This window comes from Coturnix japonica, chromosome 1 (assembly GCF_001577835.2).
Source record: "Coturnix japonica isolate 7356 chromosome 1, Coturnix japonica 2.1, whole genome shotgun sequence".
Classification (NCBI taxonomy): Eukaryota; Metazoa; Chordata; class Aves; order Galliformes; family Phasianidae; genus Coturnix; species Coturnix japonica.
Window position 1 is genome coordinate 142252927 of NC_029516.1, and position 72089 is coordinate 142325015.

Here is a 72089-nt window from a genome sequence, read left to right on the forward strand (position 1 = left end):
ATATATAGGTATATAAAGAAGATACAATCAATTTCTTTATCCTGAAGTGAGAAGCACCATATGACAAGTATAACACAAATATTTAGAGAGAAGGTTTGGCAAAGCAGAATGCCATCTGAATGACCCTAAGCTGGGACTTAATGAAAGCACGATCCCCCACGTCTGTCCATCAGTGATCACAAACTGTGGAGGTGACCTGAACAAGAAAGTTCTACATCATTCAAGGCAAATAGCGTGATTGCTCAGCCATCCCTTACAATCCCCCATTTAAAAGGGTAGAGGTGAAATGGTGTGTATCAGAAAGTCATAGAGATTGATGGCAGCTACTTCTTCCAAATGTATCTATCTGCATGCAAACAGCTTGTAATGTGAACTGATGGAAAACAAATGCTGTTTGCCCAGGAAAGCAAACTTAATTTCCATAGCCCATTTACAAAGCAGAAGCAAGATCTAATACGTTCCAGAGAAAGCAGCTGGGCAGTGATAAGAATTCAGATAAAAAAAAAAAAAAAAAAAAAGATCATTAGCTATCATTAGCTACATTGCAATAAGCAAACAGAAAAATCTTGAGTGATCAATACTTTCCAAGAGACATGTCACTATCTTTGTGTTTACGTCAGACATGCACAGAGACGCAGTTCTTTTTTTTATTATTATTTATTTATTTTTCTTTTTTTTAAATAAATTGGCACTTCTGGACAAGTCACATAAAATGCCACTTTTAATCTCTCAGTTGATTTTTTTCTCAGAGAGTTAAAAAATAAAATGGAAACAAAACAAAACAAAACACTTCCATCAGAGATATGTTTGGAAAACAAACAAACAACAACAACAAAAACAAAACAAACAAAAAAACAGTTACTCCTGGTATACATTTAAGGGGAAACTGCAATCAAGTGGAAGTTTTTGTCAGTACCTTAATCTCTGATTTGTAGAAGGTTGTGCTTTGGGATATTTGGTATGTTTGAGAATTGCCACCAAAGAGCCCTTCTGTTCTTTAATGGCTACACTAAATCTTAACAAACGTGAGCATGAAATTTATTGTGCTGTACTTGTGACGCGTCTATCAAAGTAATATTTTTTTAAAGCTTGGGAAGTCCATTGAATCATGCATGTTCTTTATGGAGCTCTGATCAGACCGATAAAGGCAGTTCAGCTTCAATAAATGCTTTTTAAGTGAATGTTTTGGAAAATGAATAGGAAATTCAAAGCTCAAACTGTTACTAAACTGCTCCCATAGCACTTTGATCACTTTAGTACTGACATTTTATTGAAAATGTCTTGTTTTTATTAAAATGTTAGCATCTGGGGATTCAGAAAGTTAACTGTAGTTGCTGAAAAAAATATATGCAGTAAAACTGAGTGACATAACATAGTAAGTACTTTGTACACATTACTTAAAAAAAAAACAACAAAACTTCTTCCCTGTGGGGTCAAACACAGTTTTGCAAAGTTCATATTGTTAAACCAAGACAATTGTAGAAAATAAATCAAAAAGCAGAGCTTTGCCTGAAGCAAAATCCTCCTAAATTATGAAGTTTCACTATGAAAAACTGTAGGCATACTTTAAAAATTAATAAAAAATTTAAAAAAATAATAATTAAATGAAAATTAATAATTTTCACATCATGTTTTTGTTAAATATTTATATCAAATTATTTTTTGTTGAAGAACATCAAGAGGAAGCTGTTGAAATCACCTAACTTTTCTCATTACATAGAGTACACATCTACATACAGCATTACAGAGTTTCTTTTTTCTCAGGTCTTAAATCTTGTTTAATCTGTTGGGAAACTGCCAGTTTAGGCTCTGAATCTGACTTCCGGTAGGTGTGCCTGTGCATATATGTCAAAACATATTAGGTAATTTTTCAAGCCCGGTAGCAATATGAACCCATGGATCTAAAATAAGAATTATGCCTTCTGTATTAGAAGTTCAGAATCTGATCTATTTAGAAAATATCAGTCTGTAGTATGGAGAGACTGTTTCAGTGAAGAACAAGCTTGTTTGAAAATGACAAATAATTCTACCTTGGCTTATTTTTCCTTGTATACTAGATAAACTACTAGCTCTAACAGAAGAGGGAGGAATCAGTCAGACTGTTGCAGACTTGATAAGTTGACTTTTTAGTGTCTGTTTTAGCCATTAATCAACTATCTCTCAGTTCTGTGATTATTTTGCATAGATACAGTTGTGTCACAAAAACTAAGTCTAACAGAATATAATGAAACAAATGGAATATTTTTTATTATTATTTCTTTCTTTTTTCTCCTTTTTTTTTAATATTGAGAATGCTGTAGTTTGAAGGCAACTCCAGGCATCACACTCCTGAGTAAAACAGAACTTTTATATAAAATACTGGTCTAATTTCAAATTTATTGAAAATATAGAATATCACTCTTTTGTTTTATTTGTGGCAAGAAATTAGATAAAAAGATATTAAATTAAACCACATTTTCACAACTTGTGAGAGAAATAGCAGCGACCAGAAGATACTCAGTTAATAAGAACTAACAAAGGATCACAGAGACCATTTACTTCAGAAGCAGAAACAGACAGGCTGATTAAAGCAGAAACAGAAGACATGGAATACTGTGGATCCTATGAAAGTCTTTTCTAAATATCTTACTAACATTTGAAGTTTACTAACTTTGGAATATCTTTTCTTGGGGTATTATTGTTAACGCCTCTAATTTAGAGAGCAACTAGAATATTAAGATCAAATTCTACATCTACTATGTATATATCTAAGCTAACAATTAGATCAATGGAGAGGAGCTAGTACATCAACTGTGCTTTCGTCAACTTTCATCCTTTCATCTGAAAGTTGGTACTTAAAATATATATTACTCAGCTGAATTTTATTCAATCATTTTCAAAATTATTTGCTCTGCAAGAGAACTCACAATAAGATAGTCTAACAGGGTGGAATAGGTACAAGATTCCTTTCAGCAAGGTCATGTGTTAATGATTAATAGCGTCTCAAAACACTATTATGCAAATTATGAAAAAATAGTTTCTGGTACAGGAAGTCTCTAGGCTACAAATTGTCAGAATTTAAGAACACATTCATGCCAATCTGCGATATATTTTTTTTCCCCATTCTCTCTTCATAGATAGTAGGCTAAAGGGACCTCAGTCCTCATGTGATATTGGCAGACAGTGTGTTAATAGGTAAAAAATTTCAGATAATGATCACTTGTACACTTATAATCACCGATGATCAATTTTTTATCATAATTTCATCTAATTCCAAGAGCTTATTTGGTCCACAACCTAGTCAAAAATTTGGACAGATAATATTTATTCTTTATACAACAGTGGTCATGGGCTTTAGAGGATATATTGAGTTTCAGCAGCATGTACAGGTACATGCTATTTGTTTTGAACAATGTTTTTCAATAAACGTTATTAGAGAATTAATTCTGTAGTAAGGTATTTATTTTGTTCATCATATTTTCAGAATCTGTCTTTTAACATAGCAACAAGTTTTACTTCAGTGGTTTTCTTCTTTGACTGGTAGTGTAACTCTCTACGAGAAACTCTAACGATCCCAAGAGCTTGTGCTTATGGGGGACTTCAGTTATCCAGATATTTGCTGGATGAGCAACATGGCCAGGCACGCACGGTCCAGACGGTTCTTGCAATGTGTTGAAGACAACTTTCTGATGCAGGTGGTGGAGGAACAGATGAGTGCAGAGGTGTTACTGGACCTTATTCTCACTAACAAGGAAGGACATGTTAAGGAAGTAAAGGTTGGGGGCACCTTGGGTTGTAGTGACCACGAGATGGTGGAGTTCAAGATCCAGAGTGGAAGAAGCAAGGTAAAAAGTAGGATTGCTACCCTGGACTTCAGGAGAGCCAACTTTGATCTCTTCAAGGACCTACTTGGAACTATCCCATAGGCTAGGGTGTTAGAAGGTGTAAAGTGGCCTGTGAGAGCTGGTCAGCATTTAAACAGCTTCTTCCAAGCACAGGATCAGTGCAACCTGGTGAGCAAGAAATTGGGAAAGGGTGGCAGGATACCTGTGTGGATGAGTAAGGAGCTCATGCACAAACTCAAAGGGAAGAAGAAGGTCCATGAATGTGGAAAAAGGGTCTGACCACTTGGGAATAATATAGGAATGTTGTCATGGCCTGCAGGGATGTGATGAGGAAAGCTAAAGCCACCTGGAATTGAATCTGCCTAAAGTGATAACGGATAATAAAAAAGGCTTTTTAAAGTAAGTTAACAGCAAAAGGAAGACTAGGGAGAATGAGGGCCCCCTACTGAGTGAGGGGGGTGTTCTGGAAATGGGGGAATCTGAGAAGGTGGAGATACTGAATGCCTTCTTTGTTTCTGTCTTCAGTGGAAAAGCTCTCCCTCAGGAATCCCAGACCCTGGAGGTTAGTGAGAGGGTCTGGGGAATGGAAGACTTCCCTTTAGTCAGGGAAGAGGTGGTCCGTGAGCGCCTAGGCAACACCAATGTTCATAAACCTATCAGACCCAATGGGGTGCATCCACGGGTACTGAGGGAGCTGGCAGAGGTGACTGCTGAACTGCTCTCTATCATCTTTGAGAGGTCCTCTTGGAGAATTGGAGAAGTGCCTGAAAGCTGGAGGAGAGCCTGTGACACTGCAGTCTTCAGAAAGGAGCAGGAGGAGGATCTGGTAAACTGCACGGCAGTCAGTCTCACCTCTCCCTGGAAAGGTGGTGGAACAGCTTGGTCTGGATGCCATCTCCAGGCAACTGGAAGAAATGGAGGTCATCAGGAGTAGTCAGCATGGGTTGATCAGGGGGATGTTGTGCTTGACCAACCTGGTAGCCTTCTATGACATTGTCACTGGCTGGGTGGATGGGGGGAGAGCAGTGGATGTAGTCTACCTTGATTTCAGCAAGGCATTTGATACTGTCTCCCACAACATCCTTATAACAAAGCTGAGGAAGTGTGGGATAGATTAGTGGACAGTGAGGTGCATTGAGTTGGCTCAATGGCAGAGCACAGAGGGTCGGCAGCAGCGGTGCAGGGTCTGGCTGTAGACCTGTAACTATTGGTGTTCCCCAGGGGTTAGTGCTTGGTTCAGTCTTGTTCAACATCTTCATCAATAACCTTGATGAGGGGATAGTGGCCACCCCCAGCAAGTTTGCTGATGATATGAAGTTGGGAGGATTGGCTGACATGCCTGAAGGCTGTGCTTCCATTCAGAGAGACCTGGACAGGCTGGAGAGTTGGGCAGTAAGAAACTGGATGAGGTTTAACAAAAGCAAGTGTAGTGACTTGAGGAATCAAACTCCATATCACAAAGTAGTTATAAAGCAGTTATGTTTAATGAGTGGTGAACATACACCCTGGTGCAAGGGGGATAGCTCCACCTTACTTGCACACCATTCAGAGAAAGCCTGGTACAAATATGGGGTGAGCTAATACATAATCAATAGTTTGCAGGAATTTGGGTACATATTCATTACGCTCCTGAGACCCCATTAGCATGTGGTCCTGCCGGCAAAAAAGGCCAATGGCATCCTGGGGTGCATTAAAAAGAGCATGTCCAACAGGTCAAGGGGGGTGATCCTCCCCCTCTACTCTGCCTTGGTAAGGCCTCATCTGGTGTACTGTGCCCAGTTCTGGGCTCCCCAGTACTAAAAAGACAGGGATCTCTTGGAAAGAATTAAACGGAGGGCCACAAAGATGGTGAAGGGCCTGGAGCATCTCCCCTGTGAAGAAAGACTAAGTGAACTGGGTCTGTTTAGCCTTGAGAAAAGAAGACTGATAGGGCCTACCTGTGTGACCTGGTGTAGAGAACCTGTTTCAGCAGGAGGGTTAGACTCGATGATCTCTGCAGGTCCCTTCCGGCCCCTACAATTCTGTGATTCTGTGATTCTACACAAATATCTACTATACACGCCATTTTGCGTAATCTGCCAAGAGCTGCACATCTGCAGACATAATTGCTAATTTTACCAGATAGATGGTGCTATGATTCTTTTTATCAAAGGGCAAACTCCAGCCATAAAAGCCTACTGTGTGTCTTCACAATTTATTCTGAAAAGCAACTGGCATTTTTCCTCTCTCTGCTCTGAGGGAGCTCACAGAATAATAGGTGAAATGTCAAGAATAATTAAGAAAAATGATGGTGTTATACTCCAGCACAAGAAATTCATCTTTTCAGCTCTGATCCTCCTGCCCACCTTCCCTTCTGCTTTTAAATGTCATCCCCGTTCTCACATTATTTAGAATAGGTCTTGAAGGAGGGTAGAATATTTTTAGGTAATTTGACACACTCTTTGGGTTGAATTTCTGATGGCCATTTCTCTCTATATTCCTCCATTTAAAAATTCTTCTACAACTATATTTAAAAGTGATAAAATTAAGTTAACGCATCTGAGTTTCATGGTAGAAATGGAGATGGAAGTTCAAGACCAGATAACCTGTTCTTCCTTCCTCATATGAAAATGCTTGCTGAACTATGTCAAGCACTTTATTTTACTTTGACTCTGTTTGTTTTTTTTTTGCTCTCCTGTTTATACCTTGATAAAACTTTTGAATGCTTAATGGGATTAAGATGTCCAGAAAACACAAGTTCAAGTTCACTGTAAAATACGGCAGAACACATAATTATGTCACAGTGATGTATTAAAACTAGGCTTTGGCTCATAGAATGCTGAGCTTTGGATCATAGAAAGCAACCAGTCTAATTGATGAGGAAAAGACTGTTGTTGTCTACATAGACTTCAGCAAAGACTTTGACATGAGCTCCCACAGTACTTTCCTGGGAAAACAGCTTTGTTCAGGCTTTTTAGTTATTTTCTCTTTCTGTATTTTGGACCTTATGATGATATTAGATAAACTATTTGGGTTTATGACATCCTACTGCTAGTATTTACACCACCTGAGAAGACTTTGTTCTTACTTATCACTCTATCTCTGCAGCAAGGATTCCTGAAAACAGATGGTGATGCTGCACATCATCCCATTTTTGTACTGGTAACAGATCTAGTACTGCAGAGGGAAGTGAGGTTACTATATTTCAGTCACAAAAAGGATTCATTCAGAATCTTGGAAGCAACTCAGTACAACACACAAGAACTTCTTATTTTTCCATGAACATCCCCAGTGTTTTATGTCTCAAGGTAAATAAGCTAGAACAGATAAATGAGAATATGTTTTAGGCTTCTGCATTGTGTGTTTTGCATCTATTCGCCTTCTTGTCTTCCTGATTACCAGCTGTAAGCAATCCTTCAATCCATCTGTCCCTAGCACGTTACACATTTATTTATTCATTAACCTATGGTATATTTATCACTACGACTGTGTCTTTATCTGACAGTTTTTCACTTTTTTTGCTTACGGATAAACTGAAAACTAGAAAGAAGCCACAGCCTCACATAAAGTTCAAAACCAGTTTAAACAAGTATATAAATGATTAACAATGGCAATGGCCCCACCTCCTTAAAAGATGCTGAACAGTGGAAATATTTCAAAATAACAAATTCTTTTTAATTACACTTCAGGGTACATTTTATTACCTTAGATTTAAAAATGTTTATATGTGCTCTCAGAAACAAACACTGGTTAAATGTGGGGTTTTTTCATCTGTACATTTGTGTTAGCCTTTAATTATGCACACAACAATCCTTTTTATTCACTGATCTAGATCAACAATGATTGTGGGTGTTTTGTGGTATGCTAGGAGCCATCTGATCTCCCAGAGTTTTTATACAGAACAATAGGAAGTAAAAAAAAAAAAAAAAAAAAAAGCATTAGGCTTAGAAAAGGAGGATTGACTGATTAGATTTACAAGACTTTTCTGGATTACAAAGATTGACTAAATGGAAATAGGGAGTGAGACAGCATTTTAACTGAGATTTTTGAACTAGCTGAAACATGCACATGCTAAGTTCCTCTTACTATAAAGAGAACAGCTAGCTGAAGCATCACTGTGAGTATCTTTGTCCTGATCTGAAAGGAAAGATAATGGCTTTGTCCTGATTATGCCTGTATGATTAATTCCATCTGTATGTGTTCCATCACTTTCCCTACAAAACCCCACTTTGTGGTGGTTAATTTTGAGATAATTTATTTTCAGTTTTCCCACTAAATAATTCCTCACTCTTACTGTGAATTTGAGAGTTCTAAGTTTCAGGCTGTCTCAAATTGCCCTCCTGCCCCTCTCTGCTTCTGTGCACAGACAAGAATCCAAATACAATCTAGAAACAGACATAATGTGTTTGTTTGTTTCAAGTTGAAATAATGGTCCCTAGAACATTTTATTTATTATTTTAGACACGAGTAAATGTTCTATTATACTCTCTATGTCCTCTTTCCTCCACTTATTACTCTGCTACTAGATTTCCAAACTACTTCAGACACTCTCGTATTAGAAGAGGGATATTATTACTTTAATTCTAGTGAACTGAAAAGCTGCTGATGAATGATTCCTGGTGATTTTCAGATATATGGTTTATTGTTGAAGAAGTTATGAAAACACAGTTACACCATGTTGCAATAATATCAGCAAAGTGCTGCTTATATCATTTTTTACTGGATGCCAAAATAATTATTATTTCCATTCAAACACAGTTTCATCTAGACACGAAGGTACTATGTTTCAAAATTATTATATATGTATATATATACATGTATATATTATTTCATGTCACATAAGCTATAAAAATACAAAGCTACCTCAGTATAATCACTACTGGTGAATCACTAACTGTAGGGTAACAAGGTCAACCAGGGGATGGGCCTCCATGAAGTGAAGAACTGCTAAGGTAACAATGGCCAAAGAAGCTGAAGTGGAACCATGGAACAGGGATTTGAAGAAGCGCTTTGCCGGATGCCCCATGATGACATGATTTATGCAAGGGAGGACTCTGGGAGTGGGAAGGGTCATGTGTGTGTGGGGTTGCGTAGCAGGTGTACGGGATGCACATGTGTGGAAGCCATGCTTATATCAATATAAGCCATTTGACGCAGCAGTAAAAGTGAGAAAAGACTCCATGGCTTCCATGACTGTTTCTCTCTCCAGACGGGCTCCATTCCAGACAGGGTCTGGCCCAGGGTCAGTTGTCAGTAATGACAGTAACTATTATAGAAATAATTTTTATATATGTATATAAGACAAATTATATATATATATTTTTTTTCTCAATCACTCATATTTTACGGCAGTTTCTAAAATATTATTATAGAAGATATATATTTTTAATATTAATACAACTGTCTTGAGCTGCTGACCATAATTCATACAATTTCAATGTCATAATGTTTCATAGTTTCATAGTTTCATAGTTTCGTGCGGGTTGAAAGGGACCTTAGAGATCATCGAGTCCAGCCCCCGGGATTCGAGCCTCTGTGTAGCAGACCGGCACTTCTACCACTTGCGCCACAGGGGGGATTCGAACTCCGGGCCCCAGTGTTGCAAGGCGGCGTCTTTAACCACTGCGCCACCGGGGCACGCATAAAATTAAATGTCATTTAATTTTATTAAAGTTTAATATTGATCTGGTTTAATTATTTTCTTTTATTTTCTTTTATTTTCCTATCTCACTCCAAATTTTGGTGAGAATAGGTTTAATAATACATGATTTTCCTAGTTTGTTTCCTAGTATTTAACTTCTCCAGTTCAAATGGATAATTGATTTTAAACTTATTATGAGAATGTTTGTCACTTAAAGCCTTTAAAAATTTAATTTTCTAAACACTTATCCCAGTTCTAGGTATCCCGTTTTCTTTTATATATATATATTAAAAAAAAAAAAAAAAAAAAAAAAAGGTGTTGGTAAGATGAAAATCCTTCTTGTTGGTAAGATGGAAATCCTTCTTATTACTGACTACTGAGTAGAGAATCAGAATGACCCTGAAAGTCACATGAATTTTGCATCTACCAAATAACTATTATGTTCATTGCCAGGCACAGCTACTGAAAGGGAAGTTTCTTTGTTTGTTACTTAATTTTGGCAAATATCTTTGTTTTGTTTTCCTTGCCTGTAAAGTAGAAATGATTTTTTGTTACAGAGATAACTACCGAATACAGAATCGTAGTCAGCAAAATATAGGTAATGAGTTTATAACTTACCAAAACCAAAAATACATATATACAGAAAATTAAAAATCCCAAAACGGAAACAAAACCTAGGGATAGTTTCACATATCTCTAAAGCATAACAGTTCGTTCTGAAGACCAGAAAAGGTTTGTGGTTTGTTTGTTCATTTGTTCATTTGTTTCCATATAGCAGTTCACAATAATCTAAACGATGGCATGAAGATTTTCAGCTGTCCTTGACAGCTTCTAAAAAATTAACACAAGACACATATATACTGGATAGAGAAATACAATGTGAAATATATATTACTGTACTCATAACCAACTTTTATAACATTTATTTTGTATTTTATGCAATAACTGTTTTTATTGCCAGATAATTTCAAACTAGAAATTCAGATCTGTGTGGGAAATGAGCAATAGATAAGAGAGATCATTGCATATAATCACAAGTGCTTTGATAAAATTGCCGTAAGGAGATATGTCAAAAATGAAAACTAAGTGATAGATGACAAATATTAAGCAGTAGCACTTACATGTTGAATATCAAAGAGCCGAATGTATGAAATAATACACAACCAACATTGTTACTGAGAAAACTTTAACCATATGTGATTAGAGAACAAAAAGAAAAGAGAAAAAAAAAAAAAAAAGAAAAGAAAAAGTATATATATACCATTCCGAAGAGAAATGCAAAAAAAAGCTGAGCAGTGCCATTTAAATTGTCATTGATAATCAGACAACAAACACAAATCCTACTGTCTCAAGTAAGATAGTCAAGTAAGAACAAGAAAATAAACTGAGAAGTGATACTGAAGAAAAGTTTCAAAATTCAGGGAGAAAGTATCCCTGTGCTTATAGGATCAGAAGGAACAGCCTCACATTGTGCCAGGGGAGGTTCAGATTGGACATTAGGAAAAACTTATTCTCCAAAAGAGTGATAAGATGTTGAAATGGGCTACGCAAGGAAGTGGTTGACTCACCATCCCTAGATGTATTCAAGAAATGTTTAGATGTGGTGCTATGAGGCATGATTTAGTGGGGAAATATTGGTGATAGGTAGATGGCTGGACTAGATGATCCTGGATGTCTTTTCTAACCTTGACAATTCTAAGATTTGTTTTTTTTAATTTTTCTTTCTCAGAAATGCATCGATTTCAAGACATGTTTAGGATAGCATTAACAGTTTTACAGTGCAATTCATCTTTTGAATCCAGATTAGTTTGTATTTCTACACAGGGAGGTTGATGATCCTGCAATAGCAAGGATCTTAAACATTTATTTTATTCTATTTATTTATTTATTTATTTATTTGTTTATTTTTCTGTATATACATCCAGCACTGAGGATGTTAACTTCCATGAACCCCTTTTTTTCTCTTCTATAAATATCAGCCTTTAGATGGTTATATCATTACCATCTATTCCACTTCTGGAAGAAGGTTTTTAAGTCTTTAGCAATGCAACTTTATGACTCACAACTCTTATGGGCATGTAATTGAAAGTCCTCTTCAGAGACACACTGTTCATATTTGTCTTTGAAAACTCATGAAAAATGGATGAGGTTCAAAAGACCAAGCAACCAACCAAGCAACCATAAAAGAAGAAAAAATGAAAAACAAACAATAAAAAAAATTAGAAACATAAATAAATGAAAAAGCACAAGATGTCTAGCTTTGAAATAGAAAAATTTAGAGAGACAGGTTAGAAAGGAATAAATATTGACCATTTAATCAATTTATTTTCCAGAAAAGTACTAGAAAAAATTATAAAATGAATAATGAAATGAAATATTTGTAGCTACACATAAGATAACAAGGAAATAAATAACATCAACATGTTAAAACTACTTCTTGTCAAACAATTCTCCTTTATGATATGACAATGTAGCAAATACTGTAGATAGCTGTTGTAAAATCTGTAGATTTCGCATATCTTCCTTTTTCAAAGCCTTTTTATGTAACTGATAATGAGATTTGCCAAACAGCTAGATTGTGTTACATCATGTTTCTGCTTAGCAGTCAGTTGTGTTTATTAATAATGACTTGGACAATGCAATAGAAAGCAAAGATTAGAAGTGAAACTGATCCTAACAAACTGTAAAGGCAGCATGGTAAAATAAGATGCTGCCTTTTAAGACTATTTGCAAAGTCTTGTAAATAGGTAGAAATAATCATCTGCACAAATATAGGCTAGGAAACCACAGTTTGAAAGCAGCTATAGGAAAAGATCTGTGAATTTTAATCTTAGTAATGTTTCCTTGAATAAAATAAATATTTAAATAGATATGCTTAAAATATTATCAATACCTTTATTAATGTCTCAGTGACAGCCAGATAAAGTGATGACTTGAAATGCTCTGGCATGAATTTCTTCATTTCTAGTTCAACTGAAGAAGTGTACAGTTTTCCTCTCCGTATTATAACTACCAATATGGAAGTCTCAGATACAATAGGTAATTTTAAATGACACTGAGGACTTACATTTAAACAAAACGAAACAAAGAAATTGATGCCTTAGTCTTTAAAGGTAAGCTATGTGTTTACATGTAGTTTTTGGAAATCTAACCGTTGTGGACAGTAGAGATAGGGGTTGGCTTTCTTGAACAAATTTACTGAGATAATTAAATGACTCAATACCGACAGATGTGATAAAAGGACTCAGAGGAGGCCTTTGCCATCTTGCAATTATGGAAAACAAATAGTATTCAGAGTATTTCAAATGACACAAACACATATTGAGATTATTTGGCTTAAACTTTTATACCTTTCTTTTGCTTTAGACTGAATTTGATAGCTATAGTTGTCTCTTTTTACCAGATTGTTACTATAAAGGAAGCTTTCAAATGTGCGTGCTGCGTGCTTAGGTACCTACATAATGATAAAAAGTTAACTCTCCACAGTTCCTCAAAACCTAAAAATTTTCCACTACTCTGCTCAAATGACTCATACATGTCAGCAGGACCAGTCTGCAGCTCTCCACAGTTCTGTCCTATCCAGACACAGGTACCACTCATCCAGACCCTCTCAGAGCCCCAAATCCCAGGCCAGCCTCAGCGTGTCCCTGTACTCAGGGAGGTGCTCAGTACCCTTGATGAGATTTGCCCTGGTATCCTACACTTGTCCTGATCCTTACCAAGCCCTATCCTGATGGGCCCTGTAAGAAGTTCCCTAGCTCCCAATCCACAAGGATACCCAACCCTGTGAAGCAACTTAATATCTCTAAAAATAGTATATATTAATGTAACATCGATAGTTTTAGTGTGAAAAATAAGATGAAACCTCCAATTACTTCCTAGTCCACGGGAAGACCTGCTGGAGAAGAGCTCTGCAGAGAGGAACCTGGGTGTCTTTGTGGACAACAGGTTGGCCATGAGCCAGCAGTGTGCCCTGCTGGCCAAAAAGGCCAATGGCATCCTGGGGTGCATTAAAAAGAGCATGTCCAGCAGGTTGAGGGAGGAGATCCTCCCCCTCTACTCTGCCCTGGTGAGGCCTCATCTGGAATACTGTGTCCAGTTCTGGGCTCCCCAGTACAAAAAAGATGGGGATCTCTTGGAAAGAATTAAACGGAGGGCCACAAAGATGGTGAAGAGCCTGCAGCATCTCCCCTGTGAAGAAAGAATGGGGGTCTGTGAAGTGAACGGGGTCTGTTTAGCCTTGAGAAAAGAAGATAAGAGAGGGGACCTGATCCAGGTCTATAAATAGTTCTGCACGAATGTGCGCAAGAACTTCTTTACAGTGAGGGTGAGGGAGCACTGGAACAGGCTGCCCAGGAGGGTTGTAGATTCTCCTTCTCTGGAGATATTCAAAACCCACCTGAGCGACCTGGTGTAGGGAACCTGCTTTGGCAGGGGGCTAGGACTCGATGATCTCTGGAGGTCCTTTCCAACCCCTATGATTCTGTGATTCTGTGAAGTTCACCATACAACACTGATAATAGCAGAAAATTGAATTTTCAGCTTTAAGGTACATGTCCTGATTTCAGCTTGAATAAAGGTAATTTTCCACCTAGTGATTGCTATGATGCTGCCTTTTGAATTTATGAGAAAGAACAAAGCTGATAACACACAGATGATATCTGACTTGCCAAAGGGCTATTCCATACCATAAGTCATCACAAGTAAGTATAACACTGGGGAAAGCTGACTGGGCAGGGAGGGCACTGTCACTGCTTGGAGACTGGTTGGGACTGGTCAATGAGTGGTGAGTAATTGCTTTGTGCATCACTTGTTCTGTATATATATATATATATATATATTTAATCATTGTCATTATTATTATTTCCACCCTTTTCTGTCCTATTAAGCTGTCTTTATCTCAACCCTCCTTTTGCTTTTACTCTCTTCCCTGTGTCACTGAGAGGGAGAAAGCAAATTGCTGTGTGGTGCTTAGCTACTTGGTGAGTTAAACAACAAGAGCACAGAACTTCATTCAGGAAAATAATGTGTCTAACCAAAATATTTTATTTCCTGACTAGTAAAAATGTAAATGCACTGATATACTGAAATTTAGGTCAGAATGAATTAGGCAATGTATAAAAACAGACTGATGTAAATGTGCAAATTAGTAATTTTGTGTCTCACTAACAAGTTTTTTAGAATTATGCAGATGGTTATTTCATCTATGCCTCATGTGCTAAGTGGGTGTTCAAGTTCTAATGAAACTATGCCTTACTCCTGATCAACAAAAAGCATCTGTTCTTGTCACTATAAATGCAGCAGTACAGCACCAAAATGATAACCATAAAGAACTGTCTCATCCTTCTTCGAACTCATTAATGGTGAATAGCTGTTTTGTAAGGTAGAAGAATTACTGCTTAAGATCATTAATACTGTAGAGAACTTCTGTGAAATTCTGAAACACTGAAGGTAATTTTAGACTGTATTAGACCTTACATTTACAAAGCTGAATGCAGGTGACTACAACAGTAGGTTTTCTATATTTTCATTTGCATATTATTAGTATTAATTATTAGCCAATTAGAATTAATTAAGAATTAGCCAATGAGATTGTTAAGGCACACTCCAGATACTTCAGCTTAACTACAGTAATATTACTTGGTGTTCACTATTGGTATAACCTGGTACAACTAATGTCATCTAATTGGAATTCTGTATAACCTTTGGGGTAGTGCCACACTACATTCCTGTCTCTAGATTAAAACAAATACTGACTTGAAGGCTGAAGTATTTGGCTGATATGGAATTAGCTGGATGGTGATATCCAGAAGGTTGTGGTCAATGGCTCTGTATCCAGGTGGAGGCCAGTGAAGGGGTGCCATCCAAAGGAAACTGTACAAAATTGAAAATTGGGCCTAAGTGGACCTAATGAGGTTCAACAAGGCCAAGTGTAAAATGTTGCACTTGGGTTGAGGAAATCCCAGATATGAATATGATGGGGACAAGAATTCATTGAAAGCAGTTTTGCAGAGAAGGGCTTAATGGTCCTGGTGAATGAAAAGCTTGGTATCAGCCAGCAACATGCACTTGCAGCCCAGATGGTCAAGCATTTCCAGGGCTGCATCAAATTAGGGGTGGCCAGCAGTGCAGAGGAGGTAATTGTTCCTCTCTACTCTGACCTTGTAAAGCCATGTCTGGAATACAGCATTCAAGCCTGAGGTCCTCAGTACAGGAAGGATGTGGAGCTGTACTGAGGTCCTCAGTACAGGAAGGAGTGGATTCAGAGAAAAAAGATAATCAGTGGACTGAAGAATCTCTCCTATGAAGAAAGGCTGAGTGATAATGGGACTTTTCAGCCTGAGGAAGAGAATGCTCTGGGAAAACCTCATTGCACCTTTCCAGTACTTAAAGAGAATTTATAATCAGGAGGAAACTCAACTTCTTACGTGGGTGGGTAGTGATAAGACAAAGGGGAGCGGTTTTAAATTAAAAGAGTGAAAAATTAGATGCTAGGATGATGATGATTATTATTATTACTGTTATTATTATTACTATTTTTAATTCAGATTGTGGCGAGACACTAGAACAGGTTGCCTAAAGAATCATTAAAGTTGGAAAGCACCTCTAAGATCACCTAGTCCAACCACCCACCTATCACCAATACTGTTCACTAAATCCTATCCCTAAGTACTACTTCTACCCTTTCCTTAAACATCTTCAGGAACCACAATCTAACCATACTACCCTAACTCTAACAACCCTACATTGAATCATGTCCCTGAGCACCACATCTAAACAGCTTTTAAACACATCCAGGGATGGTGACTCAACCACCTCCCTGGGGAGCCTATTCCAGTGCTTAACAATCCTTTCTGTAAAGAATTGTTTCCTGATGTCCAACCTAAACCTCCCCTTGTGCAACTTAAGGCCATTTCCCCTTGTCCTGTCACCTGTCACCAGTGAGAAGAGACCAACCCTGCTCTCACTGCAATCACCTTTCAGATATTTGAAGAGAGCAATAAGGTCTCCCCTCAGTCTTCTCTTCCCCTGACTGAACAGTCCCAGTCCCTTTAGTCACTCCTGGTAGGACATATTCTCCAAGACCTTCACAAGTCCTTTGGACCTGGTCCAGTACTTCAATGTCCATTCTGTACTGAGGTGCCCAAAACTGAACACAGTACTCAAGGTGGGGCCTCACCAGTGCCAAGTACAGGGTCCTAGTCCTGCTCACCATACCATTGCTGATACAAGTCAGGATGCCATTGGTCTTCTTGGCTACTTAGGGACAAGGCAAGGGACCTGGGCAGGCTTGAGAGGTGGGCCCATGCCGACCTCATGAAATTTAATAATGCCAAGTGCAAGGTCATGCAATCCCAAGCAAGGATCCCTAAGCAGCCCTTAGGAGAAGGAACTGGGGATGCTGGTTGATGAAAGATTCAACATGAGCCAGCGATGTGTGCTTGCAGCCCAAAAGGCCAACCATATTCTGGCTTGCATCAGGAGAAGTATGACCAGCAGGTCTTTGGAGGTGATTCTGCATCTCTACTCTGTTCTTGTAAGATAACAACTGCAGCACTGAGTCCAGTTCTGGAGCCCCAGCTCAGAAAGGACACAGGGTTGCTGGAGCAAGTCCAGGGGAATAGGACAAAGATGATCAGAGGGCTGAAGGATCTCTCTATGAGGACAGGCTGAAACAGCCAGGGCTCTTCAGCCTGGAAAACAGAAGTATCCAAGGAAACCTTATAGCAGCCTTCCAATACCAAAGGGATCCTACAGGAAAATTGCAAAGGAACTTTTTATAAGCACACATAATTCCCCACATCAACCAGACAAGGGAAAATGGTTTTAAATTGGAAGAGAGTAGATTTAAACCAGATATTAGAAAAAAAATTCTTTACTGTGAGTGTGGTGAGACACTGGAACAGGTTGCCCAGTGAGGCTGTGAATGCCCAACTCCCTGGAAGCAATCAGAGGGAGAGGTACCTGCCTATGGCAGGGGAGTTTGAAGTAGATGACCTTAACATTCCTTTCCAACCCAAACCATTCTATGATTCTATGATTTATTCTGAATCAACAGTATATTACAGACCCTGATCAAAGATTTTAGGAGTTCAGTACGCAGAAGCAAAGATTAGATCTTGTAGATACTAAAGCACTCATGAATCTATAAATGTTCGAACACTTCATGTTTTTCCTTGTTTGTTTGTTCATTTAACATGAGTAAGGAAGAGCATTTTCATTTCTTACCCATTTCATTTTCTTACCCTTACATAATTTTGCAAGCTTTTGTATGCACACAGAACCTAAACTCAGTACTGTAGAACTCTAACTTAAAAGCAAACTAGATGCACACATTGAATTTCTGAGGTACTGTTAGGTCAACTAATAATAATATTTACAATGCTGAGAAGCTTTGGGAAAAAAAGACATAAAGCTTTATCATTAAAAAATAGTAGTTACAGACACCATTAAAGTAAAAGCTTGCTGTAATAAAAGTGGACAAATATGTTTGCTTGTTTGTTTTCTGCTTTTTGTTTCTTGCTTTAATATTTATTACATAGTATATTATAGTATATCATTATCAGAAGTCAGAAGACTTTGTTACAAAACTTAGGGAGAACACCCTGTGTTCACTCTCTGACAAATGGAAAAAAAATAAAAATAAAAATTAATTCCTTGAGAGAACTTTGCAATCTCAAGCAGCTTCTAATGTGAACCAAGAAAACATTCTGAAAGACAATTGAGACACAGGGAGGAGCCAAGTATCCCTTCCTTAACCTAACTGATTAGATCACTCCTGGAAGAATGTAGTGGAAAGTATGCTGTACAGGGAGTGGGTTGAGTTTGTGTAATTTCTTTTGATTTGTCTGGTCTGTGGTTTCCCAGCAAAATTTGTCTAGAATCTGTTAACTCAAATAGTCCTGGAACTGGAGCCAACTATGGCTATCAAGAGATTCTAGAGGAGATTATCCCTTTACTTTTTTCTTTGATGCGGTAAATAGGAGCTAGGGGAGGCCAACCTGGTCCTTCTTTCTGCTGCTACTCCTTTTCTTCTTAGATTGGACATTGGACAGGAAGATTTTTTTACAGTAAGGGTGGTGAGACACTGGAACAGATTGCTCAGAGATGTGGGGGATGAAGTGGTTGGGGAAATATAATTAATTGGATTCTGAGAAACACTACTTTTCAATAATTCATTTTTTAAAAATTCTTTCCAGTGTTATTTGCTAGTGAAATACCGGGGAGAAACCACTGCTGGAAGTTTGCACCTAATAGGCAGAAATAGAGTAAGTATGAAATTGTCCATCTTTTTTTTCTTTTTTTCTTTTTTTTTCTTTTTACAAGATCAACTATTTTCAACTATACAGAATTTTAGGAACAATGACTGTATCACATTTCACGATTTTTATCACTACTTTTTAACTATAATTCTATACATTCTTTAAAGGTCATGGGCTGAAAGAAATATTTTTTCTTCCTGGTAAAACAATATCAGGCATAATAGAATATAACAGTGGGCAATAGGTATCTGTAGTAGGAAAGCTCTTTTATATGAAATGGATATTTATACACAACTTTTATTTACAATTGAATTGTATTAATTTCAGAGATTAAAATGCAAGCAGTGCTACCTTCTATACATTCATAAGCCTATCTAATTCATCATAGGTTTCAGTATTTCTTTTACAACTGTCCAAGCCGTCAGTTAAGGAGTTGGCAAAGTGCTTCTTTTAGGAAGACTTTTTTTTTTTTTTTTTTAAATGAACAGAAAGTAAGTCAACAAAAATTTGTTGTATTTTGTTTTTGTAAATAATTTATTATTTGTTTGATTGTATGGTTTCTGTTCTTGCTTTTCTATACCACATACAAGTTATTAGTTGTTTGATAAAGGGCAATTAATCTTGAGAATCAAATTAGCATCCTACCTTATGTGCTGAAGATGTTAATTTTACACCACCCGCTTTTCTTCACCCACAGAGACACTGTATGCAGAAATAGTGCCTTGTTTAGAAACATCAGCCCATAAACCTAAAGTCTGCTTATCCCCACCAAAATAATTTGTCTGTGAAACTGAATTGGAAAAGACATCATCTAATTCACTGCAAGAGTTCTCCCAAAAAATGAGTTGTGTCATGGAACTAGAAATAAAATAAGGGGTTTTTTTTGTTGTTTTTTTTTTTTTGTTTAGTTTTTTTTTCCCTGTGGCTGAAAAGAGAAACTGTTGTTTGATCAGACAAAGGACTTTATAAAATTAGGTGTTACAGCACCATCTGGTGACTCCTATTTAATATCTTATTCATAAGTGCAAGTCCTGTTTGTGTTAAGTAGTATTGTTCGAAACTGTTTCACTCTGATGGTGAAACATACCCACTATAACAATTACTAGATTGCTCTTGCATGTCTCGTAATTCTAATGTGTTGTCTCTTTGTGGTAGAGACTGATTATTGGCCTAGAAAACAGGCAGTAAACCTTAACCTATTACTCCAAAGAATAATATCTTAAATGTTATTTGGAAAGAAAGGTTGCTAATATTATTTAAGAGAAGTTTAGTGTGTGCCATTCTAGTATCCATATAAAAATGTACTTAGGTGAAACTTGCAAATGATTTCAATTCATATATATATATATATATATATTATTTTTTTTCAACTATTATATCACTAGTTGTCTAAACTAGTGAAGACAAATCAACTTAGTTCATATAACCAGATACCATTTGTACCTTAATCATAGAAAAAAAATAATAATTTATATGTATATAAATATGTATATATATACATTTATATTTGGAAGGAAGGTTTTGTTCAGGCAACACCTTCATAATGCAGCTGAACTTGTAGTTTGGTTTCTGTTTCTCTGAAAATAATAGTCAACTAATCCTGAGGGTGGAGAAACATAAATATGTGCACGTCTCCTTCTGTAGTGAAAAATCCAGGCCAAGTACCAAAAGTCCAGTAGTCAAATAATTGTATGTGGAAAAATAATTTCTCCAAGTAGAAAAATTGTGAAATCCTTATTTATTTATTTATTTTAATTTAAGCTTACCTTTGCCTTCTGCAAGCATAATCTAGATCAAAAGTTGAAGGAAATGTCAACAATTCTTCATTGCATTTCTAATGGTAAATTACTTTACAAAAGTTAAATTGTATGTTGAAAAAAATATATATTCCATTAATCACAAGCCTTCAGTACTGTCCTGGGGTATTAGCCCCAGCTGCAGCAGAAATAATTTTGAATAAATCTCCGGTAGACTTTGCAGATGCATGGCGTGCTTGAAGGGTACAAGAGGAGGAGGGAGATATCCTGGAAAAGGAACAACCTCTATTCAAATAATTTAAAGCATTTCAGGATTGAAAGGAGCTAATTCTAAAGAAATGATCATTTATTGACAGTGATACATCTTGTTGCCGTAAGCAAATAAGTTTATTTAGTTTGTATGGAAAAATTATATACCACAAATTCTAATTGTCATTGTTTGTTTAGCGAGCCCTTTCTTATCCCTCCTTGCAGTCTTAGATTCCATGCATCCCTTGAACTGTTTATCCCTTGAAATTTTAGTCAATGGATGCATGTAGAAGATGATTACTTCTTTGTACATTGAATTTCCTTTCCTCATTTCCTATTTGTCTTTCCTACTTTCCTTCCTTTGCTTTCTCTCTTTCTCTCTTAATCTCTCTCTTAGCAGGACAAGAGTAAATGGTTTTAAGTTGAAAGAGGGGAAGATTTAGGTTGGATGTTAGGGGAGCTCTTTACTAGGGAAGTGGTGAGGTCCTGGAACAGCTGCCCAGCAGGTTAGGATGCCCTGTCCCTGGAGGTGTTCAAGACCCAGGTTGGATGGAGTCTGGCAACCAGATGTAGTAAAACGGAAGTTTGGTGGCCCTGAAACGGCAGGGGGATTGGACCTTCCATGATTCCTTGAGGTCTTTCCACCAGTAATTTGTATTCTATTTTTCTTTCTTTTCTTTTCTTTTCTTTTCTTTTCTTTTCTTTTCCTTTTCTTTTCTTTCTCTTTTCTTTCCTTTCCTTTCCTATTTTTTTTCTTTTCTTCTTTTCTTTTCTTTTTCTTTTCTTTCTTTTCTTTTCTTTTCTTTTCTTTTTCCTTTTTTTTCCCTTTTTTTTCTTTTCCTTTCTTTTTTTTATTCTTTTCTTCTTCTTTTCTTTTTCTTCCCTTCCTTTTCCTTGTATTTCCTTTGTCTTTCTTTCTTTTCTTCTTTCTTTTTTTTTCTTTCTTTTCTTTCTTTTTCTTTTCTTTCTTCTTTCTTTTCTTTCTTTCTTTCTTTCTTTTCTTTCTTTTTCTTCCTTTACCTTTCTCTTCTTTCTTCTTCTTTTCTTTTTTCTTTTTTTCCTTTTCTTTCTTTTCTTTCTTTCTTTCTTCTTTTACTTCTTTTTCTTGTCTTCCTTCCTTCCTTCCTTTTTTCCGTACTGGAGGGTAAAGCAAAAAGCAGCAAATAACTGTGATATCTCCTGCCAGTGTCTTCCCTTGTGATTTTTATATCTGCACTGGTCTTAGCTATGCATTCAGCTCAAGTTGCAATGGATGTAGTGTTTATGATAATAAAGCACACAGCTGAACTCATGTACTGATTTGGATTGACCATTTATTAGAGAAAGGTGCTACAAATTGTTAGGATAATTTCTTCTCAAATGAGCTTGCTCAGTCATCTTTATTACAAAAAGAGACAGGGGAGAGCTGTGTTGAATAAAGGGAGAGACTCTCCAAGTACTTGGGGACACTGTCCCTCTTTTTCCCAGTACCCTGATGCTAGGGAGCCCTTCTCCTTTTCCCCATTCCCTGAGGTTATCAGGGTTCACATTCTTCTAGATTTGCTTGTCAGCTATTCCCCCTGTAGTACTCTTCTTTGTTCCCTTTGCTTATACACACATTTTAATCTGGGTTCAGAGTTTGTTGTTTTGCCCAACTAGAACTGTCTTTTCATCCTGTAAAGTCTATCACTCTTTGTTCTGAACAGCTAACAAGATTTACATTTTCTAAGCTATCATCTCCTGATATATAGTTGCAAGATAAATTTAACTAGATCTTTGTGACTCAAACTCTTCTCAGCTTTATCTTGTTTTGCAGGGTCCCCCTAACCTTTTGTTCTTCCCAAATTTTCTCTTGCAAGGACACTTCATCTGTTCACAAATCAAAAATTTGTGTTTGAAGATTATTGACAGTCAAATAAAATAATCAGATGGCAAATAAGAATTATATATATATACATTATAAAATTCCTCATAGCGTAATTTGAGTTTTACCACAATACAGGGTGTTCAGATATGCTTCCAACCAGGACCTGATCCTACATGTTGTACAGAATATATTTGTGTTACAACTGGTGTCAAGAAGCAATGAAAGCATACCCCAATCTTCCACAAAAGTATTTGTAAGGATTATTGTAACAAAGAGAGCAGGGTACTCCAAATACTTTATTGTATTTGTGCACCTGCACACGGTAACACCCTGGTGTCCCATCTTCACTAATCCTAAGTAGTCATAGCTGCAGTTAAAAGCAATGGATCCATGCTGTGAACAAAAATCTTACAAGAAGCCGATTTCCTTTAAAAATCGAGATTTCTATGAATCAATTTGGACACATAAATATCAGTTCATCTTTTCAGGCTCCATCTAAGCTCTACTTCTGAGACAATCTCTTCTCCAGCACAAAGTGTAAAAACAAATAGAAGGTATTAAATCATTTAGATTGTAGAAGGACAAAATTACAGGAAAGCCCATGAAGATAATTACTAAATATGCCAAGTCTATCTTTAAAAGGAAGTCGGAGTAGTGTGCTGTAAATAATTGACTAAGATGTTAAATAATTAAGAGAAAAAGTACTAAATTACTTCACATTTTTAAAATACCATCCATTTGCTGTATGAAGTATCTACAATAAAAATAATTTAATAAGATGATCATTACAGCTGTACAATCATGCTCAAAAATGATAAAATTATGACTGAACAGATAATTTTGACTTTTTAGAGCTTAAGTTTTCAGTCTCAACATGACTCTTTCATTATAGTTTGTGTTTAATCCTTCTAATTTTGCTTTTCAATATGTACAACTTCTAGCAAATGCCATTCCAGATTGAATGTGGTTTTTTTTTCTGTTACTTTTTAATTTGCTATTCCTTCCTCTTTGCCCAAAGTCTTTGTTTTCTTGTTGTTGCAGAATATTACTTGAATAAAATAGATTCAAAGTGTCTTCTATTTGCAACAAACAAGCAACTATAAAGTAATAACAGTATGTAAAAATGTAAGAGTAATACTTTGAAACATTTTGTCTTCATGTAGTTTTGGAAGGACTCATAAGAACCTAATGTAAAAAAAAAACAAACAAACAACAACCAGCCAACCAACAACAACAAAACAGAAAACATTTGCTATTAATATGACTGAATTTTTTAGAACTTTTTAACTTGAGATAAAGACTGACATTAACTATGTCATTTTATTATATTTTTCGGGGAGTAAAAAGTACAAGTATTATTGTTTGCTTGTTTCTGTTATTGTAGTTGTATTTTTTCACAGTTGTTGCTCTTGCCTTGAAGAGATCTATTAATTCATTTCAGAGAAGAAAACTCCAAATGAACACACACACACACACACACACACACACACACACAAAATTAGAAGATTTGCTTTTATTTTTCCACCAAAAGAGTTTTTTTTAAATAACTTTTTTTTCCTTCGTGTAATCTATTATCCAAATCTAAAATAACAGGAAAAAAATGCATGATAAATAAAATGGTGCATCTCTTTATTTCATTTATTTATTTATAAAAGCCTAACTAATGCAGATGACAGAACAGTTACAATAATAGGAATACCAGTGAAAATAAGTACAGGTTACATCATTTTGTTTTACATTTGTTTTTTCCTATGATTTGCATCCTCCGATAAATTGTATGCCTGTAATGCACTGGTTTATGCATACACAGCAGTTTGCAGTCTAAACTTTCATACAAACAGCTGTGAATATTTATATTGTGTCTAATTAGGCCATGATGCTATTAATTTAGATAAGGAAAGTTGTCTAAATCCCAAAGTGCTCTGAGATTTTTAACATCTGAAAAAAATATAATCAGAAACTTGCAAATAAAAACGTGACGTAATATCTTACTTTAAAGATAGTACCTTCATGATGTCTAACCACTGAACCCTCATTAATAGTAATCTTCAATATCATTATAGCTATCAGCTAATAGGATATGAAGCAAAGCCTTCTTGTTCAGAGAGATGAAAATTAACTATAAAGTCAAAACAACACTCCAAACAAGGAACCAGCTGGCACAACCTCACCATAAAGTATGCTAGAGAGGTAAATAATCTCATGCTTAACTAGATTAGGCAAAGAGGAAAAAAAAAAACAAACAAAAAGTAAACATGTTTCTTGTTATTATTTGCTTGCTTGTTTTTCCTCCTGTGTTTTTTGGAGTAGTTTCTACTTTGATTATAATTTTATAGTTCTGTAAGATCATGTTATCTCCTTTTTTTCTTAAGCATATTCATCATCCCAAACTTCCAGAAAGTTTGTTTGCTTGTTTGTTTGTTTTGGTTTGGTTTGGTTTTTTTTTGATTCTACAGTGGTGAAATTAGCCTTCTTATAAAGTATTATACATCAGATCTGGTAAACTGGAGATTTTTGACATATTCTGTTCAGATCCTTTTTCATATTTTTTAAAAAGCCAGTACTATATCAGCAGAAACATTTAGCTTTTCTGATATGATTTAAGCATCTAGTTTCCATTTAAAGTAGTAGGAAGCTAACGATAAATTAAACCTTAAGACTAATTCCTATTTAATTTTCCTCTTTCTTTCCTGAGTGTAGATGTCTTCCTGTGTAAATAAGCTTATGCAGACTTCACTTAGAATAGAGCCTTTTCACATACCTGAATATGAGGTGTGGTGGAAGCCCCATCCCTGGAGACATTCAGGGTCAAGCTAGGCTAGGCTCTGAGCAACTTGATCTCGATGTGGTTGTCCCTGTTCATTGCAGGGGAATTGGACTAGATAATCTGTAAAGGTCCTTTCCAACTCTAAGGATTCTATGATACTGTGAATATCTATAAAATACTGTACAAATATTACATTAGAAAAGTCCTGTATTCCAGTCAGAGCATTGCACAGTAACAAGACTTGCACACTGGTTGCTTCCCAAAAGCTTCTATCTCTGACCAGTGCTGATAAAGTACAACCCTTCCTTTACCATATACAAGACCCAAGTCATGATTACATTTCACTCCACTTAGTTTGGCTATTTTTGAGATCCTCAAATCAAATTCCAGTTAGGATGTGAACCTCTGGATATTCCTTATGTTAATCAACTCTGGTTACCAACTCAATGACGATCTCTACATTACTGTGATAAAAAGTCAGGAAGTGAGCTGAAACACTGTACACTTCTTCACTTTGAGTACTGCACACAATTATTTACCTGATAACATGAGAGGTTGTGAGGTAGCCCTTTAACAGTGGGCCAGTTCATAGCACTGTTTTGAGATATGAATAGATTAAAAAACCACTTTTATTTATAAGAAGCAATGTAATTGTCAGCATAGTTATTGACTACTTGGGTCATCAGCTTATTTTTTTGCATTGACTTAATATTACCTGTTCCACTTGCACTTATCATTCTGGCCTCTGACAGGGAACACAGCTCACTCCTCTCTGAACTTTTTCAGAACTGATGCACTGTGGAGGTAGTAGCAACAGCTGAGTCATGATGTTTCAGATGCAAAAACATTTCCAACTTTGCCTTTGGATATAATGTGAAAGTAACAGTTATGAAAAACAAAACAAAACAAACAAACAACAACAAACAGAAGTGTTATCTATCTCTCTGTGATCCTGTTAAGTAATTGTAACAGAGTATACTGGTATTAATATAGGCACATAATGTGCCTCCAGAACCAGAGTACTTGGAAAAACTTGGCTGAATTAGAGAAAAACTGGATGAAAGTCTTGCATTTCAGTCTTCAGAATAACATTAGATCAATTTCTAATATCTGACATGAATCAATAAATATAATCTGAAATCCATAGAGTAATATAAGCAACATAAACCTGGTGATAATACTTAAATATTAACAGCATGACAGCTCTCTTTCAGTCATTAGTGATTTAAAATCTTTGTTAGTGATACACCGTGTAAGTCCCAATATTTGGAGAACTGAATTAATTGCCAGCAAGTTAAATATTCTATTTTTTTCCTGTGATTGTACATACAAGATTGTGGTTAGTTTTGTTGTTTTGTTAGTGTTTGGTTTTTGTTGTTGTTTTCTTTTCTCAAAGTAATAAAGTACTCTGGCATATTTTAGTCTTTTCTCTTTTAGCTTGTCATCCTTGAAGGAATGACTCAAAGTGTTTTCAAAGAAAGTCTTATCAAAGTAAAGAGAAAGAGAGGGTGAGGAAGAAAGAGAGAGATTTGGTTTGCTTACTTGGACAGTTAATCTCCAAGTATATTATTTTAAGTATGTGACAACACATTTCTATGGTTAAATTGATGATGATGTAAAGCTGAAAGAAAAACAGAATTCAAGAAATATAGGAATCAGCTTCATTCCAAAATAGCATTTATGTACTGATAGTTATTAGAAAAAAGGCAATGGAACAAGTATGAGAATTTTATATTTTGCAAGTAGCAAGATCCTTGTGCTATTCTTTTGTAGATGAAAAACAAGCAATGAAACCAGTATATTCAGAGCAGCATAAAAACCCCAAATAGGTTTTTCATCCTTTCAAACTAACAGCATACAGCAAGTATGGCAAATGATACTTAAATTTCTTCCTTCTAGAATATCAGTTCCCAGCTCAATCTTTGGTTTCCAAGGCCCTCCTTTTCCTTCTAGATTTAAACCTGACTAGAGAAAGGAGGTCAGAAGTCAAGGAGAAGACACCATTCAACCACAATGCTCCTCCAAGGGGAAAGCAGCCTTTAGATGTGAACTCAAGGAGCTTCAAGAGGCCATCCAGATCTTTGTCCTTTTGGAGTAGAAAGAAGATGAGGCTGTTGTACAGTCAGCCCCATCTTCAGATATTCTGAGGTAAAGGAGAATCTCTCTGGTAGCTCTGTCAGTGAGGCTTTTAACTTTAATAAAAGTGAACTAGTTTTAATCTGCCCCTTGCTCCCAACATAATCAGCTTTCTAAGCATTCTGGATGAATCCAGTACTTCAGCAGACACGATAGGATGTAGAATGTCTGGGGCTGCATTGTTAAAATCTCTTAAATTATAGTTCATAAATTCAGAATAAGTAAGATTTGTTTTAAAATTATGTGAAAACATTATCTTCTCTTACTGTTTCCATCAGCAATCGTTCTAGCCCCTTTACTGTGCATCTATTCAGGATACAAATAATTACATAAGAAAATAAAAGAACTATTAATATTAAAAGCACACCTAGTCACATTATTCTGGAGGTGAAAGAATGCAATATTTGGCATCATCATGTAATTGAGATGTGCCAGAAGTGTTTGCTATAATAAATATATATTATTTATATATATATAAATATTATTATTATATAATAAATTACATGGTCATTCTTCCTGCACAATTTTTTTGTTGTTGTTGTTGTTGTTTTTATTTTAGTAGATAAACTCTGAAGGGAATTTTCAGAAAACACACACTTTTCAAAAGTAAATAAGGTTATAACATAATTGTTTTATGCATTACTAGTTACAGTTTTCTTGGGGGTACTATCAAGTTTTTAGTTTTGATACTGGACAATCAAAATACAGATTCCATTTTGTTAAAGGAAGATTATAAATTCTATTGTAAACATTGTGGCCACAAAATTTATCATTAATCTGAAACATTTGTTTTATACTCAGTAGAAAAAATGTCATTTGAAAAGGATATTCAGAGGATATTTCCGAGGTACTCCTGCTCCTGTTCTTCCTTGCTCTAAACAAGGTTAATCAGATCAGGTTTCTCAGGACCATGTTCTGCCAAGTTTTAATACCTACAAGAATGGAGATCCCACAGCCTGTCTGGATTTGAACTTGAGCTGGAGGAATCCCAGGCATATATACAGGCTGGAAGGAGCAGTCCTTGAAAGTAGCCCTGTGGAGAGCGGGAGGCCTGGTGGATGAAAAACTGAACATGAGTCAGCAGTGTGCTCTTGCAGCTCAGAAAGCAAATGATATCCTGAGCTCCATCAGAAGAGGGGTGGCCAGCAGGGAGAGAGAGGTGACTGCCCATCTCTTTTCTGCCCTCATGGGGCTGTAAGAAGCCATGATTTTTACATTACTGTCTCAAAGTTTGCTGAAATGGACAAGTTCAGGCAAGTCCAGGCCAAGGTTCCAGGACTCCCTTTGTCTGAGACACACAGGAACCAAGGTTCGAGAAATCCCTTTGTTCAAGAGATGGACAAGTCCAGGAGCTACGAAAGAGAGATAAGATGCTGATTAATGGCCCTAAAGTGGTCTTTTTGTGTGGGCCTATCTCAAGGAAGATGACCATCTCCGAGGAATTCACATGACCCGAGCCTTCCAGAAATGTCACGAAGGCTGGGAAGTAGTAGGATAAAAAGGGCACGTACAAACCCCGAATTTAGGTTTTCTGACATCAGATGCCTCACTATGTGAGCGCCTGCATGCTGAAGAAGATGCCTGCATGCTGAAGAACCTTTTAGGTAACAGACCTCAGATTCCTCCATCGTTGTCCTTCTGCTGCCTACTGTCTCTTCTGGGATTGCTGCTCGAGGCTCTGCTCCGTGAGACCTTGCTGCCCGAGACTCTGCTTCTTGAGACCACGGTACTCTGACCGTCTTCTCTGCGCTGCACCGATCTGCTGCTTGTGGCCTGCTACTCTGCTGCTGCTCTCCCCTACGCTTATTTTGCCCCGGACCAACATAACAACGTGCTACGGGACGCTGCTGCATCCAGGAAGTGACTTTTCCCCGCTTTTAAGCAATTCTTGCCTCTTTTCCTACTTTTTCTATCACCTACTTTCCCGTCCCCATCACCCTAATTTTGATATTCGTTGCTCTCCCTTCCCCATCCCCTCAGTTGTCTATAATTTCTAATAAACATTTGAATGCTCTTCTTAATCTCACGCCGGGCATAACATTATCAAAAGAACCTTTGCCTCACTCCTAAATTGGAGCGAGACAGGGGCCCCATCTGGAATACTGTGTCCAGGTCTGGAGCCCCCAGTACAAGAAAGGCAGGGAGCTGTTGGAGAAGGTCCAAAGGAGGGACACAAAGATGATCAGAGGACTAGAGCACCTCCCATATGAAGACAGGCTGAGGCAGCTGGGGTTGCTCTGCCTGAAGAAAACATGACTGTGGAGTGACCTAATTGCAGCTTTCCGGTACCTAAAGGGAGCCTACAAACAGGAAGGGAATCAACACTTTGAAAGGGCGGATAACAGCAAGACAAGGGTAAATGGTTTTAAGTTGAAGGTGGGAAGATTTAGTTTGGATGTCAGGGAGAAGTTCTTTACTATGAGAGTGGTGAAGTGCTGGAACAGGCTGCCCAGGGAGGTTGAGGATGCCCCATCCCTGGAGGTGTTCAAGGCCAGGTTTGATGGGGCCCTGGGCAGCCTGGTCTAGTATTAAACGTGGAGGTTGGTGGCCCCGCCTATGGCAGGGGGATAATCCTTGAGCTCCCTTCCAACCCAGGCCATTCTGTGATTCTGTGGTTCTGTGGCACTGCTAAATAAAAGAAGAAAAGACAAGCATAGGCACTTGATCAAGACATGATCACCCACAACCCACCTTAGTTGTTAGGTGTCTGCTTGTCTCTCTTTTGGTCTGTTTACACTGATTCTTCTCAATCAATTTGTGGCCTCTAGAAATAGATGATTCCTAGCCCCATTTTCATTTAAAAGAATCAATACTGCTTCAGAAGCAAAGTGATTATATATATACTCAACTTTTATATATATATATATATATATATATATACTCAACTTTTCAAGCTTCTTATGTAGATTTCTAATCTTACAAAAATATACTTAGTGTTCTTTGAGTCAATACAGCCTACACAAGATTCTTCTTGAGTTTACTCATCTTTTTTTTTTTTTTTTTTTCAATGTTATGTAAGCACAAGTGTTTTTGTTGGTTTTTTTGTTTGTTTTGTTTTGTTTTTTGTTGTTTTTTTTTTTTTAGTCAGGATGCTGTGATTACTTATAAACGTTCATAATCTTTTCTAATTATGACACACATGTACTTGGTACATTAAGATTTACATAAAGCTGATTGATATGTTCACCTGTCTACTTTGTTTCACAGGCATTTGTAGTTACTGTCTGATTTCTACTCAGTGTCTGACTTTAGTGAGAGCTAGTGCACTTAGGAGATCTGAATTCTCAGGAGGAGACCACTTTCAATTTAGGCATGTAAATGAAGTATCTGAAGTTAGATACTGTGAAAACTATGCTATACATTAAAAACAAAAACTTTTTGATAGACTGACTTTATGCCACGAAGCACAGTTCCTTTCAAGGAAGCATTTGTGTAATGGTTAAAAGACACAGAAGAGTCTTTGTACGACTTTACATATAGAACAGCTGGTACACCCACACAAAAATACATTAAAGAGCTTCGTCAGTCAGAAAATGTAAATACTTCAGTTAAAAAAAGTTCAGCACACTTACTTTTCTTCTTTTATAAACATTTCAACTAATTGCTTACAGCTTTAAAAGCCTCATTTAATCCCCAGAGCACTCTAGAGTTAGAAATCTTTATTTAGGTTTAGTAGCTGTGGCAGAATGCCATTTGCACTAAGTGATCAGTGAGAAGTTGTCAACTGCATCTGATGTCATAAAACACAAAATGTCCTAGAAACTGCCAATCTGTTTGGGCTTTGTGCTGAATCTCACGTTGAATGAGTAAATAAATAGTTCTATGTATTTCAACAAAAAGCATGCACATAGATGATCTTTGAAGGCCCCTTTAAACAGAACTACTCCACTATTCTATTCTATTCTATTCTATTCTATTCTATTCTATTCTATTCTATTCTGTTCTATTCTATTCTGTTCTGTTCTGTTCTGTTCTGTTCTGTTCTATCCTGTCCTATTTGTAACAAAATGTTTCCCCAGTATGATTGCTAAGTAATCCACAAAAGAAAGTCTTCTATTCAAAAGTAAAATGAATATTGGAATGAATAATCAGATTTTATTTGTAGAAACTGATAGCTTATATCTAAGTTGTCCCAAAAGTAACACCTCCTATTTATTTCCATGGAAACTACAACAGATACAAGGAGTACAATAAGACTATTTGAGAAAATTCTTAGCTACAAAACACTGCTTTTGAATGCATTTTCACTGACAATGAACAAATTCTTGCATATCTGTCTCAATCCAATTTATAGGAGTGAGGCAAGGTTCTTTGATATATGTATACCTGGCGTGAGATTAAGAAACAATGGTTCAAATGTTAGTCTGACCAGTTTATTACTAGTCCTAGCCATTTAGTGAAATGGGGAAGGAAAGATTAGTGATAGGAAAGGTAGAAAATATAATTAAGGAGTCTCTGTAGAGAGCGAAAGAGATAGTGACCACTATGGTTTCAGCGAGGTATGTAGTAGGTCCATTGATCTCAGGAATTCGTCTGACCACCACGGGGGATGGGAGAAAGACAGGAAGCTCTGCAGCAAGCCAGCCTCTGGAGATTCTTCCGAAGAGGTTTTCCTTTCAGAGAATTCTCTCTCAAAGGTGTCTTTGGGAGTTTGTCTCCAAAGTCCCTAGTTTAGTGAGGGCCTTTTGTCCCCCATTTCTGTGGTTTTTTTTCTTCTTCTTTTCTTTCAGTTTAGTGTGACATTCCTGGCCCAACAGATAAGCCAGCAGGGAGTGGTGCCTTCATTGTCATGTAAACACTTTTCTCAGTGGTCAGCTCCTTCAAGCCACACCCCTGAAAAAGACTGCTTGTCCCACTTCTGCTTATGTTTAAGCAGAGGTACTGTGGTATGCTGACACCCACCATTCACCCCCCTAGATAATTAGCAGTTGTCTGTCAGAGTTTTATCACCAGAAAGGCCTCACAAAGCAAGCTTTGAGACAAAAAAAAACAAAAACAAAAACAAAAACAAAAAAAAACAACCAAAAAAAACAGTTTTGTCTTTCACAGTATCAGACTTATAAAAATCTGTACCAGTGAACACGACCCACTCTTCAATAGCTGCTGCAACAGCTGGGAAAATGTTGCCCATGCAGTTCATCTTTCATCAGCCCAAACAGAAGGCAGAAGGCTCTAAATACAAACTATTCAGTAGGTGCTGTAAAACAGACCAACCAAGACTGTCAGTGTAGTCCACGATCTTCTAACAGGCATGGGGCTTTTCATGATGTAGCAGTCAGAGTTGACGGTGGAAATCAGGAAGAATCACTCCTTTCTTATTCCAAAAGACAGTTTGCATCTTGTTACCTGTTGAGGTCAGTGCCATGAACTTTTTTCTTCCAATTGGAATTTACATGTCCCAATTCCATGGGCTGACATTTTTCACTTCTGCTCACAGTGATGACACAGTATCTCATCTCATCACTGGTAATGGTTCAGTCCAGGAAACTATCACCTTCAGCCTCATACTTGTTTAGTTGATGCTGACACACTTGCATGGGATCTACTTTCTGTTCCTAGGTAAGAATTCATGGGACACATCTGGCACAAACTTTGTAATATTCCAACATTGCTACCATCATTTCCAATGCATTGAAGACAATGTTCAGTTCTACACATATCTATTTGTAAAGTGCAGATTTACATGGATGAGCCAATTGAGAAGCTTTTCATTTTGTTTTGTAACAGTTGTGCATGGTCATCCAGAACATGGCTTGTGTTACACATCCCTGTTGCCACTGCTGAAATGTACCACCTATTGACTCACTGTGCTCCATCTAGCAAGCATCACTGAATGTCAGTGGTTGCAATTTTTATTTTTATTTTTTTTTCTGAATGGAGAAAATCAATTACACATCTTTGTTTCATACAAACTTCCATATCAGATGCCATTATGTTTGACTGCCTCTCTGTTACCATGTGCTGCACAGCAACAATATTTAATGAGATATTGATGGAAAAGTTGAACCTCTTACCATATCATCGATATTTGACTCTGACATTGTGAGCCAATATAATAAAATAGGAAGCATTTTTGGAGCAGCCCTTGTATTTTAATGAGATTTAGCATTTACCTGAAATTCCCATGAATTAGGGTCTCAGTGACAAATGTCCTCACACATTCTGTTACATTATTCACTACCTTCAGTAAGATACACTTCTCATTCATAAACGTTTGAGTTTAGGTTTTCAAATACACAGGAAAGACCTGTCTGAACTATTCAGAAACAGTGATTTCCACACACTCTGTGAGTATATAAATATCTAAATGCCATACCCCGTGCTTGCACAAAGACTTTTTGTTATTGTTGTTTGTTCATTTTGTTCCCCCACACACACATCTAAGAGGCTTATTTTGCGGTGAAATCTAGTAGAGAAAGAAAAATAAAAGACCAACAGTTTCATAGTAAGATTCACACTATTCAGGAGTTGAACTGATCTGTGAGGCCAAACATACAAAATGGAGAGTGACTAGTTTCAACCTCTGGAACACACAGCTTATGAATTCTTTAGCTACTGTATCAGTAAAAGATCTCAGCTTTCAAGATTAGGGTAGTTTTTCTGTGGCGCCCTCAGGATGAAGCTCCCTAGGGTTGCTATAAGCCTATCAGGTTTGAAACTTTGACGGTTTAAAAGTATGTTGTCATAGAAAAGTGATAAATATATGGTTATGTTCATGTGTTTTTACAACAAAAAATACATTGTTGCAGTTCAAGAAAAGCAAAACAATACATTTCCTGAACACTACATCTTAAAAAAAAATCTTTTTCAAATCCTGTTCTATACATGAGAAAATTCTGCTTTGTTGTTTTCTAGCCATGAATTTGTGAGTAAACATGTTTTTTTAAGTAACAATAGCTAGAACATGAACATTCATAAGATGAAGATGCTATAAAGTAGAGTAAAACTACATCAAGAAAGACTTAGTAAAGACTCCTGAACATATTGGGAGTAGGAGGGATCTGAAGAAATGATGCTTGATGAAGACACTGAATCCCAATGTAGTACTTCAGAATTTAATCACTAAAATTACATTTTTAGTAATGCTGCAGCAAATTTTAAATTGATAAATGTTCTATTAAGTCTATTTATATTCATTATCTAATTTTCACTCATAAAATTATCTCCAATCATACTGGTATAAAATCAAAAGTAATATATTGCAGAGCCTGCATTCCTTGAGATCACAGACTCAACTAGGGCATGGTCACTACAGCCCAGGATGCCTCTGATCTTAATCTTCTTAACAATTTCTCCTGTATTAGAGAGCATTAGGTCCAGCAACACTTCACCTCTAATGGGTCTGTCCAATATCTGAACCAGAAAGTTGTCTTCAATAGACTCCAAGACTCTTGGAGTTCTTGCAGCTCACCATGTTGAAACATCTGGCCAGCTGAAACCCTCCAACAGGATGAGAGACTTTGAGAGGATGCTTCTTTTAGCTTAAACAAGAAAGCCTCATCTACAGGCTTTGCTTTATCAGATGATCTGTTGTAGACATCAGCCACTACATGCCCTTTAATGATCCAGTCCCTGATTTTAACCCACAAGTACTCAGCCTATACATGACTGTTTCTCAGGGGCAGCTCTTCACAGTCTATCCACTTCTTAAGATAGAGAGCAACTGCTCCAGCCCTCCTATCTTACCTACCCCTTTCAAAAAGCTCGTAGCCCTCAATCATGATCTTCCAGTTATGTGAGTTATCCCATCATGTTTCTCTGATAGCACTAAGACTGTAACTTTCCAATTGCACCACACTTCTCAGTTCTTCATATTTATTTCCCATGCCACATGCATTGGTATAGAGGCGCTCTACCTAGACTTTCTGCAGCATTACCTTCTTAGAGGAGCCTTCCTAAAGCCCTCTGGGGCAAATCTGAGGTTTCCCCAATCTGCTTTCTAAAATAACAGTGTTTCCTGACTCTTCTCTGTTCCTCAACAATACATAACTTTTCACCATCAAATTTCATTTAAAGCCCAGGTGATGAGCCTCAGTAGCTTGCTGCCTAGTATATTCATCATAAGATGCAGCAGGTTGAGGGCCCCCACTAGCACCTTGTCCCTCTAACTTAGCTATGCTATCCTGCACCTTGTCATGGGCAGGCTCACTATCACCCCTTTCCTCTTCAAACCTAGTTTAAAGCCCTGTCCCAGAAAACTCCTAGGCCATAATTCTTTTCCTCAGGCCAGGTACCAAGTAAACCACCCCATGGTTGAAAGCACCAAAATTCCTGTGGTTGCACCAGCCTCTCAGCCATGTATTTATCAGATGGGTTTTCCTGGTCCTCTCAGTATCCCTCCCTGCCACTGAAGGGATAGAGGAAAACATCACCTGTACTCCTGCTCCATCCACTAACTGCCCCAGTCCCCTGAAGTCCTTTTTGATAGCCCTCAAGCTTCTCTCAATGACTTCACAGCTGCATTTCCTTACAGGTAGGGCCAAGCTGACATCAGGAGCCCTCTGTTCCTCTCAGAAAGGAATTACCCATGACAATTACCTTTCTTTTTATTGGAGGCAATCTTGAGTCATGGAGACTACCTCCTTGCCCTAGACAACCTTTTGAGTAGGCCTTTCACCACACCCTCACTTACCAGTCCCTTGAGTTCCAGAGCCTCATAACTATTACATAGGAACATCTGGGGAATCAAGGTAGGTAGGGAAGGGGTTTTCCTGCAGTGCCAAGCAGGGACCTTTTTCCATTCCTCCCCACTTCTTGGATTCCCTCTGCCCAACAGAGACAGTGCAGTGGGTTCACTACTATTTGGGTTGTATTATCCTGGTGAGTTTCTCATGGGTATGGCAATAAGTTGCTAGATTTGTTACTTAAAAGGCAGCCAACATGTAAGCCAGACCCTCGAGTGGGTAGGGATATTCTGCCCTCCCTACTCATCCTCCTTGCTTGCCCTGCCTGTGCAAACTGCAGCAGAAATTGACATGCCATACTCTTATTGATGCAGCATGCTCTGCTTACCTTCTCTGTTTGCAGCACTCCTGGGAGCTGCACTCCTTAGTGGATGCTTTTGTAATTGCAGGATGTGATACTGCTGCTCCTGGCTCTGTCCCCACCATGCCAGAGCCACAGAAGGCAATGCTATCTGGCAGCTCCTTATTGACAGGAACTTGGTTGCCCTATGTAGGCAATTCCTTGCTTCAGTGTAGAACACAATCATGCCAGAGCTGTCTGCCTGCAGAGAAAATACCCAGGGAACTACAGGCCGGTGCACCTCACACCTGTGCCTGGGAAGATCATGGAGAGAATCCTCCTGGAAGAGATGTTAAGGCACATGCGAGATGTGGTGGTGATTGGTGACAGCCAGCACAGCTTCAACAAGGGAAGACTTCAATTGATCAATCCAGTGACCTTCTATAATGTTGTGACAGCACTGGTGGACAAAGGAGGGATTGTCTGCCTGGACTTGTACAAGGCTGTTCACATAATCTTGCACCATATTCTTATCTCTAAATTTGTGAGATATGAATTTGATGGCTGGACTATTAGGTGTATAAAGAACTGGCTGCATGGACCCAGCCAGAGAATTGTTTTCAGTGGCCCAATATCAAGTTGGAATCTGGTCATCAGTGCTGACACAGGGGTCTTTCTTGTGGCCAGTGCTCTTCTACATCTTTGTCAGTGAAACACACAGTGGGATATAGTGTACCCTCAGCAAGTTCACTAATAACAACAAAATGAATGGTACAGTTGATACAAGAGAAGGCAGTGTCCACAGAGACCTGGACATGCTCGAAAAGTGCACACATGAGAATCTAATGAGACTCAACAAGACCAAATACAAGGTGTTGAACCTGGGTCAACACAGTCTTAGATACAAATGCAGACTGGGATAAGGATATACTGAGAGAAGCCATGCCGAGCCATGCTGGATGAGGTTTAACAAAAGCAAGTGTAGAGTCTTGCACCGGGGTAGAAATAATTGCATGCACCAGTACAGGCTGGGGGAAGACCTGCTGGAGAGAAGCTCTGCTGAGAGGGACCTGGGCATCCTGGTGGACAACAGATTGGCCAGGAGCCAGCAGTGTGCCCTTGTAGTCAAAAAGGCCAATGGCATACTGGGGTGTTATTAAAAAGAGCATGTCCAGCAGATCGAAGGAGGTGATCCTCCCCCTCTACTCTGCCCTGGTGAGGCCTCATCTGGAATATTGTGCCCAGTTCTGGGCTCCCCAGTACAAAAAAGACAGGGATCTCTTGGAAAGAGTCCAGCGGAGGGCCACTAAGATGGTGAAGGGCCTGGAGCGTCTCCCCTATGAGGAGAGACTTAGGGAACTGGGTCTGTTTAGTCTTGAGAAAAGAAGGCTGAGAGGGGACTTGATCCAAGTTTATAAATATCTGAGGTGTGGGAGCCATAGTGGTGAGGCTGGTTTCTTTCAGTACTGTACGGGGACAGGACTAGGGGTAATGGGATGAAAGTACAGCATAGGAAGTTTGGAATTCCGCACAAATGTGCGGAAGAACTTCTTTACAGTGAGGGTGACGGAGCACTGGAACAGGCTGCCCAAGGGAGGCGGTGGAGTCTCCTTCTCTGGAGATATTCAAGACTCGCCTGGATGCCTACCTGTGCGACACGGGGTAGGGAACCTGCTTTGGCAGGGGGGTTGGACTCATGATCTCTAGAGGTCCCTTCCAACCCCTACAATTCTGTGATTCTGTGATTCTGTGAGAAGGACTTGGGGGTCCTGATAAATGAGAAGCTGGAAACATAACAGCAGTGTGCTCCTGTAGCCCAAAAGGCCAACAGTATCCTGGGCTGCATCAAAAGGGGGGTGACCAGCAAGGCTAGGGAGATGATTGTGCTCCTCCACTCTTCCATTGTGAAGCCCCATTTTGAGTACTGTGTCCATGCCTGAGGCCTCTAATACAGAAAGGATGATGGAGCATATTTAGATGAGGGCCATGAAAATGATCTAAGGGCTGGAGTACATCTCCTATGAAGAAAGTCTGAGGGATATGGGCTTGGTCAGTTTGTAAAAGGCTCTAGGGAGACCACGCTGCAGCCTTCTAGTACTTGAAGAGAGTTTACAGGAAGAAGGGGAACTGACTTTTTATGTGGTCTGACATCGATAGGACAAAGGGGAGTAGCTTTAAACTGAAAGAGGGTAGATTTAGATTAGAAGTAAGAAAGAAATTCTTTTACTCAGAGAATGGTGAGGTACTAGAACAGGTTACCCAGGAAGGCTGTGGATGTCCCATCTCTGGGAGACATTCTAGGCCAGGTCTGATGAGTCTCTGGGCATCCCTGCCTATGGCAAGAAGGTTGGAACTAAATGATCTTTAAGGTCCCCTTCAACCTCAGCAATTATACGAGTCTATGATTCTATGATATTGACTTAATTCAAGACAGTGAAATAGGCAGTATTCGAAAACATAATCAAAAAAGGAAAGTTTGTTAACATTTCTGAATATTTATCAGATTATGTCAAGCAGACATTAATGACTTTGTAAAGCTTCTAACATCATTCAAGCATAAATAGTGAAGGCTGGATTTTGACTGGTCTATTTGTTTGAGGAAATTACAAGGAAGTTGTTTTGTATCAGCAGATCTTGCAAAATGTGATGACCTTTAAATGAATACGGAAATTAACTGCAGATGTTGCATGCAATAATCAGTGTACTCACCAGACTCAAATGTTTATATTAGCAATTGTATCAATTAAGGTAATTTGCAAGACAACGGTATATGCACCTGACTTCTAGTGCAAGAAGGCAATATTGCAGTTAGTGCATTGAGCTTCGACCTAAGAGATAACTGTCCTTTTGGTTAGCTTTGCTACCAGCATCCTATTTGACCCTTAGCAATACTTTTAACTTAAATCAATACAGCAATATAATAATTATATTATAAATAATAAATTAATTAATCATAGAATCATGCAAACTTTTTAGTTGAAAGGGACCCTTAAAGGTCACCTACTACATCTTCCCTGCAATGAACTGGGACATCTACAATTTGATTAGATTGGTCAGTACTTGGTCCAGCCTCACCAGACTTCTCCAAGGGCATCCATCACATCTCCAGGCAATTTATTCCAGTGCCCCATGTTTAATCAAAATCTCCCCTCTTTTAATTTGAAACAATTTCCCCTTTTCCTGTCTGAACAGTCACTGCTAAAGAGTCCGTCCTTTCTTACAGCCCTCCTTTAGATACTGAAAGGTCACCACCAGGATTCCTTAGAGCCTTCTCTTCAACAGACTGATCAGCCCCAGTTCTCTTAGCCTGTCCTTGTAGGGAAGATGCTCCATTCCATAGATAATTTCTGTGGCCCCCCTCTGGACCCACTCTAACAGGTCCACATATCTCCTGTACTGAGGACTCCACATCTAGACACAGTACTCCAGGTGAGGTCTCACCAGAACAGATTGGAGGGGCAGGATCACCTCCTTCAACCTGCTGATCACAATTTTTGGCACAGTCCAGGAAATGTTTGGCTTTCTGTGAGAGTACATTGCTGGCTCATGTCTGGTTACCCCCACACATTACCACCATTACCCCCATGTCTTTTTCAGCAAGGATGTGCTCTATCTGTATGTCCCTCAGCTTGTATTGACAGTTGGGGCTGATGTCAAACAGGTGCAAAACTTTGCACTTACATTTATTTAACCTCATGAGTTTTACCTGGGCCCTCTGCTCAAATCTGACTAGGTCTCTCTGAATGTTAAACCATCCCTCAGGTGTGTGAGCCACACCACACAGTCTGGCACCATCAGCCAACTTGCTGAGAGTGCACTCAATCCCCATGTTGATGTCACTGATGAAGGTTTTAAAGAGCTCCAGTACTGACCCCCTGAAGGACACCACTTGTCATCTATTTCCTTCTGGTCATTGAGCCACTGACCACCAACCTCAGGGTAGATTTAAACACAATTAAACTCTCATATACTTTAGTACATCAGGCACATGTATACTCCAAATATCTAAAGTCTATTCCTAAATATGTTCAGAATTTTTTAATCTTTACATATCTTAGAAACTAAGTAGTTATTTCATCCTTATTTATGTGACTGAGATTCGTGGACTGTGAGTTAAGCATGATGTTTTGAAAATAAGCAAATAGCACAACAAACAATAAAGCATTTAATGTCTTGATATTTTATTTCCTGAGATGCAAAGTAGAATGACAATTTTATATTTTTCATTTTTTAGCTGTAGACTATATTGACTGTCAATTCTTGATTTAAAGATTCTTCATTGCATGTTCTTCATCCCATCGCATGGGATTCTACTTCTTACTCTGATGTGTTTCACTTTCTGTTCTTCAATGTCTTCCTCATGAACAAACTTTGAATTATTAGTTTGAGACATAAGCCAGTTTCAAAGTCTTGTTTCTCCAAGGCTGCAAACTGTAAACTTGGGAGTTCCATCAGATGTGAAGATGTGTTCTTTTTGGACATGATCCTGAAATCAATAAAGAAAAAATAATAATCATCTGTCTGAATTGGGACTCTGAGCAATTATGGCATCAAGACATAGGATGCAGAGAATGTGTCCATAAAAGAAAACAGAAGTTTTGAATGAATTTTGATTTTATGTTTGACTGTTTTGTTGTTGTTGTTGTTGTTGTTTTGTTTTGTTTTTAATTGAAAAAAAAAACATATTGTGGATATTGGTTTTTGAAGACTTAGGCAACATCCACACATATTGGTATATGTTGGACTTGTATTTGGTCTGATATATTTACCAACTTTTTATAAAATTACCTGGTGAAATATTCTATGCACATAATGTTTCGGTCTAATGGACTATTTTCTCAAACTCTCACAGTCAATAATACTTCCCAAGAATAAAAACCAAAGTGCATAAGTGTATGATTAAAAATTTTGGTCAAATGAATTATTTTATTGAGACTTGACTTCCCTAGAAGTAAATAATTTCAAACAAATTTTTCAAAGTGAAATTTCAAGGGCTTTTTTTTTTTTTTTTCCCCCACTTTGTCTGCTTTTCCATTAATGGTTAAACCGTTAGCAAACATAAACATACAAATATTCAAACGTGTCCAGATGTGCTTAGATAGCTTTGTGGAATTTATAATGTACACCATGTAGGGAAAATGGATGTAGTTGAAGCTAATATGGCCTTAGAACAGGTTTCAACTAAATACCGACATGATATATAACTGTGTCCTCTCTACCACTGTTTTTGCAGTTACATTCACCAATTATATCTGCATATCTTGATGACTTAAATTTGATTCCACAGGAGTGTTTACATCAAGGCAAAAGGAACATTTAGAATTCCAGGTTATCTATCTCTAAATTATTGATTTCAGGAGAACTTAGAGGGCTTTAGGCATTACTCAGTTTTATTTAAAATGGCCAACTAATGACAATGTTTAATTCCAAACTCCATGTTCCATTAAATTTATAGAGCTCTCTCAGTTCTGAGCCAGAAGAACAGATATGACATTCTAAAAAATTTATACAACATAACATTTTATCATTTTGATAATTTCTTCAGGATAATATAGACGTCTTTATACAGGCTGAAGTACTTCAAAATCATAGACTATTTTGGGGTTAGTAATTTTAGAAGGCATTATGCTTTTATGAAACATATTTGTAACCTGATATAAAAAAAAAAAAAAATGACAGACCTGGTCTCATTAGTCTATTTAAACATAAGATCAAATGCTATCTGTGAAATGACTACTCTGAAACATTAAGACACAGAATTGTTAACAGCAACATAAATTCATTCTTTGTTCATCCAGACTGCCTAATTTACAAAGAATCATACAATCTGGATCTGTCTTTGAATGACAATGCAAGCACCAGATTGTTGCTTTTTGAGGTAAGGAAGATACATGGTATTCTTCATACTGGAAGATTAAATGACACCATCAAATTCTCACTAATGTGAGCTGAGGCTGATAATGCCTGAGGTATAAAGAGAAGACTTGCAGAGAAATGGAATTTCAGAAAATTGCATTATTCCTGTAAAAGAGATGAAACATGGCAAAATCTTTTAGGATTGACATGTTCCTCAGGGACTGGTACTAGAAAGAACATTTCAGGATATTTAAAGTCCAGACATAGAGAGATAACTCTTCTCAAATAAAAAGCTCTGCTTACATCAGGGAAAAAAAAAAAAAAAAAGATTCAGATTCATTCTAGCCCTGTCAAAAACTGAATTTTTACAAAACAAGTAGTGAAGCTCTTTAAATTTAATTAAGTGTAAACATGAAAAATAGATATTTAAAAACAGAGGAAAATAAACATTTAAGGATTAAAAAACATAAAAAAAATTGATGACCACTAAACATGATATTTCTAAAGTAAATTTTAGAAAATAACTAATCCAAACTGCAGAAATGTCTAGGTATTAATACAACATGGTTGAATAATAAATTAAATAAATAAGACTTTCTATAGCAGGACAAAAGGAAAGAAAGAAAAAAGGAGAGGGAAAATAATCAAACAAAGATCAACACAATGACTGATGATTAAATAGATTATGAACATATATCCCTTGAAACAGAAGTCACTCTGGAGGAGTATGTTTAAAAGTAATACCAATGGGACCTTTTTTCCTCTAGACATCATAATTTAGACTTGAGTTTTGGCAGTGAACTTGATAAGAACATAAAAAAGAAGCAAGAAGAGAAAACCCATGATTATGGGTGACTTTGACTTTCTGACATTAATTTCAAAAGAAATGCTCCCACAGGCATAATTAAGTCATAAATATTCTTGAATGTGTGAGATGACAAATTTATATACAAAATAATCTATGAAGTTAAAAAGGTACCATTGCTACTTTAGTGTTACTTTATGCGAGCATTGGGGAAAAGTAGTATGAGGTCTGGTTGTGAAAAATAAGCTTAGATTGAGTAATGACAAGCTGATTCAAGCTCAAGCAAATTGCCACACAAGCAAGAACTCAATATAATCTAAGGTCTGCAATTTTAGAAGAGTGAACTTTGAGAAACTAAATAGTTAGCAGGGCTGATTGAACTGAACAGCTTAAGCATTTTAACATACTAGAAGAATTATTCTAAGTCAAAAATGTAAATACTGTCATAAGCTTTTCTTGCAGGTGAAAGTAAAAAGTATCTTACAAGAAAGGGGCTACAAATCTCCCTTAAGGAAGAAACACCTCTCTCAGAATACTATGAAATAAATACAGCAACTAAAAGGAGTAGAAAAAGAGACTGATCTGCAAGGAGAGATATGTCTCAAGGTCAAAAAGTGAAAAACTAAAATAGAATACAGAGAAGCCTAGCTGAGCTAAACTTGAGAAGAAAATTAAAACAAGAAGATCTTCAGTCACAGAAATAAATGTTAAAAAGCTTTTTTGTTTGTTTGTTTTTCTTCCTAAAGGTAAAGAGTAAAAGGTTGGGAGAAAAAAATGGAGAAAGCTGAAGGAAGAAAGCTGAGAAAGAGCTATCTAAATATGACAATACCATCAAGTGCTCCATCTTATTTTTCAAAATATGTGGAATACAAAAGCAAGTGTAGATTGATCAGAAAGAAAAAAAAAAAAATTAAAAAATAAAAAAATAAAAAAGTGAACTACAGTATCTAAACTAGAAACAAAACTTGCAGTGTTTGCACTGACCAGATGAAATATTACATGAACTCTGAACTTCCAATATGAAATGAATGGGCCAGGGAAGGAAAAAAAAAAAAAAAAAAGCAAATTCAGTTGTAAGTAATTTGTAAAAAACCCTTTGCTGATAATACAAAGTTGGGAGGATTGGCTGACATGCCTGAAGGCTGTGCTGCCATTCAGCAAGACCTGGACAGGCTGGAGAGCTGGGAAGTAAGAAACCGGATGAGGTTTAACAAAAGCAAGTGTAGAGTCTTGCACCTAGGGAGGAATAATTGCATGCACCAGTACAGGTTGGGGGATGACCTGCTGGAGAGAAGCTCTGCTGAGAGGGACCTGGGTGTCCTGGTGGATGACAGGTTGGCCATGAGCCAACAGTGTGCCATTGTGGCCAAAAAGGCCAATGGCATACTGGGGTGTTATTAAAAAGAGCGTGTCCATCAGGTTGAGGGAGGTGATCCTCCCCCTCTACTCTGCCCTGGTAAGGCCTCATCTGGAGTACTGTGCCCAGTTCTGGGTTCCCCAGTACAAAAAAGACAGGGATCTCTTGGAAAGAGTCCAGCGGAGGGCCACTAAGATGGTGAAGGGCCTGGAGCATCTCCTCTATGAAGAAAGACTAAGTGAACTGGAGACATGGTCAGAACAGCTGACACAAAATGACCAAAGTGTTATAGAAATTCATACAATTTTTTGTAATAAAATCTAAGCAAGGAAGAACTATGAGGGTTATGGCTGTCCGTCTTTTCAAAAACCATTTTGTGTGATGAGCCCTGATTTCCTACAAGTTTCTGAACATCTGCCTGTTGATGGGAAGCAGAGAATGAATTTCTTATTTTATTTCATTGAAGTATAGCTTTTCCTCTACTTATTGAGCTGTGTTTAACTCAAGCAACATATTATTGCACTTACACCTCTCCAATTCTCTTCTCCATCCCACCTGATGACAGTGAACAAGCAGTTGTGTGATGCCTAGCTGCATGCTGGAATTAAAACTCAACATTTGCCAATGATATAGGATAAAGTAGGGATGTGGTACATTATATGAAGTATGTCATAATTTGGAAAATTAGTGTGTAGAATATAAAAGTTTTGTTTGTTCTTTTGTAAGGTGATTTTTCTGATTACTAAAGATACATCGGAAAGTTTTACATTTTATTATCAGTCATGGTAAAGTTGCACCATTTGATAGAGCAAACTCTCAGCTACAAATTACTATTTTTCGACATTATCATCAACATTAGCTATCCATTATCACCATCAATGAGCAATTAAGTGTTCAGGACCTGGAATGGGCTGCCCAGGGGGTTGGTGAAATCACTGACACTGGAGGTGTCCAAGAAAAATTTAGATGCTGTGCTGTGGGACATGGTTAAGTGAGGAAATATTGGTGACAGGTGGATTATTGGACTAGATGATCTTGGAGGTTTTTTCCAGCTGTGGTGATTTTATGATTCTATGGTATGGTTGTTACACAATCTGTTGATTTTCAGATTTGTTTATTTTTTCTGTTGTTGCTTTGTGCATGTGTTGTTTATTTTGTGTGTATTTTTTAATATCTATTTGTGTATGGTGTTTCATTTCATGTTATTTTGTTTTAAATATGTTTGCTTTTAGATTCTTATTTTGTTTTTATTTATTTATTTATGAAATTGTAGAAGGTGATTTTGGTCTTGGTTCAAGTGACACTTCCACAGAGCAATATAAATTACCGAATTTAAGTATCTGAATTTGTGGTAGAGATAAAAAGAGAATCCAAATCTTGATTCAAATGGTACAAATCATACAAGTATTTAATTCCAAAATGAAAATATTTAAAATACAGAAGCAACTTACAAAGAAGATAGCTTGTACACTCTTACAAGTATATGGGTTTGCCACCTCTCAGCGCCTACAGATCAAGCATTGTTTAAAAAAACTTCTGGTTCTTTATGACTGAAGATGCTGTGAAAGAAAACATTAAGAAAGAGTGTTTAATATTGGACTCTGAGAGCTGAGTTTAGAAGAAGAGGAAATGTAATTAAATGAAATATATAATAGGGACCTGATGTATAGGCAAGTAATGGTTGCTGTGACCAAATTTCTTGCTTATAGTTAGACACTGTGCTGTTAGGAAATAAATATATCAATCTGAGAGAAAGATTTTCTAATATACAAAGCCTGAAGGGTTAGAATAGAAAGAGTGGTAGTTTATTGGAATAGACTATCCAGGGAGGTGAAGTTACAGTCCCTGGAGGCATTCAAGAACTGTAGAGATGTGGCACTCAGGTTTGATGGGTATATTAGTAAATTTTTCCAGAAATTTCCAATGGAAAAAAAAAAAAAAAAAAAAAAAAAAAGTTTTTCCTTGTGTTAGAAGATAAAGAATGGTTTACAAGTCCTGTAAGTTCCTTACAGTAAGCCATATTAGAGAATTCCATGTTGGTGTCATTTGTTCTAGACTCTTATGCTCAGGTTTACAATACTCTTTTTAAATTCAATTTGGTTTTATTCCTCTAAAACTGCATAGATTTTCTTGCAAAGCGAAAAAGACTATGAGCACCTTCTTTTTTCTTATGATAATAAACATTGGTGTTTATTATTTATTTATTTATCTATTTTTACTAGTCGTTGTCAATGTTTGCAGCACTGTCTATGCTCACAGGTCACTCACTTTTGGACACCGAAACTGATTTTCAGTGCTGTTATTATTACTTCAGAGATTTTTGTAGGGGGCTGCTATCAAGATTTAGGATACACTATGAGGGAAAAACTTGCAAGGGATATGAAGGTAAACACTCAAGTATGTGCCAGTCAACAAGAAGTAAGGAGAAAAAGATTAAAAAACTCTCAGCTTTCATAGCTCCCACTTGGGGAGGATTTCTAGTCTGTGAAGGCCTAAACTTAGCATTAGTTTTCATTTCTTATCCTATTGAACTAGAAAGAATTAAGTTGAGATGACTCAAGACAGTAGTCTGCACTTAATATGAACTACAGCAGGCAACCAACCTGAAACAGGCAATACCTCTGCATGATGTCTTTAAAGAGTAAAGCTTTTTCAGAATCCCGTCTCCCTTCACTGTTCCTCTTCTCCCACCAGTGATAAAGAAATAATTCCTTTCAGAAGATTCTGCCCATTGTAGCAGAAACATATTTCCCCAGAAATGTCTGTATCTTGTAAATCCTAACTGATAGAACGGATGGCACAGATAACAAGTAGATGAGTAAAACCTATAGAAGCCCTGTGCATGATGTTCATTTTCCTTTTGGAGAATGATGCAATAAGGATGACTAACTTTCAAAGCTTCAGATTAAAAATCTTTACCACAAACTTCACACAGACATAGGACTGGGCTCTGTGGGAAGAAGGAAAATAGACTAAGACACTGAGAAAGCTTCTTGGAAGCATTATCATAGTGATATTGTTACACTTATGTTTGGTTTTTAACAAATCTTCACATTGCTTCTCTGTTATTTACAAGTTCCTTACAAGGGGATTTTAGTATGCCTCATAAATATATGATAATGTTAGTTGCAGCTGGGAATGTGCTGCTGGCTTGAGCAACAAAATTAAGAAGGAAATCTTGACAGGGTGTGACATCTGCATAACAGGAAAGATGAGAGTCTGTTTTAAGGTTGCAAATCTATGAATAGCTTATCTCGTCTGACTACATACCTTGTACTGGAGGAAATAAAGAACATAAAGTTGGAGAACTGGAATTTTTTAATAATGATTTTAAAATAAAACCTAGATTTCTTTCACAAGAATGTTTGAGGCAATGATCAAAGCCATTACAGAAGTAAAAATGGCATACCTTACTTCCAGTGGGAAAGTTAGTGAATTACTTTGTTTTGACCTATTTTTGGAGTGTCCAGTGAGTAAGTGACAGTGATCTAAGATGAATCTCTCATTCACACCGAAACACCGAATAAACTGCTCATTCATCATCCTCACTAAAAACATTCAGAGAATGTAGACGTCATTCCCTGATACATTCCTATCCCTCCTCATTATTAGTTATATCTAAAAACACAAGTATGAAAACTTTCTTCTCTAACTTGATCTGCAGGAATAAATCAATTTTAATTTCACTTTTTCCTCAATCGAGTCCACCTACTTAAGGTTTTCATCATATGCAACCAGGACCAAAGATCAATGTGTCTGCTTTGAATTTTTAAATGGTCTAACATCTGTCCGTCTGCAGTTTTCAGCCACTTTTGCCATATATGTTAGTCTATCCATCTGTCCACTTCTATCAGAAGTTAAACTTGGCTCTCCAATGAAATGTCAGACCAGAATAAAAGCTCCATCAGAATAGTAATTCTAATAATTGTCTTCTTCTTCTTCAAAGAGATCACATTTCCAAGCTATTTCAAATGTATAAAAAGAATTTTAAATAATTGTAAATGGTTTATTTCAGTTTGGGATAAATGATTTGTCCTGGTAACAGGGGGTGTTGAGAAGGTGGAGATGCTGAATGCCTTCTTTGCTACAGTCTTTGTTCCAAAGCTTCCCCCTTGGGATGCCTGGATGCTGAAGGGAAGAGACCCAGGAAATCATAAGCTTCCCTCTGGTTGAGGAGGGGGTGGTCTGGGAGCATCTGGGTGGGATCAATGTGCACAAATCCATGGGCCCTGATGGGATGCATCCATGTGTGCTGAGGGAGCTGGCAGAGGTGACTGCCAAACCACTCTCTATCATCTTTGACAGGTCTTGGAGAACAGAAGTGCCTGAAGACTGGAGGACAGCCAATGTCACTCTGGTCTTCAAAAAGGACAAAAAGGATCTGGGAAACTACAGGCCAGTCAGTCTCACCTCTGTCCCTGGAAAGGTGATGGAACAGCTTGTTCTAGATGCCATCTCCAAGCAACTGGAAGAGAAGATGGTCATCAATAATAGTCAGCACGGATTCACCAAGGGAAAATCATGCTCAACCAATCTTGTAGCCTTCTATGATAGCATCACCAGCTGGGTAGATGAGGGGAGAGCAGCGGATGTCATCTTCTTTGACTTGAGCATGGTTTTTGATACTGTTTCCCACTACATCCTCATACTGAAGCTGAGAAAGTGTGGGATAGATGAGTGGACGGTAAGGTGGGTTGAGAACTGGCTGACTGGCTGAGTTCATAGGGTTGCTACGGGCAGTGCAGATTCTGGTTGGAGACCTGTGACTAGCGGTGTTCCCCAGGGACTGGGTCTATTCTTGCTCAGAATCTTCAACAACCTTGATGAGAGGGTAGTGTCCACGTTGAGTAAGTATGCTGATGATACAAAGCTGAGAGGAGTGGCTGACACACCAGAAGGCTGTGCTGCCATTCAGGAAGACCTGGGAGGACTGGAGAGCTGGGCTGCAATAAATCAGATGAGGTTTAACAAAAGCAAATGCAGAGTCTTGCACCTGGGAAGGAATAACCACAAGTATCAGTACAGGTTGGGACATGACCTGCTGGAGAGGAGCTCTGTGTAGAAGGACCTGGAGGTCCTGGTGGATGACAGCATGGCCATGAGCCAGCACGGTTGCCAAGAGGGTAGATGGGATCCTGGCATGCATTAAAGGGAGAGTGGCTAGTGGGCCACTCTCATCAAGGGAGGTGATTCTCCCCCTCAACTCTACCCTGGTCTGGCTCCGCTGGGAGTGTTGTTTCCAGTTCTGGGCTGCCCAGTAAAAAAAGACAGAGATCTTGTGGAGAGCGCCCAGCAGAGCCCCACAAAGATGATAAAGACCCTGGAGCACCTCCCCTAGGAGGAAAGGATGAGTGACCTGCATCTGTTCAGCCTTGAGAAAAGAAGACTCAGAGGGGATCTGATTAATATTTATAAGTATCTTAAGTGGGAGTCAAAGAGACATGGCCAACAACTTTTCAGCAGACTGTGGGGACAGGACAAGGAGAAACAGCCATAAACTGGAGCATAGGAAGTTCCACACTAGTATTCAAAGGAACTTCTTCACAGGTAAGTTGTCAGAGCACTGGAACAGGCTGCCCAGGGAGGCCGTAAATTCTACTTCTCGGGAGATGTTCAAGATGCCTGCCTGGGCAACTTGGTCTAGGGAGCCTGCTTTTCAGGGAGATTGGACTAGATGACCTCTAGAGGTCCCCTTCCAGCCCTTACAATTCTGTGATTCTATGCTTATTCATTGCTATAGACTTGGTTGTTTTTTTGTTTTTTTTTTTTTGTTTGTTTGTTTGTTTGTTTGTTTGTTTGTGAGCTATTGGTCATTTCTCATTCAAAATTTTAAAAGATGACTGATCTTCTATAGGGCTTTTTACACCTAACATACTGATTCACCCTAGAAACATATAATGTAGCACAGTATGTCTTTATTTTACCTTAAGTGGAGGCAAGGACACATGCATTGGGAGTGGGGAGAGGGGAAGGTCCTGTGCAAATGGAAAATAAATCAATGGTCTAAAATATCTGCTAGTAACATTCACCATATTAACCTAAGCTAATGATGTCTTGACATTTCTTTACAAATACTTCAGTAATATTGCAATAAAATGTGCACAGTGTTTCTATAGAAAATTGAGTTCAGTGTCCTTCAGAGAATTTGTTATGCTTGGAAACACAGAAGATGGGGAAAACCTTTGTCACTCTATATGTACCCTTTCTGATTATTTAGAGAAAAATATATATATATATATATATATGAAGTTTATTCAGCCTCCTGTCAAGGTGAAAATATTTTGCAAGATATCTTAAGTAGTCCAACTAGGAAAACCATTCCTCAAATTCCTTGCTAATCTCTTGCTTACCAGCAACCCTTTCAGAAAACAAGTGTTTAAAAATATTTTGGAATATATTTGTATAGATTCCTTTGATATTAACTGATAACTGGAGAATTATCTGACACAATCTATTATATTTAAAAAAATAATTGCTGAGAGAAGTCCTCGTGTTTGGAAAAAGGGAAACGTCATTCTCATTTTTTAAGAAAGGGAGAAAACAAGACCTGAGAAATTACAGGCTGATGAGCCTCAACTCTGTGTCTAGGAAGACCATAAAACAGATTCTCACAGAAGATACGTTAAGGTATATGCAAGACAAGGAGGTGATCTGATACAGCCAGCACAGTTTCACAAAGGGCTGATCATGCTGGAACAATCTAGTGGCCTTTTAGTATATAGTGACAGCATCAGTTGACAAAGGAGGTGCAACTATTGTCATTTACATGAACTTCTGCAAAGCCACTGGCATGATCTTGTGCCACATTCATATCTCTGAATTTCAGAGAAAAGGATTTGAAGGGTGGACTACTTGGTGGTTATGGAATTGGCTGGATGGTCACCAACACAGAGTTATGGTCAGTGGTAAACTGTTCTCTGTTCATGTGGAAACTGGAGATGAGTGGTGCCCCCAGGGATCTGTCTTCAGACCAGTGTTCTTCAGTACCAATGTCAACAACCTTGACAGTGTCATCTGCTGCACCCTCATCAAGTGTGTGGGTGACACTGAACTGCGTGTACAGTTGATATAATAGCAGGAAGGGATGCTATACAAAGGGAAATGGACAAGCCTGAAAAGTGGACCTGTGTGAATTTAATGAAATTTAACAAGATCAAGTGCAATGTGTTGCACCTGGAACAAGACAATCCCAGATGTGTGTACAGACTGGGAGAACACAATGAGAGCAGCCCTGTGACTTACGGACTCTGATGGATGACAGGCGTGTCAGGAGACAACAGTGTGTGCTTTACAGTCTGGAAGGAGGAGTGGCCAGCAGTGCAGGAGAGATGATGTCTCTCCTCTTTGTGAGACACCATCTGGAGTACTGTACCCAGGCCTGAGGCCTGCAACACAAGAAAGTTTGTTCAGAGGAGGTTCAAGAGAATGATCAGAGGGCTGGAGCACCTCTCCTATGAAGAAAGACTGAGGTGGCAGGATTTGTCCAACAAGGAGAAGGGAAAGGTCCAGACAGGCATACAACATATTTTTTCAATCAAAAAACATTCATAAAGCTCACTATTTGTCTGAATTAATTTTTTTCTCAATCAAATTTTCCTCTCTATTTCTTTATTTTTATTCCTTTTTGTTGGGTAAAAATCTGTCATCAGTTCCACTAGAAATATTTAAATGACATTGTTGTAACTCTCCTCCTTTTCTAATTTAAAGATAGCAACAGGAAAAGAATTTCTGCTACCTTCTCCGTAATATAATAAATAAATAAATACATTACATTCTTCATCTCTCTCTTGTTCAGGTTTCTTTATTTTTTCATCTTTGGGTGTTCGGTTTTGTTGGGTTTTTTTGTCTTTTTGTTTTGTTTTGTTTTTTTTTTGTTTATTTGGTTTTGTTTTTGTCAGCTAAAGGGGTAGGCTTTTTCCTGAGAATTAATCCACACCATATCTTGAAATTTCTCTTAATACTAAGAAGGACAGACGAGAAATTTGATCTCTTGTAAGCAGACTTCTTGTTGAGCTGTTTAATTAAATGAATGAGAGTCTTTTGCCTTTTGCTCAAAAAGTACAATTCCGTTAACTTTTCAGGAGATAGCTTGATGTTATCAAAAAATATCTATTTAAAAATGTGCAAGGGCAGAACATTTCCTCAGTAATATAGTTCACTGTAGCAATCAAGAATAAAAAAGGCTTCCTGAGAGAGGAGGTTGAGCATCTTCCCTTAATCAAAATTAAACATCTCTATCTCATGTCTGCTCCTGACAAAAAAAAAAAAAAAAGATAACATTCACTTAAAGTATTGCAGGCAAACTGATAGCTAATTAGTAGGCTTGCCCCTGCGGCCTTACTCTTTGAGTTATATAATCAGCACTACACAATGAATGACTTATTAAATTTCCTAATTTCCTTCATGACAGTCAGTTGAATGTTCTTTTCTTCTTTTGGTTATTTTATTCCAGTGTTGGCGATCCAGCTAACCTCTGGGCGACTTAATGGAAGTGATTTATGTAATATACTTATGTCATTTAAAGCTGCTGCTAATCTTACTTTAATCCTAACTGCTTTTCTTTTTTTTTTTTTTTTTTTTTTCCTCTTGTATTTGGATGTGTTGTATCCCCCACTATTTCCAAAGAGAACAATTACTTGTATTTCCTTTCTTACTAAATTCAATCAAACATATGCCAGTATTAAAAACACTGGTTTCAAATTATATTCTACACATTCATCAGAGAATATGCTGATAAATATCCGTTACCACCAAGTACGACAGATTACAATTTCTTCCCAACTTTATTAGCTTTCATGTAATTATTAATAAACAGTTTAACAAGAATTTCTTCCTCAAAAAGAAGACAAAATGTTAATTCATCATTAAGAATTATCATTAAAGCTCACATAGAATCATAGAATCACAAGGTTGGAAAAGACCCATAAGATCATCTAGTCCAACCATCCTCCCTTTACCATACCTACAGAAAAACCCTAAACCATATCTCCTAGATCCCTATCCAGATGCTATCCAGACATTCAACACACAATCTTCACAAACTTCAACAAAAAGAATTCATCATATCAGTTATCTTTTGACATATTTATTTTGTATTTACCGCACTGGTTTGTACAAGTTTATTTCAATTTTGTTTGACGTTAAAAAGATATGACAGTTACTTCATGTGGTGTGTTTACATATTTTGTCTATCTTCTGCTTAAAGGGGAGTTATGATTGTTCATTTGTGTCCCAAATATTTATTTAAAGCATTTAAGCAACTTTCCACAAGTCTTTCCTAACCACTGGTTTGAGACAGAACAGAACTTACTTTTTTTATCTAAAGTCATGTCATACTAACTGATACTTGCTATACAGATATATTTTTAAAAAATAATAAAATAAATAAAAATTAAAAAAATCAGAGAACATGCTAATTAATATAACTGGTTTATCAGGAGGCAGATCATTGTTTCCAGATGAATAATAACAAATAATTAGTGTACTCACTTTTTTTCAAAATTTTTTTCAAAAATTTAATCCATGTGAGCTTTAGGTTTCATTCCACTGCCTGTCTATTCTAAAGCGTTTTTTCAAATAGATGTCCACGTGCCTAGAGGCATTGAAGAAAACTGCCATAAACAGTACATCAATCAAGTAAAGGGAAAAAAAGAACAACCAATAAATCACCTGTTATGGTTTTTCTGATAATTCTGGCTATTAGGCTGTAATGAATGGATATGTAGATCAATTAAGTGAATTTATGAAACAGGTTATTTTATACTGCACTGAGTAAAAATATTAAAAGATTTCTTCCATTAATTCTATGAAGAAATTCTGTGAGAGCAACAGCATAATATAGACTCTTGTCTTCATGTACAACTTGTTTTGCCAGGGGGGTTGGAATCAATGATCTCTGGAGGTTCCTTCCAACCCCTACGATTCTGTGATTCTATGATTCTGTGTATAAATATATGTTATGTGTATACATAATGTATACATAAAGTGCATATTTATATGCAGTGCAGAACACTATAGAATATCTAAACAATTATATAACATATACAATATATATATCATATATAGTTGTTATATAAAAATATGTAAAAACTATAGCATATATAAACAATTGGGGGAGGTCTCGAGGTCACTCCCCCTCGTTCTGGTGGGGGATTTCAACTTCCCAGACATCTGCTGGAATTACAATACAGCAGATAGGGAACAGTCTTGGAGGTTCCTAGAGTGTGTGGGAGATAACTTCCTGACACAGCTGGTGAGGGAGCCAATGAGGGGAAGCAAAATTCTGGACCTGCTGTTTGTTAACAGAGAAGGTCTGGTGGGGGATGTAAAGGTTGGAGGCTGTCTGGGACAAAGTGATCATGAGATGCTAGATTTCTCGATCCTTGTTGAACCACAGAGGGGAGTCAGCAGAACTGCCACCTTGGACTTCCGGAGGGTGGACTTCAACCTCCTTAGGACCGTGGTTGAGAGGGTCCCCTGGGGGGTAACTTTGGAGAGCGTGGGAGCCCAGGAAGGCTGGGAATACTTTAAGGAAACTGTCCTAAAGGTGCAGGAGCTGACCATCCCAAAATCATGAAAGACGAGCCGATGGGCAAGGAGGCCGGGCTGGCTGACCAGAGATCTTTGGCTTGATCTCAAGAACAAAAAGAAAGTTTATGGTCTCTGGAAGAGTGGGCAAGCTACTTATGAGGATTACAGGTATGTAGTGAAGCTGTGCAGGGAGAAAATTAGGAAAGCCAAGGCGCAGCTAGAACTGAGCTTGGCTGCTAAGGTTAAGGAGAACAGTAAATATTTTTATAAACACATCAACAGCAAGAGGAAGGCTAGGGAAAATCTCCATCCCTTGTTGGATGCTGAGGGCAGCTTAGTCACCAAGGATCAGGATAAGGCTGAGGTACTTAATACCTTCTTTGCCTCAGTCTTCAATAGTAAAACTTGTAACTCCCTGGGAACACAGCCCCCTGCGCTGGTAGATGGGGAGGGGGAACAGAACAAGCCCTGCATGATCCATGATGAGATGGTTCTGGACCTGCTTCGAAAGCTGGATGTTTACAAGTCCATGGGGCCAGATGGTTTGCACCCTAGAGTGCTGAGGGAGTTGGCGGATGTGGTTGCCAAACCACTCTCCATCATTTTTTGGCAGTCTTGGCTGACTAGGGATATCCTGGTGGATTGAAGGCTGGCCAATGTGATGCCCATCTTCAAAAAGGGCTGGAAAGGTGATCCTGCAGCTACAGGCCCATCAGTCTTAGCTCAGTGCCTGGGAAGGTTACGGAAAGGATAATCTTGGGAATCATCACGGATCAACTAAAGGTCAGCCAGGGGATCAGGCCTAGTCAGCATGGGTTTATGAATGGTAGATCCTGCCTGACTAACCTGATTTCATTCTATGACAAGGTGACCTGCTTGGTAGATGAAGGTAAGGCTGTCAATGTGGTCTACCTAGACTTCAGTAAGGCCTTTGACACTGTCCCCCATAACATTCTGGCTGAGAATCTGGCTGCCCGTGATTTGGATGGATGCACACTCTGCTGGGTGAAGCACTGGCTGGATGGCCAGACACAGAGAGTTGTGGTCAGTGCAGTGGAATCCAGTTGGCGGCCGGTCATGAGCAGCATCCCCCAGGGCTCATTGCTGGGGCCACTTCTGTGTAACATCTTCATTGATGATCTGGATGAGGAGATTGAGTGCACCCTCAGTAACAGACAACACTAAGTTGGGAGGGAGTGTTGATCTGCCTGAGGGGAGAAGGGCACTACAGAGGGACCTGGATAGACTTGATCAATGGGCCAAGGTTAATGGCATGAGTTTCAAGTGTTAGGTCCTGCATTTTGGTCACAGCAACCCCAGGCAACCCTACAGGCTTGGGGAGGTGTTGCTGGAAAGCTGCCTGATGGAAAGGGACCTTGGTATGCTGATGGACAGTCGGCTGAATATGAGCCAGCAGTGTGACCAGGTGGCCAAGAGGGCCAATGGCATCCTGGCTTGTATCAGGAATGGTGTGGTGAACAGGACTAGGGAAGTCATCCTGCCCCTGTACTCTGTATTGATGAGACCTCACCTTGAGTACTGTGTTCAGTTTTGGGCACCTCAACACAGGAAACACATGGAGGTACTGGAGCAGGTACAGAGAAGGGCAACAAGGCTCATGGAAAACTTGGAGAATCATCCCTATGAGGAGAGGCTGAGGAAGCTGGGGCTGTTTAGTCTGGGGAAAAGGAGGCTGAGGGGAAACCTTATCACCCTCTTCCAGTACCTGAAAGGTGCTTACAGTGAGAGTGAGGCAAGTCTCTTCTCACTGGTGACAAGTGACAGGATGAGGGGAAATGGCCTCAAGTTGCACCAAGGTAAGTTTAGTTTGGATGTTAGGAAACACTTATTTACAGAAAGGGTAGTTAAGTACTGGAATAGGCTCCCTGGGGAGGTGGTTGAGTCGCCATCCCTGGATGTGTTTAAGAGCTGTTTGGATTTGGTGCTCAGAGATATGATTTAGCAGAGGGCTGTTAGAGTTAGGGGACTATGGTTAGGCTGCAGTTGGACTTGATGATCTTTGAGGTCTTTTCCAACCTGGGTAATTCTATGATTCTATGATTCTATATCGATATTATATATATATACGCATACACATATGTACACAAACATGCACACACACAGAAATATTTTTTTCTATTGAACAACTATTAATCCAAATTTCTTTAGCAACATATTCAACACAGGAATTTATTTAATCCAAGTAAAGATTATTCTCAAGTAATCAGGACATCTGAGCAATCTGGAGAATTTTCTGTACTTATCACATTTCTATTCCTTGATTTTGAATAAAGGAAATCATCATAGTATCATAGTCTCATGCGGGTTGGAAGGGACCTTAGAGATCATAGAGTCCAACCCCCGGGATTCAAGCCTCTGTGTAGCAGAGCAGCACTTCTACCACTTGCGCCACAAGGGGGGAAATGAAACCTTAAAAATTAGTTCTTTCCAATTATAAGTTAAATTTATGTTAGAATCATCCTCCAAAGATCATTCCAAAAAAATCAGCTTGTGAACAGTTGTCTGAAGATTTGTGTTTTAAGGAACAGTTATATAAAAAAGAATCATCAAGCACATCAAGCAATTGTGGCATTTCTGTCTTTTACATCATAATTACAGATTTAGAGCTGATTTCCTCAGGTTTTCAGTCTGACACCTTTTCCACTGTTTTCTTTTCTTGGTAATCTTTTTTTTCCCCCCTTAATTAAAGAGAAAAAGTTATTATACTTATCTTAGAATTATCAAATGTTTTGAGAATAAGTTTAGGCTAGACTAGTCTTGCAAAACAAAGAATAATGGGTATGCTTAGGGTTTTTATGTGTGTTTTATTGATTATGTATACACTGAATATTGTATATACTGTATATACTATATATCCAATAATTTAAGCATATGAGTTTTTATTTCTGAATACTGTGCCCATGAAAAACAGATGTTATTAGTCACAAAAGAAGAAAGAACAGGAATAAATTAATCCCTCATCTGACAGTTATGGATATATTAGTGGAGATCAATATATGGTAATCATAAAATTCAAAATATTGGTTGTTAATAGCATGTCTGCCTATATTTCCATTCATTCTCTTTCCATAATTAATGAGAGAAGAAAATCTTTAAAATTTGAGTGCCTTGAATTGTTTATCTTGAATACCATCATGCACCACATACAGAACAACAAGGTGATCAGAATCAGGCGGCACAAGTTTATGACAGGTCCTGCCTGACTAATGTGATCCCCTTCTATGATAAAAAAAGGTCAAGAAGGATACCGAATTGCTCACATATGTCCAGAGAAGTATAATAAAGCTGTGAGAAGGCTAGAAAACAAGATGTATGAGAATTGGCTGAGGGAACTGAGGTTATTTAGTCTTGAGGAAAGGAGGCTTAGGGGAGGCTGTATATCTTTCTACAACTAACTGAAACAAAGGTGCAGTGAGAAAGGTGTCAGTTGCTTTTCTCGGGGGACAAGTTAGACTGTACCTGAGGCTACAGACTCAATTTTACCCAAGGAAGGTTTAGATTGGATAGCAAAAAGTATTTCTTTGTGGAAAGAATAATTAAGCACTACCACAGGCTGCCCGGGGTGCTGGTAGAGTAATCACCCCTGAAGCTGTTTAAAAGATACGAGAATGTGGTACTTAGGGATATGGTTTAGTGGTAGACTTGTAACGTTAAATGATTGATTAGACTTTATGATCTTAAAGGTCTGTTCCTTTAATGATTCTATGATTCTATAAATCTCACAGTTGTGAACTTGTTCACTATATATACGCACCTGCAGACCAGGTAGGTACTCTTCATCCTTTTTTGAATATTGATACTTAGAGAACCAAGATATGCTTTCATAAAATCTAACAAAATGTGTTAACTATGCAAGTACTACTTTTTTATATATATCCTTTTTTTTTTTTTTTTAATCATCAATATCATAACTAATTACTGTGTCTTTTAGAAAAAACATTTGATCATGGTCACAGAATCACAGAAATACATATTCAAAGAATGTTTGTGGTTGGAAGGAGCCTAGAGGTTATTTGATCCAATAACACTGCTCAAACAGGGACATGTAAAGCAGTTTGCCCATGATTGTGCTCAGATGGCTTTTGAAAATCTCTAAGGAGGGAGGTTCCACAAATTCTCTAGCCAATCTGTTTCATTTTTCCACTACTCACATGGTAGTTTTCTGATGTTCATACGAAACCAACCATGTTCCCATGTGCCCATTACCTCTTGTCCTGTCCCTGAACATGATTAGAAAGAGCCTGGCTCAGTCCCTGTTTGCATCCTCTCTTCAATTACTTACATGCATTAATAAATCCCCTAAGCTTTCTCTCATCTAACATTCCCAGCTGTCTCCTCTCAGCCTCTCCTCATAGGAAAGATGCTCCAGTCCCTTATTCATCTTTGTGGCCTACCGTTGGACTCTTCAGTATATCCAGGTCTGTCTTGTACTGGACAGTACTGGACAGTGCCCAGAACTGCAAACAGTGAGGCAGTGCAGCCTCACCAGTGAAGAGTAGAGGTGAAAGATCTTGACCAATAGGCAATACTTCTCCTAATGCAACCAAGAATACCATTAGCTTACTTTGCAGCAACAGACATTCTTGGTTTGTGTTCAATTTGGTGTCCACCAGAACTTACAGGTCCTCCTCTGCCAAATTGTTTTCCAGCTGTTTGACTTCCAGAGTGTACTAGATTGTTTCTTCCCATGTCCAGGACATCGCACTTCCTCTATTTGCACTTCTTGTCAACTCATTTCTCCAGTCTGTCAAGGTCCCTCAAGATGGCAGCGCAGTCCTTTGGTCTATCAACCACTACCCCCAGTTTTCTGTTACAAACAAGCACTCTTCTGAGGGCACATTCTACACCATAATGAATCATTAATGAATTAATGAATATGGTGAACAGGATTGAATCCTGGAGTTTGATGCTAGTTAGTGACTCCCACTGAGGTGGTATTCCACTGATCACCACACTCTGGGCTGGCCATTCATGGTTTAAATTAGCTTGTATGGAATAATTGTCTACAATTGTTATTCTTACGAAAGATATTATAATTTGATGTATTAAACTGTGATATTTTGGAATAAAGAGATAACTAGCTTATTTTCCATAGCCTTCATATCTGAAAACAAATTTTGTTGAAATTGCATTGATATATTTTGCTTGGTCCCTTTCAGTCCTGCAGCATATTCTCAAAAGATTCATAATGAAATCTAATATCCTGTTAGGCATAGAAAATAAACAATGATTGAAAATATATTGATAAAAGAGTTAGATATAACCCAAAGTCAGTAAGAGGCATGAAATAAGATTAGGCATTTACCTGCCTATTTCATCTGGAAGATCAAAATCTATTTAAACCTATTTCCTAGTTAGATGTTCTCCTTGCAGAGAGACTTGAGAGGTTACTGAGAAGAAAAATCTCTGGGATTCTCAGTGAATTTTGTTAATAAGAGCTCTGTCTGCTATCCACAACCGATCAATAACATATTCCATGTAATTCTGACAGCACACAACATTCATAAGAGCAATTATTGATGGCACTATCCTCCCTTCTGATTTCATCAATCCTTTGATACAACATATTTTGTGCTCCTTTGAGTTTCACCATTTGAATAAAAAACAATTATATTTTTTTAATTCTTTTTTTACTTTTTTTTCTTTCCTTTCTTTTCTTTTCTTTTCTTTTCTTTTCTTTTCTTTTCTTTTCTTTTCTTTTCTTTTCTTTTCTTTTCTTTTCTTTTCTTTTCCTTCCTTTTCTTTTCTTTCTTTTTTTTTTTTTTTTTTTTTTTTCCCCCATTTATCTAAAATACACTCTCTTCCAGTGGCTGGCATTTGATGCTCAAAGTTCTCAAGCAACTCAGAGCTGTTCTAAGCAATAAAGAGACACTAGCACTTTTGCTGAGTATTTCAAAGATAATATCTCTTAAATAATGCCTGATAGAAAGTAGATTTTCCTAGTGTTTTAACATATCACCATGGTAATCTAGCAATATACAGTCCCTTTCCTTCAGAATACTTAAGACAGTGAAATCATCTTTGGCAGGAAGACATTAGTGGAAGACATTAGCCTAACAAATTTTAGGTATCTAGAATGCAGACACTTTTTTTTTTTTTTTCCCCCTCAGTCAATTTTCAAGTGACATACTAACATCTATCTAAGTCTTAGTGCACTGGTATACTTTATGCATGGCAGCTTCCCATCACACATGAGGCATGTTATTTTACTATTATATTTTAATGGAAATTCTAGCTGTGAGCAACAATATAATACTCACATCTTGGTGTTATTCTAACAATACAACATAGCTGTGAATAGACTTTTAACCTAATCTAATGGTGGGAACAGAAATCCTTGAAGAACATCCTGTAACCGAAGTCTCCTTGAAGTTAGCAACTAAATAAAACAATGTTCTTTTTAAATCTTAGTGAGAAGGATTGTCTCACTTGTGGATATAAAAAATAAAATATATATATATAAAAAAAATACTGTGTCCATTTAAAATATTTGAAACAAACCATTTTTAAAATATATATGTTTGCTTTCTTATTGAAAGTGAACAATTGCTTAGTACGATCCAGCATGAAACATTTGTTAGCAGGAGATGTTTGCTTCAGCTGTTCCTAGCTCTGTGGGATTCTAGTGCAATTGTGCTGATGTTGGTTTTTGTCTATTTTTTGTTTGTTTGCTTATTTGTTTGTTTTCATAGTATTAATTTAAAAGTTGATTAAGAGTATTTTCAGCAAATGGAAATGAAAATAGCATAGGCATTATATTCTTCATAAATTAAGATTAGTCATGCAATGTGTTTCAATTAAAAATAAAACAAATCTTCAGATATTTAAGCTTCACTGGTCAAATTGGGGGTACATGGGTAATTAAGGTTTGTTTGTTTGTTTGTTTTCATACTTTTTGTATTAGTTGCATATACAGTACTGTGTTTCATCTGAATATATTTAATGTGATTGCTTTTATTTTTTTCTTCAAAATTAATTGAACTGATCAATGGAAACATGATCGTTCTAAGTTTTAGTTTTCCTGTCTGATTATTTGTATTTGTGGCAAGGTATTATTCTGATAAAATCAGAAGTACAAGGTGTTAATGAAATGATTGTGATCTTATATTTTTGGAGATTTGGAGATAGCCGACACCTAGCTTTTACAGCTGCTATGACTGCATCACTAATGCATAAAGGAATAATTGTTAACTGTCAAGAACACAATGTATTTCTAATTATAATCCATGTGTTTCACATTGTTAAATCATTTTGATGGGAAAACAAACAAAAACAAACAAAAAACAAAAACAAAAACACACAAAAAAAACCCAACAACCAAAAACAGAGTCAGATTGGAATACAAAAGACCTGTTCTTTCAGTTTCTTTACATTATTCATAGATGTAATAGCTTGTCAGCATTTAGAGTGTAATCAAAACATAAATGATGTATGAATATTTTTGTTCAAACTCTGTGTAGGATGTTCCTATGTTACACAATACATTGCTTTGTCTTTTTTATTGTCAGCATAAAATTTTTACTATGCATGTCATAAGTCCTGTAAAGACAAGACTGCCATTTTCCTTTTTGTTGTTATTTGAATTTAATTCAGAAGAATTAATCAAAATTAAACAAAAACAAAAACAGCAAACTGTTTTTATTCCTTAATATTTTAATTAATTTATGCTGGCATTATGCTGTTGAATGACATAACTTCACATCATTTTCAAACTCTTGAGCACTGTTTCAAAGTTTTTGGAGATAAATAGCATCATGAATAAATGCAAACGTGACATGCCATTTTTTGTGTGTTCAGTGAATAAAAGAACTATGAAAACTGACTTCTGGGAAAAAAATGAATTAAAAAAGAGATCAAGATGCTGGAGAAACTGTGAGGTAGTGGAAATAAAATACTGAAAAAGAATTACTAAGAAAACTATCATTTTGCAAATAGAAAAAGAAAGAAAAGAAAAAAAAAATATTAACAACATGAATTCTGCTGATTATGTTGTTTAACTGTACCATCAGAATTAAATACTCCCTATCTAATGGCTTATTGCTAGAATAAATGCTGTGCTTTTCTTTCAATTTCCTAGGCAAACAAGTGGATCTACTTTTCAGTTGTGAAGTTGTCTAACTTGTAAAGTTCAGAGTTCAGAATACTTTCTAATTAAGATGCCATTTAAATATAACACTGTTTCCTTTTTTGTACACTGAAGCATTTTGGTAAAATAACAAATAATAAACTTTTGATGAGAAATATCATTTATTTTTCAGGGCTGATGCTCCAACTTAAAACAGTTGCCTGTTCTAAGCAATTAGGGTCTTTTGCACTCCCGTATTCAAAGTGTAGGGTCACATTTTTCTCAACTTACAGCTTTTTGATAGTCAAACACACATGCGTATCTGAGCCATATACTTACTTTCTTAGTTCTTGTTTTCTTTAAAATTAATTTCACAGGAGTATTTGTTAAAGTCTGGGAAATATGACACAGGTCTTATGGAAAAGACACATCCCTGTAGGCTAGCACTTGGAAATCAGAAAAGATATGCCAGGATATGATTTAGTGGAGGGTTGTTAGAGTTAGGGTACTATGGTTAGGTTGTGGTTGGATGTGATGATCTTTGAGGTCTTTTCCAACCTGAGCAATTCTATGATTCTATGATTCTATGATATCACAAATACTATTAGGCATGTATTATTGTGTAACTGAATTGAGTGCTATTTCTTTCAAAAAATTTGAGCCATCCTATAGCCAACTCAGTCACACAAGTTCCTTCCTTTTTTTAAAAAATATATATTTTGTCTGTCATTTAACACTGTATAATACTCAAAATATCAGGCAGTTGAACTTCTGCAGAACACTGACTGTAATCTTCTGGAGGATCTTAACTCTCTCTGCTCTTTATACAGAACTGCAGCAGAAGTGCCTTCCTGGCACTAGTCCTTGAAGTCAGACCATTATTTTCCCATTTGCTTATTTATTGTGGTAGATATCTATGCATATATTTACAGACTTACATATATACTCACTGATACTGGCTAAAATATGCAATTTTTAGAAAGAAACTATTAACTTTTTGATGAATTATGAAAAAAATAATTGAAAAGTCTTACAGCGCAGAGTATTCAGACATAAAAATTATATGTTAAACCTGTACTGTTAATGACTCATTAGTCATTAAACAGAACAGAAAATTTAAGCTGGCACTGTAGTATCTCTGTTTTTCTTAGTGAAACAGGAAAAAAAAAAAAAAAAAAAAAAAAAAAAAAAGCAAACAACAAAAACAAAAGCTTCCATATAGTGAAGTTAAATATCTGAAGTGAGTTAAAACTTGTGTAATGTCTTCCACATGGAGGAGTTCAGTGTCATACTTCTGCTTCATAAACACTTCCATTTTGTCAGACTAACCCTCTGCTGGCATCTGTTGTAGATCAACAAAATGTAACAGATTACTGCTGGGAAAGTTCAACCTCTGCTGCTGTACCACCACCATTTCCCTCTAATATTGTGTGCTAACTGTAGGTGGTGCATTCCAGCCATGGTGCCAGCAAAATGAAAGACAAACCACATTCTGGAGAGCCATGCAGTTTTTTTTTTAGAAATGTGTCATGCTGAGACTTTTCTCTATCAAATAGTGTTATTGTGCTCTTCTTTTGTAGTAGTAGTAGTAGTAGTTTCCATGGAAATAAACAGAAGGCATTATTTTTGGAATTATTCAAAAATAACTCAGGCTCCATTGTTACCAATTTCTGGTATCTCAATTAAAAATAGTATTAGAGCATCATTCAAAATTTGCTTCCTATTTTGAGAGTATTTTGAGTATTTTGAGATGACAACCTCGAATCTGATAATAAGGCTTCAGTACTCCAAATATCTGTTTTAAGAGCAGACAAGAAAAATATAAGGATCAAAACGCCTGGAACTGATTTTATTTTAATATAACTTGATTTGATAATGTAATTGAAAATAGTTTTGATTGTAATATAATATTTTGAATCTACCTGTGTGATACAGAATTAATGCTATTCTTTGATCTTGAACTGGACATTCTTTTTTGCATAGCCTTGTTTGCTATGCAAAAAAATTCAGTGTTACAGGTTACCGTAAAGCATTTCTTTAAATCCATCAAAGGGCACAAAAGGTAAGCTAAATGTTATATAGTTCAGCAAGATGTGCTGTAATTCTCTTGCTATGCATTAGAAAGAATGTAAATAAATATTCATGGCAGGAAATTCCTAGCTAGTCATTGTTTAAACAATGTGTAATTATTTTTCCAGGGATTCAAGTAAAGCTTTCTCAGTTTAGTATTTTGCTACCTTGTATTTAAAATTTAATGGTAGTTGTTGACAAATACTTATGCAAATATTTCACTTCTCTGTAGATAGGGGACTTTCTCTGTAGATCAATGCACACAGACACAATTTATCTGAGACTTCTAAAGAAGCAGTCGTTATTAAATGCCATTTTTCTTTAGCTTTAAAGTCTTGAGCAATTAGGATTTACCAGAACAAAAAAAAATAAAAATAAAAATAAAAATAAAAAAAAATCCTGAGGTAAATTTAAAAGTAAAGTTATTAAGCAACACTGGACAATTTATTTGTTTGTTTATTTATTTATTTTATATAGAAGAGTATACAAGATAATTCATAAATTTAGAGAAATCCAATTTCTTTTCATATGAGCTTAATCTACTTTGTGTAATTTACATAATCTACTTTAGATTCACAGTTTTAGTTAATTTGAATTTATTTTCTTGTTTATAAATACTTGAATACTTGTCCTCCTAGCACCCTTACTACCGCAAACTACTAAACTGTATCTCATAGCTCCTCATCCAGACGCCTCTTGAACACTGCCAGGGATGGCTACTCCACCACCTCCCTGGGCAGGACATTCCAGTGCTTGATCATTCTCTGAGATAAAAAGTTTTTCTTTATGTCTAATCTAAACCTTCTCTGGTACAACTTGTAGCCAGAAGCGCTGCTTTGCTCCTTTCAGTGGTGTTCAGTGCCAAGATAAGAAACAAGGAGCACAAAATGGAATACAGAAGGCTCCCTCTAAACATCAAGAAGTATTTCTTTACTGTATGACTTTTGAAACATTGCAGTAACTTGCCCAGAAAGGTGGTGGTATCTTCCTTTTTGGAGATCTCCAAAAGCTATCTGAACATGGTCCTGAGTTCTTAAGGAGCAGAGTTGGACCAAATGACATCTGAAGGTCCATTCTGATCTTAGTTTACTGTGATTTTGTGATTCCCTCTCTGCATATCTACACCCAGAATGTAAAGAGTAACCTTTGGGCCTTTCTATAGCATGGATGGATGTAACCGTGATAGTTTTAATTGAGTGAGCACAGGCAATTCTCAGTTACATTTTCTCCTGAGAAATATGAATAAAACTGCTCAAAGTGTGCAGCTCATTGCAACTTTTGTTAGAAATGACTCATTCACTAAGAACTGCATACTTAACACTACACTATTATTGCAAAATTAGATTTGAGTCTCATTAAGTTTTACACAAGAAAAGTATTTTCTAAATTTTCTTCATATTTGCAACTTGTCAAAATATTATAACCTTAAAATTTCTTAAAATTGTACTAAAATTTCTGCAGAATTCAGATATATTTAGCCACAGTAGTCATAGTGTGAAGATTTCAAAATTTTAATCTATCATTTAATCATAATTAATCCATTTAACTATTTATTCTTTTATTTTTTTCATTCATGCATGGTACTGAGGCTGGTTATTGTTTACAAGTGTTTCCTAGAGAGGGTGTTCTAAAAATAGGCAAGTTAAGATTCTAGTAAATCATACATGGCCATCTGTTTGTAGTTTTCTAGGTTTTCTAGTTTCAATCTGTCCTTTTTTCTCAATTACCATTCTACTATCAAAATCTCCATGCTACTATGTTTTCTAGACACTCTTCCTTGCTTTGGTTGCTGACCATGACACCTACCTAAGAGGACAGGGTTTTGCATTCTGATAATTTGTCCATGTAGTTAAAGATTTAACTTTTTTTCGTCTTCAAATTTGTATAGCTGTCACTGATCATCATGTCTAACCTCTGGCTGTTGACACAGAAGAACTCCTCCACAATCCATGCGTGAGGTTTTTGTGGATGACTTGGATGCTTAGAAAATTTCATATGGCAATAGATGAGCAGATGAATATATTCCTTTGAAAATAGAACATTCCAGCAAGTTAGACACAGATTTTATTAATATATATAAGATATTCATGCCTTTTTATCAGAAAGTGTATAGGTTCAATTTACTTTACTGATTGATTACAATGGGAATGTAGGGTGATTACCTAAAATTTGGACATCATATTTATGTACTTAAAATTTTATGTATAAATTCCTTTTCTTCAAAATAAATGCTAAATTAACATAGCTACTCTAAAATTCCCTTCAAAATAAACTCTGAAATATATTATTCATAGGCTGACAAAGTTATTAACTCTAATTTATCACACTAAAGACAATGTTCATAATGCTTTACAATATTATATTTTACATTCTTCAGCATCATGATGCAAACTAAAAAACCTTCAAAAAGAAAAAGCGAACTAACTAGCCAACTAACAAAACCACATGAAGAATAGCTCCAGGAAGAGCTGGCATGTTACAGAATATCTGATAGTCTGGCCTTGCCTTGAACACTCTGTGCAGGTTTGGGGGCTACAAGATTGAAAGGACATAAAGCTATCAGAGAGCATCCAAAGGAGGGATAAGGAAGTGGTGAAAGGTTAAATAGCAAGATGTCTGAGGAGCAGTTGAGGTCCCTTGGTTTGTTCAGCTCAGAGCAGAGGAGGCTGAGGGGAGGCCTCATGGTGGCCTACAGCTTCTCACAAGGGGAGTGGAGAGGCAGCACTGATGTCTCTGGTGCCAGTGACAGGACCTGAGGAAATTATATGAAGCTGTATCAGGGGAAGGTCAGGTTGGGGATTAGGAAAAAAAAAAACTTATCCAAGAGTGTGCTCAGGCACTGGAACACGACTCTCCAGGGCAGTAGTAACAGCCCCAGGACTGCAGGAGTTCAGGGGAGTTTTGAAAATGATCTCAGATATATGGTTTGATTTTGGGGTGTTCCTGTATGGAGTTTGGAGTTGGACTTGATCTTTCAGAATCCCTTTCAACTGAGGCTATCCTATGATTCTATCTATGATCTTTGCAATTCTTCTTAGCTTTTTATTTGGTGGGTCAAGTTCGATTTTTTAAATTATTATTATTATTGTTATTGCAATTAAAATTGTATATTTTTTATTATTTGTATATAGTATTTGCTTTCAGCAGTGTGATGTGTCATGATCAGAATCCTGAAGCTACAAGGACTGCTCCAAAAGTAATGCCTCATATACCCACGGTGGTAGAAGTAGATGTAGATAGTATGGCATGACAGCTTAACGTTCTCACCAACATGCCATTAAATTCTGTTGTAATGAGACAGATGTCAGTAGATGGGCAATCTGATGCAACAGCATCTGACACAGAAGTGCAAATGAAGCAAAATGTACCACTGAATTCCTCCATAAGGAAAAGATTCAAGGCCAGGTTGGATGGAGCCCTGGGCAACCTGATCTAGTATTAAATGTGGAGGTTGGTGGCCCTGCCTGTGGCAAAGGGGTTGGAAATTCATGATCCTTGAAGTCCCTTCCAACTGAGGCCATTCTGTGATTCTGTATGATTCTCTGATTGCACCCACTGACATTCATCAACATTTGCTGAACATTTATGGACACCAAACCGTGTATATGTGAGCAAAATGTGGTAGTAGATGATGCATTTCAGTAATAATGACAGCAACGTGAGAGATAAGCCGCGTTCCAGATGGCCATGAAGATTTTATAAGTGCTATATGCAGGTTCTTGTTAATCGCTGGTGATTATGTTGAAAAGTAGTGTTTTGTGGCTGATTTGCTTTAACAAACAGTGCTGACCTCTCTGCATCTGTTGCATTTTCCATGAAAATAAATTGGAGGTATTACTTTCGGAGCGACTCATAGTTTTTCTGTATCCACAGGTCTGTCATTGCAAAGGAAATGATTTCATTGAGATACATAGAATTCTGAGTCATCATAATTTCCTCAACTAGCTGAAGAACTTACAAGAATGTGCTAATTTTGCTTTAACTCCTTTATAGCCTTTAAGGAGAGTCACTGAAAATATCTTCCTCATGATGCATCAAACAAATTTTCAGTCTTCACTGTATCATGCCCCAAGAAAAGAGAGGGAGGAAGACAGATGGTAGTCATCTTTCTGAGTTAGAGTAATGCTGACAACAGAAGAACTGGGACTTAGGTGTCTGGAGTTCATGTTTCCACCCAATAACAAAAACAACCATGTTTTATTGACAGTAGTTGGTGGCTCAAAGTTTGAGATTTGTGTTTGTTTTTTATCTACATAGGAGATAAAAATGCCTACTTCAGCATTTCTTTTGGTTTAACTAACTTGATGTCATGGTTTTGCAATTTTTCCTATTGGTATTCCACATGACATCATGTGGAGCAGAGAAGAAGAACTACACGTCCCAGAGGATCTCACAGTCAGAGAGGGAAATATGTCACAGAAGTGACACTCATTCTCTCTCTCTCTCACTGCCTGGCAGTGGGTGTGGGTGTGCTTCCAAGCCGTGACCCTTCAGTTTCAAAGTAGGCTTCTTGGTCTTCAGAAACCTCTCTCTCTCTTATTTTACTTGACTTATTAGCCTCAATTTCAATTAGATGGAATAATAGTGTGTTATCATGTATTTCAATATCATAGTAAAATAAGTTTTCCTCCTTAGATTGTTGCCGCTGGTCTGTTTGTTTCCTTGAGCCCATTTCCCATCTCCCTACCCCTTTTCCCTTTTTCTCTTCCCATTTTTGGGGGCTGGAGGGGCCACAGGCCTACTGCCCCCCATCACGGATATAGACTGATCTATATAACTCTGTGACATTTGAATTTATTAATACTGGTTTGTCTGGATTCAAGATGATTTATGATTACATACAATTTTGCTTTTCTGAGGTCAGCTCTGGTTTAGTAGAATTCTTCTAGATTAAAGTGTTGCTCTGGTTTCATTTTTTGTATGTTTGTGACTATTTATAAACCATATATTTCAGCTAGCATCGTCAGTGAGCAATTCAGAAGGATTCTGGAGTGCACTGACGACAACAGATGATCAAAGAGACAATGAGAGGAGTCATTCTGCTAGACCTCATACTTACCATGAAGGAGGCATTTGTCACAGATGAAAATGTCTGAAACAGCTTTGGTTGTATTTACCACAAGATTATGTTCACAAGTATTCTGAAAGGGAGAGAGCAAAGCAAATAACAGGATCTCAGTCCTGAATTTCATTAAAGCAGACTTTTTCCTTTTCAAGGAGCAATATGGAAGAGTTCCAAGGGCAGTCCTATAGGTGTACAGAGCAAGTCACTGATTTTTAGGAATCAAAAATGGTCCAAGGTTTAAATTTAATATCAGGGGGAAGTTTTTCACAAAGGGAGTGGTGATAGTCTGGAACAGGCTGCTCAGAAGAGTCTGTGTGTGCTCCATCTCTGGAGGTGTTCAAGACCAGGTTAGATGGGGTCCTAGACAACTCAGTACCAGATCTGGAGGTTGGTGGCTCTGCCTGTGGCAGGGGGGCTTAGAACTTGATGCTCCTTGGTGTCTCTTTCAAACCAAGCCATTTTATGACTCTAGGATCCAGACAAGCAAATAATCAGGCAAAGGCAGTAGGGGGACATCATAGGTGAACTGATTCTGATTAAGTTAAAACATAAAGAGGGAGTATACAAGAAATCATAGAGCCATAGAATCATAGAAACACAGAATTATAGAATCAAATAATGGCCTGAGTTGAAGAGGGCCTCAAAGATCATCTCGTTTCAACCCCCATGCCGTAGGTAGGGTCGCCAACCACTAGACCAGGCTGCCCAGAGCTATATCCAGCCTGGCCTTCGATACCTCCAGGGATGGAACACATACAACCTTCTTTGGCAACCTGTTCCAGTTGCCCTCTGTATGAAAAACTTCCTCCTAATAGCTAACCTAAATCTCCCCTGTCTTTATTTATAACAGTTCCCTCTTGTCCTTTCACTATCCAACCATATAAACAGTTATTCCCCCCACTGTTTATACACTCCCTTCAAGTACTGAAATAAAAGCAGTAACAGGTAACCTGGGAGAAAAAGAGACACAATGTCAAGGATAAGTTTGATAAACAGAAAATTCCATTTAATCATAAGAGAAAAACATATACACAGAACATATATATAGAAATGATTGAAAGTACAGGCAAAAAACAAACAAACAAACAAACAAAACAACCTTGTTTTATGGCAATGTATTTAATAATATGTTGCTGTATTTTCACACTGCTGTGAAAATATATATTGCTATTTTATTCAGAATGAAAATAAGAAAATATGAACATGAGTTATCAGATTTCCTTCTGGAAAACACAGAATGAAGTCAGTAAGACTGTCAAGGGCTGGTAAGGAGCTGAGTTATTAACAGTGACAAATTGCCAACCATATTGCATTTTACTGGATGTCTGACATTCTGTGAAACTCCTCTACAACGAAGCCTCTGATATGATTGTATTGTTCCTTCTTGTGTTCAAAACTCCATCTATTCATCTTCAGTGAAATTCCACCGACCATGTATCAGTTATAACAAATTCCTTTTCCTCCTCATTTTGGAGTTCTCACAATTTTAAAAGATTTTTGCCACATTTATAAATGTATGTTAAAGTTCCATATTCCACATTTCTAGTTTGAATATGACTCTAAATTCGGTCAGCGGAAGTGAATTCATAGAGGCCAAGGGCACAAGTATAGATCTTTTTTTCCAGAACAAAACAGGTCCAATTTCATAGGAAGTGTTGCTATGCAAAACCTTTCAAAGGGAGGTGCTCTGGCATGACATAAATTGCATGATACCACAACTCTGAGATCGAAGATCTACTGTCAGGAGTGTGCATATATATGGTCCTTAAAAAGAGTTATCTGTGCAGTCTAGGTGACATTTTTTACAGATCTGATATGATTCTCTAGAACATACTTCAGTAAAACTATGAGATTGGAAGATTTGGCATAACTCCAGCCTTGTGCACCTTTTTTG